At 47.6% G+C, this 72,089-nt stretch overlaps 8 non-coding genes across 8 annotated transcripts; all 8 read right to left on the bottom strand.

Annotated features, from left to right (window-relative positions):
* Window positions 1–5,281: 5,281 nt before the first annotated feature.
* On the bottom strand, window positions 5,282–5,360 carry TRNAS-AGA (transfer RNA serine (anticodon AGA)). The gene has a single exon. It is a non-coding gene; the product is annotated as a tRNA-Ser (tRNA).
* A 5,833-nt stretch (window positions 5,361–11,193) lies between these two features.
* TRNAS-AGA (transfer RNA serine (anticodon AGA)) lies at window positions 11,194–11,275 on the bottom strand. Its single transcript has one exon. It is a non-coding gene; the product is annotated as a tRNA-Ser (tRNA).
* Window positions 11,276–18,366: 7,091 nt separating this feature from the next.
* On the bottom strand, window positions 18,367–18,448 carry TRNAS-AGA (transfer RNA serine (anticodon AGA)). Its single transcript has one exon. It is a non-coding gene; the product is annotated as a tRNA-Ser (tRNA).
* Window positions 18,449–24,163: 5,715 nt separating this feature from the next.
* TRNAS-AGA (transfer RNA serine (anticodon AGA)) lies at window positions 24,164–24,245 on the bottom strand. Its single transcript has one exon. It is a non-coding gene; the product is annotated as a tRNA-Ser (tRNA).
* A 12,334-nt stretch (window positions 24,246–36,579) lies between these two features.
* Window positions 36,580–36,658, bottom strand: TRNAS-AGA (transfer RNA serine (anticodon AGA)). The gene has a single exon. It is a non-coding gene; the product is annotated as a tRNA-Ser (tRNA).
* A 5,833-nt stretch (window positions 36,659–42,491) lies between these two features.
* TRNAS-AGA (transfer RNA serine (anticodon AGA)) lies at window positions 42,492–42,573 on the bottom strand. Its single transcript has one exon. It is a non-coding gene; the product is annotated as a tRNA-Ser (tRNA).
* A 7,091-nt stretch (window positions 42,574–49,664) lies between these two features.
* Window positions 49,665–49,746, bottom strand: TRNAS-AGA (transfer RNA serine (anticodon AGA)). Its single transcript has one exon. It is a non-coding gene; the product is annotated as a tRNA-Ser (tRNA).
* A 5,715-nt stretch (window positions 49,747–55,461) lies between these two features.
* TRNAS-AGA (transfer RNA serine (anticodon AGA)) lies at window positions 55,462–55,543 on the bottom strand. The gene has a single exon. It is a non-coding gene; the product is annotated as a tRNA-Ser (tRNA).
* Window positions 55,544–72,089: the final 16,546 nt, after the last annotated feature.

Here is a 72,089-nt window from a genome sequence, read left to right as displayed (position 1 = left end):
CCCTTCTGCGTCGCCTTCGTCGTCTTTGTGCGATTGAATACATGACTATTAGTTTGTTTTGAGCGTCAATTTCTTCGATCTCGGCGAGCGCTCGCATGTTGACAGGAGCCATATTGGACCGCTGGTGACGTCGATTCTGCAGCTCCAAATTTGATTGGCCTGTTGCAAAAGCCGTAATTTACGCAGCAGTAAATGTGAACAAAGGTGCCGGCTTAACTGCCGTAACTTTTTTTACAGCTGTTACGTTCGATACGCCGAAAGAGCTGTTACGCGCGTTACGACCATAGTGTGAACATAGCTTTACACAAACCAAGGCCTCCGTTATTCACGGAATGAAATAGGTTTAGCCTGCTTGTACGTTCCCATCCCGATCCCGAAACAAACATTGCGAATATCCTGTGCAATTTTTGGACACACATCCTAGACATACATAATACTTGTAACATATAGAACACTTTAGCCACGAGGAATGAGTTACACACAGTTGCACGCGAAAACATAGAGAGGTTCCGTCCTCTCCAGTTTCTTGTTTGCTCGTTTGCCCGATCAGTATCTGCTGTCCACTGCTCGGTCGTGTCGCGGTAATGTACGAGTGGTACGCCGAGGTCAGTAGCAGGTGTCTCGCTGAAATTCATAGTGTCAAAAATTTCAGGCGTAGATTCCCATTCACCATGCCTAAAACCTAAGCATTTTTGCCAGCTTATTGCACTTCCTGTAAGGCTGCAGAAGGTTCTTGCGGTATGCATAGCTTCCCGAATACTTTCCTTATCAGTGCATAATACTGCGATATCGTCAGCATAGGATAAGACCTTTATTTCACGTGATAAGAGCCGGAAACCGCGTATCTTTTTATTCATCATTAGATTTAAACACAGCGGTTCGAGGTAAATTGCAAATAGCAATGAACTGGCAGGGCATCCCTGTTTTACACCAGAGTATGCTGTAATGCTTTCGGTTAATTTTTTATTAATATTTAGTTTCGAAGAACAGCCAGTGTAGGCCATTTTTACTCCATCATAAATGATGGTACCTACGTTGATGTGTTCTAAGAGTGAGAAAAGAATGCGGCGGGTTACCTCATTGAAAGCTTTTTCTAAGTCGAGTTGAATCATGGCTACCCGTGCGTGCATTAGGTCACATAGTTCCAATATAGTTCTGGTTACATGAATATTCGTGAGCATGGTTCACCCTTTTATTCCACAAGTTTGATGTTCACCGACCAAGTTTTAACCACAGACTGAAGTAGCTTAGCTATATCTTTCATAAAAACCTTATAAACCGTGTTAGTTAGACTTATGGGTAGGTATACTTCGGATGACAATAATTTTACAGGGTCTTTGGTCTTGGGTAGTAGTACGACATGGCTTCTTTTAAATGACGGAGGCAGGATTTTAGATTCATAAGCTTCTTCTATAACTCTGATGAGCATTTTTGCCATTTGATGCCTAAAGTATTTATAAAATGCGGCACCAAGCCCGTCGGGCCCCGGATTTTTCCCTGCAGGCAAGTCATATATTGCATTTTCCAGTTCACTAACACTTATTGTTCTTTCAAGTTGTGTTTTTACTTCATCTTCTAATCGTTGCATTAATTTCAGTAAATGGGTCTCAAAGCCCTTTCGCACATTCGCCCCGCAGCCTAGCAAGTTTCTAAAACGTTGCACTAGCGCTCGATCGATAACCTTTTGGTCTGTGGAAAGCGCACCTTTCTAGCGCAGCTCTGTTATTGCATTTCTCGTAGCGTAGCTTCTTTCGTCGCTTAACGCTCGCTTGGTAGGTGTTTCGCCCATCCAGAGCCGCTCGGCACGCGACCTTATTCGCACCTTGATATTTTTCCTTATCAATATTCTCAAGTTGCCCTTTGACTTCTTTAACTTTGTTTGCAAGCAGGCGGGGAACAGTGCTCTCCGCATTTAAGAGATAGTCTAGAGTACGCTGCAACTCGGTTTCTTTCTCTCTTGCCTTGTAGCGCACGACACTAGCTCTTTCGATTGCGCTCATCTTAACTTCACACTTAAAGTGCTCCCGCAACTCGACAGGCCTGATGAAGTTTTCCTGCATTCCTTTTATTTTTGCCGTTATTACTTCGATAAAGGTTTCGTCTTGCAGGAAGCTATCATTGAATTTCCAGAGGTCCCAATTAAAGGGGCTCGTTTTACGCTTCGTGCCTATTGTAACAGTTACTAAGGTATGATCGCTCAAGCTTACGTGCTTAACGGCATATGTTGTGCAAAAAGATAACAGGCTTGCTGTCAGATGCACTCGGTCAAGTCGGGCGGGCTTGTGCCTTAGAAATGCATGAACTGAACTCGCTTTTCTCGCAGTACGTCACCTATATCAATTAGGTCGTATTCCTGAACGATTGCGCTAAGTAGCGATGCGCTCTTATCATGCATCGGTAAGTTCTTGGCGTTGTCTTCAGTCATGCATACACGCATACACAATTGAAGTCTCCTAATAGTAACACATTTCTTTCGCATTTCAAGAAGGCATCGATGTATCGGAAAAAATCTAAACGCTCACTAGTTTTAACGCGGTAGCTTAAGGAGCTCGTGTCGCAGAAAAGCCGGTGTCGTCGGCGTCGGTGTCGGCGGTGTTGGCCATGAGCGATAAATCATGGCAGACACTTCATAAATAAAAAGCAACTTCGAAGATGGGTTTGGTGGGAATCGAACCAGGGTCTCCGGAGTGTGAGACGGAGACGCTACCACTCAGCCACGAGTTCGAGGCTTGAAAGAAGTACAAAAGTGCTTCTAGTGAATGCGGTGTTGCCTTAGAAACGTGCCGTAGAAAGTTAGACTGCGGTGGATATCGGTAATTATGAGCATGTAACTTACAGAAGTCGCATTTACATGAGTAGCGCAGTACGTTTCCGCAACACTTCTTCTGTGCATACCGCACACGCAGAGCCATCTTGCGGCAAACACAGAAGACCCCCTCCTCTCAATGTACGGCGCTGCCCCGACAGGTGGCGCGCCACGCGCGCATTGGGGCTGTGCGCGGACCGGTGCAAGGCGCGTCGCGGCCCCGACTCCCTCTCCCCTGACGACGCTTCGCCGTTCTTCCACACGGGTTGCAGACTCAAGCGCCGTTCCTTTCTTTTGATTACTATCTATCTGTCTCTCTGCCCATGCCGATCACGACGTTCGGCTGGCGTAGATCGTTTCGTCCTCCGAGACACCGAGTTCTTTGGTTCGTTCCGTTTGCTCAGGCGCACATTTCGTTGCCGCGCCGAACACTGCGTTGCTCGACGCTCACCGCGTCCGATGCGGGGCGCCTCGTAAGTGATCGCTGCGCCGTAGCGCATTGTCTTACACCCCTTGGCGGGTCGACGGGAACGCTGTCGTGTTCCACTCTTGAAGGGGAAGCTCAGGCGTCCTTCAATTTTTGTTTAGTGCATAAATGCAAATATTTCACCATAGTGCGTCCTTAACATAAATATCGCAAACTACTAACCGACCACTTTCAGAAGCGATGACAGACTGCTCTACAATTCTGACGGAGTTACGCAAGAAAATTGCGCACCCCCCTGATTTACCCACGGCGTGGCACACGCAGGGATTATCTTGACCGAAAGATTTCCACCATCACATCAGTTTGTTCCTCGCTTTCAATTTTTGTTTCCTGGATAGCTAGAATGTCGATATCATTTTCTAATAACAGGCGGCTCAGTTGAAGTTGCCGCCTTCGGGGCTCCGAAGCCGCGTACGTTTAGTGTTGCAACACGAAGGGCTATTCCAGGATTAACGTCCATTCTAAGTAAAGTTTACACAAACCGACACGAGATACTGTTCACATGAGTAGAAACTTACAACGCTAGACCAGTGAACACTGCTGTCTTTGCTGCACCCGATGCAGCCCGTCGCTTGGTTGAGTTGCCATCCGTGATTGTCCATTGTAGATGTAAGTCTTTCACCGGTCCCACAACGAAGTGATTAGCCGAACCATGCTCCCGCTAACGCGGGGGCATAGACGGCGCTGGTTTCCTGTCTGGTGCCACGGTAGGTTTTGGCTTGAAGCTAGACCTACGGGTAGACGCTGTTTTGGAGGGAGGTTCTTCTGCACACTTTGAGTCAGAGCGCTGGTCGTCGCTGCTCGCTTTTTCTCGCGGGCGCTTAGTAACTGCCGCAACCGGCAATTCCATAGTGACGTTGGTGCATGTTTCTTCCTTCTTGCCTTCCCATGTTTTGCTGGGCCCAGGCTCTTTGACAGTAGTTACGCTTGCGGTATCGTTTGCAGGGGCAAGCTTTTGCGGTAGTTCCTCAGTGGCTCTCTGAAGTTTCTGTGCCTCGTCTACATAGGGGGGCGTGGCCTCAGGCGTCTTGTCTTCGCTGGGATGTGTTTCGCTTGCTGCTGCTGTCTCTTTGGCGTCGACCTGATCCATCAGGTGTTCGTCTAATATGTCACTACGACCCGGCCCAGTGACGTTCGCGTAGCTACGCGCGCACTGGGTCTCTTCGTGGCCGTAGCGATGACACAGCCCACAGTGCGGCACGCGACATTCGCGACGTATATGGCCAGTACAATGACACCGGAGGCAAAGCGGAGGCCTTCCCGGCCCGATGACTAGAGCATGATCCTCCCCTACTCGCACCTGGTGCGGCAGGTCTTCGACTGACATCCCTGCCTTCAAATGCAACGACACTAGGCGTGTATGTGACCCCTTGTCGTTACAACCGGCAACACGCCATCTTTCTCTGGAGATTTCGGTCACGGTTCCGAATGGTGCCAGGGCTGCTTTGACGTCTTCATCGGGCGTGGTGTGGAGAAGCCAGTACAACTTCATTCTCACATCTTGGTAGCAGGGGTCCATCACAGCACAACGGTGGTCTTTCACGCTAAAAGCTTTGGTAGACAAAAGCTTCTTCTTGCCTTGAAGGTCTTTGAAGGTGATGGCCCAGACGTGGTTCATTTGGTAGGCCCCGAGGGCAACCACTTCCGACATGAGATGATGGCGGACGAGTGCATCGCGAAAATTCTAGACGCGATAAGGCCTTGCCTTCAAGTCACCGTGTAAGAACACAGTAGTAAGTACAGTAGTTCCTGATGGCAGCTGTGGCAAAAGAAGTTGATAATCCCGTTGGGTCGTTTCCGAAAACCTGATTCCGCGGCCCGAACGGGCCGCAACAGCCGCTCCTGCGGAGCTCGACATTTAACGACCATACCGGACGGAAGCCGGAAGTAGAATCCACTCGGCCACGACTACGCATGTACACCACAGCCCTACTGCGCCACATTGATACGCGTTCACGAAGCGCTGGCAGAAACAAAAGTAACCGCTACGTAGCCGACAGGATTCGAATCTGTGGAGGGAGACCCCAATGGATTTCTAGTCCATCGCCTTAACCACTCGGCCACGACTTTTTTTTTCTTTATTTCCTCGTTACAGAAATCCCATGCGAATTCATTGTTAAAAAGAGAATCAGCTTAGCCTATGCTGACTCTCTGAAATTAAAATCGCTTGAATTTAGCCAACTCATCGAACAGCGGCAACCAATCGGGCGGTTCTTTCTGGGCTTTGTACACTTCACGCATGTAGACGACACTTTCAATAAAGTTTTCTAGCACAGATTGGACATTCACATCAGTATGACACACCGACATTCTTTCGGACCACTTACTATGGAGGCTCAGCACCATAATAAGGGCATATGGAATATCGTTATTGCCTGGGTCTAAGTATCTGATACCACGTGGGGTTATTGGTAGTGCTTTCTTTATTGTTCGTTGTAAGATGTCCCAATGAATAAAGCGATCCCAACAATCAATGAAGACGTGATCAACAGTCTCTGGTTTTTTACACATTATACCATCGGTGGTCCACGACACATATATTTCCTTGTCGGCCAGCCAAGTCTTTACAGGCAAAGTAAATTGTGTGGAGTTTAAAGGCGAATGATTTTACCGATGGTTTCACAGGCATTCTTTTGACCCTTTTGAGGACATCATCGCCTGCACCTCCATAGTATGCTAACCTATACATTGGAACTGGCATTAATGAGTCTATCATATCATGGTACAATTTCTTTCTTTTGACGGAATTTAAATATTCTAGCGAGAATCGAACACTAAGCATACGGAAAGATGACACTAATTCCTGAAGAAAACCTTTCACTGGAGGGGATTCAAAATTCGAACACGAAACAAGGAAGTCAGGTAAAGTATTACTTAATCGCACGTGTGTCATGGTGCGCAAAAATGTATCACTGTGGTTCCGCAAGAACATAAACCGCGATACAATCTGGCGTACAAATAGGTGTGACAGTCCAAGACCACCGCTGCGAACTGATCTGAACAGATTAGCGCGGCTGCAGCGTTCCCAAGTTGAGTTCCAAATGAACACAGCGAACACTCGATGCAGTTTCTGTACATTCACTCACGACATGAATAGCGCTTGTAGTATGTACCATATTTTTGCAACCAGAAAAATGTTGCACACAGTGGAGCGCGCGAACATTGACAGATTGCGCCCTTGCCATGCCAGTGCTTTTTCCTTCGCCATCTGTGTTTCCTGCTCCCAGAACTGCGTACTGTCTTTGTATTGTTAAAGCGGCACGCCAAGATATTTCACAGGCATGGTCACCCACTGTATGTTTGCGAAACTGCGTGGTTTGCTTTGCCACGCGCCATGCCAAAACCCGATGCACTTATCCCAGTTTAGGGCACTACTTGTTTTTTCACAATAAGTTTTCGCCAGAGTTACCACTTCGCTGACACTGTCATAGTCATCGGAAAACACTGCTAGATCGTCTGCGTAGGAAAGCACTTTCACTTCACTTTGCTGTAATTTGAAACCTCTTATTTTCTTGTTCTGTTGAATGGCTAAGCAAAAGGGCTCCAGCTATATTGCGAAAAGCAATGATGAAATTGGGCACCCCTGTTTCAGAGATGAGCAGACTTTGACACTTCTCGTGAGACTCTTGTTAATAATCAACCGTGTGCTGTAGTCTGTGTGCACCATTTTTAAGCCATCTATAATCACATGATCCTATGTTCATGTATTCTTAAATCTCGAAGAGAATATCATGAGCCACACGGTCAAATGCCTTCTCCAGGTCTAGCTGCAGCATTGCAACTTTACTTTCGAAAGCATCGACGCATTCTAGAACGCTCCTGGCGACGTGTACATTGGTGGTTATTGTGCGCCCTTTAATCCCACACGTTTGGTGGGTTCCAGCTAAAAGTTTTATTACGCTCTGTAAACTTTTCGTCAGTATTTTCATAAAAATTTTATAGTCAGTGTTCGCAAGGCTAATGGGGCGGTACGATGCAACAGACAAGCGCTTTACATGATCGTCAGATTTTGGTATCAGGACCATCTGAGCTGTTCGGAATGCCGCGGGTATTCGGTTGTTCTTGTAGGACTGCACTAAAGATTTCTTCATAATTAGGGCTATTTCTGCTTTAAATGTTTTGTAGAAAGCTGCGCTTAATCCATCTGGCCCAGGTGCCTTTCCTGAGCCTAGTTTTTCTATAGCAGCTTCAACTTCACGCACAGTTATAGACGCTTCGAGGCCTTGTGTAACGTTTTCTTCAAATCGTGGCATAAAGTGAAAGAAGTGGCTTATGAAGCCACCCAGATCAGTTTTTCTTTCCCTAAACAAGCCTCCATAGTGTTCAACAAAGGCGCGTTCAATGGCCCTGCGGTGACTCGTCACTTCGTCATTGTAGCTTATCTGTTTTATATCACTGCGGCGAGCGTAAGCCTTCTCGTCACTTAGCGCACGTTTATTCGGTGTTTCCCCTTGCCACAATCTTTCTGCACGGGATCTTATCATGGCACCGCGGTACTTCTCTGTGTCGATGATTTCTCACTGGCTTTTAACTTTCTTGATTTCCTTCGTGACTTGGCCAGGTTCCGTGCTTTCTACATTAGGTAGAAAGTCGAGTTTACTCCTCAGGGCTTTTTCTTTCCGTTTTTCTTCTTGTTTCAGTTTAGTTGCCCTTTCTATAGCACTCATCTTCAATTCATTCTTAAAATCTTCCCACATGGTGACTGCATATTTATCTTCAGCTACAATCAATCGTCCAAATTTTTCTTTAATGTCATTTACGAAACAGTCACCGTTGAGTAGCTTATCGTTAAATTTCCACAAATGCCACGAGAAGTTTGTTTTTCGTTCTTTTGTTCCTATTGTGAAAGCGACCAAACTGTGGTCACTAAAAGAGACTTGCTTGTTCTCGTACGTTTTACATTACGGCACTAGTTCCAGTGACACATAAGCTCTATCTAGCCGAGCATGGTTAAGTCCTTGAAAATGAGTAAAACGCGGAACGCTGTGAGCATACAACACATAGCCGACGTCTTCCAGGTTGTATTCACTGATAAGATTGTTCAATAGCAGTGCACTACGATCATTCAGGGGCAGTTTTTTCATGCGATCCTCCGGACAACAAACACAGTTGAAATCGCCAAGCAAAACCAAAAGCTTATCGGTCTTTAAATAATCCTCAACTCGTTCAAAAAAAGACTGTCTCTCGCTCTCTCTGTTAGGGGCGTAAATACAGATAACTCGCCAGAAAACTTCACTCAAGCTAAAATCGACAACAACCAGGCATCCCGTTTCACACACTGTGACTGCTTCCACACTTATATTTAGGCTATTGCGCAAAAAAATAGCACAGCCCCCCGATGTGCCGGCCGCATGACAGACGCATACATTGTAACTGGGAACGAGTGGATGCACCATGCGATCCATTTGCTCTTGACTCGCTATCTTGGTTTCCTGAACGGCGATTATGTCGAGATCGTTTTCCAGAAAGATACGACTCAATTGATATTGCCGCCGCCTCGTGCTTAGTCCTCGGACATTTAGCGTGGCAATACGAATCGCGGTGTTAATTGCGGCCTCCATTATGAGCAAGAACAATCGGGTCGCATAGCGCTTACCTTGAGCGACCCATGCACTATGCATAAAGTGGTGTCATCTATGTTGTAGTACATGGCTCCGCCAGTCAAGCTGGTGGTGTCACACGTACTGGCCATATCTAGGTTGCACTACCCAAAACGAAGCCGCTATGGGGGCGGCCCCGTCTCGCGTCTCCGCTCGACTTGGACGCTGTGCCTCGGCTTGAAAGGCGTACGTCGCAGCTGAGCCGCCTTTGTAGGTGGTTCGCTGCATTTCGTTGCTCCAGAGGTCCCGGTTACGCCGATCGTTTCCTCGTGTGCCCGCTTCGCAGGCATGCTAGTGGCTGCTGACATGTCGACGTCAGTCGTAGCAGACGCCTCGGCGCACGTAATGGCAGGCGACGACTTCGAGGGGACATCACTCTGTTCTGTAGCCAAACTCTGATTATTAGGCGCCCCGTTTTCAGTCTTTTTCCCAGAATCAGCCTCGTCGTTAGGTTTCTTGTCTGGGCACAAGTTTTTGGGGTGAAGAGACTGCTTCTGTGTGACCACGTCACCAACCTTCTCGCTCTTAACCGGAGAAATATCTTCAACTTCAGCCTCATAAATGAGGTGTTCAGATGCTTCTTCTTCTCTTCTCGTTGGTCCTGCGACGACGGCGTATGTCTTGACGCACTGAGATCGTTCATGGCCGAAGCGGCGGCAGACCTCGCAGCGTGGAACTCGACAGTCCCGGCGAATATGACCGGTTGTATGGCACCGCAGGCAAAGGGGAGCGCGGCCCGGAATGACGGCAAGGACGAGGTCCCCTGCTATTCGTAGCTGGTGCGGAATATCTTCGACTGTAGTACCTGCGTTAAGCTGCAGGGTCACCGAGCGCGTCGTTGAGCCCTTGTCCAAAATCCCTTGAACACGCCACCGTTCTTTCGCCGCTTCCGTAACCGTTCCCTATGGGGCAAGAGCTTGTCTGATGTCTCGATCTGACACGTTTGGCAGCAACACTTCATTTGGGCCTAGTTGGTACATACTTCTGAACTAAACGTAACAGCGCAAACATATAAGACAAGCCACAAAAAGAAAGACACGACACACACTGGCGCCAGTGTGTGTCGTGTCTTTCTTTTTGTGGCTTGTCTTATATGTTTGCGCTGTTACGTTTAGTTCAGACGTTTGGCAGCATCCAGTGTAACTTCATGCGCACGCCTTGATTGGTGGGGTAAACGACAATACAGCGCCGTTCCTTGACAATGATGCTTCGGATAGAAAGCAGTTTCCTAGTGGCTTCAGTCGCCTTCATCATGACCGCCCAAACGTGATTCATCTGATACGCCCTCTTGTGCCATTACCACCAGCCCGGATTCCGAATCTGCAAGATGCAGAATTTATCCTGCGAGCGCCCTAATTCTCCCTTGACTAGTCATGATGCTGAGCCGTCAGGCAGCGGTGTCCTGCGGAGAAGCATCGGCGGGCAACATGTCCGAACGTGCAACCGAGTGCCAGACAGCCCGGCGCCGCACCTCCTTTTGCCTGGAGGTCACCGCGCGCGCGAACTTTGAACCGGGTGGCCAGCGCGGTCGCTGGTTGGACCTCTCGGACGAGCGTCGAGTGCTGGCTTTGTATTGGGCCATTTGAGTGACAATGGTTCCTCGGGGATTATAAGACCGGACGCGGCCGCCTCGAAAACCGGATCCGCCGACCCACTGGGAGCAGAGTGTCGCGCTCGACTGCAGTGACATGCGTCACGCGTTTTCGCCGGACGTCGCCATGCGAGAACAGTCGCGTTTGCTGTGAGCTCTCGGCCCCAGTGTCGATCCGATCCTGTCCGGTATAATAACCTGTATATAGTGTATATAGTGTTATTCTCACCGACGCCTGACTCGGAGTCTTCGCTACCAACGCTCTGTCACGAAACGGGTGACGAGCGCTACGGGACCACCTCAAAGTCGTCATAGTGGTGCAGCGGTACAAAGTCGTAACAGCCCCCAAAGCAACTTCTTCGGGGAGCAGTTCCAGACGAACCAGAGCGTCACGGAAATCCTCAACCTCGTACGGTCTTCCACGGACGTCCGCGTGCAAAAAAAAAACAGTATTAAGGACGATTCGACCGGTAGGCAAGTGCAGCAAAATCACCTGATAATCCTCGTCTTCTAAAACAGCATTCCTGTTACTGCAGCCGTTCGCGGCCACCAACGCCGCTCCGTCGGAGCACATGACAACACGTCCGTTCACTGCGGTGCCCGGAAGTGGAATCACCAATCAGCCACGACCGCGCATGTACACCACAGCCCTACTGCGCCACATTGATACGCGTTCACGAAGCGCCGGCAGAAACAAAAGTAACCGCTACGCAGCCGACAGGATTCGAACCTGTGCAGGGAGACCCCAATGGATTTCTAGTCCATCGCCTTAAGCACTCGGCCACGACTGCTTTTTTTTTTATTTAATGCCGGTTTTCGACATAACACTGAATATACAAATACTACACACATGTCAGGAATACAAGCTTGCGGGGAAGAAAAAAAAGAAAAGGGAAAAAAATACGATAATGCCGACTGTCCGTATGGGACCGGTGTCGTCCAATTAAAATTCCTTCATGGCTGTCAGAGCTTCTAGCCTCGACAGCCAATCCGGTGGACATTCTTGCAATTTCTGTACCTCAACGAACCGCGATATACATTCTCTAAAATATATGTGAACCGGGTGGGCGTCGGCATCGCAATGGTACCCTGCCATGCGAGCCCGCCATATACAGTGGAGTGCATTCAACATAATAAAGTCGTATGGAACTCCCTCTTCATCCTTGATTGGCAGATACCGTATCCCTTGGGGGTTTACAGGTAATTCTTTCTTCAGTGTTCGCTTCAAAACGTCCCAGAAGAACACAGCCGCCCAGCAGTGCAAGAACACGTGATTGATGGTTTCGGGCTTCTTGCAGATCAAGCAGTGTGATCCCCACGGCACAAGACAGCCTCGCTCTTCCATAAATGTCTTCACGGAAAGTGTTCCAGTGTGGAGCTTAAAAATGAAGGTTTTAACCCCTGGTGGCACCTGCATGCGTTTCACCCGTTTAAGGACGTCTTGTCCTGGCCCTCCACTGTATATGGCCCTGTATAAGGGCACTGGGAACACAATGTCGCACACATCATTATACAGTATTTTCCCTTTTCACTTCAAACAGATAACCATTTGAAAAACGGACAGGAAACGCACGCTGTCGACCACTTCCTTAAGATAACCTCGAAGTTTTCCGGTCATCCTTGCCGTACTAACAACATACGCCGGCAACGCGTCGCTCAACCTGAGTTGACATACGGTGCTCAGAAAAGGATCGCGCACATCTCGAAAAAACAAAAAGCGGTTGACAAGTTGACGAAGAAAAAGATGTGCCAAGCCAACACCCCCGTCCTTCACTCTTCTAAACAAATTTGTTCGGCTGCACCTTTCCCATGTTGATCCCCAGATGAAGACCACAAAAACTCTGCGCAGCCTTTGCACATTTGCCCTGGAACAATGCAACACTTGCATAACATAATTTAACTTCGCTATCAAAAACATGTTACAAATTGTTGCCCTTGAAAAAATAGACTGGTTAGTGTTTGTCCATTTGTCCGCTTTTTCTTTCGTTTCATTAGTTCGGTTCCTCCAGTACTCATCGCTGCTTTTGTACCTGTCGAGGGGAACACCCAGATACTTCGTCGGAGTTTTCACCCAGTTGACATTGGCGAAGTATTCCGGTGCCGAAAACCACTCCCCGTGCCACAGCCCGAGGGATTTGCCCCAATTGACTTTGCTGCCCGTGACGTCACAGAAATGTTTTACTACAGCAATTGTTTCAGTCACACTTGGTTCGTCTGTGCAACACACTGCAACGTCATCAGCATACGCTAGCAGCTTCACTTCGGATTCTGCTAATCTAAAACCACGTATATTGTTATTTGCGGTAATGGCAACACACATTGCTTCTATATATATAGCAAATAACAGAGGACTGAGGGGACAGCCTTGGTGCAGTGACCGCATGATTTTAATGGGGGCCCCCAGAGACTTACTAACAATTAACCTTGTAGTGCAGTTCTGGTACGCCAAGGCCACACCCTCAGTGATGATGGTACCTACATTAACATGATCCAATATGGAGAACAAAATAACGTGAGCGACGCAATCGAACGCTTTCTCAAGATCAAGCTGAAGAACTGCGACGCTGCCACCGGTGACGTCACAGCACTCGAGCACACACCGCATCTTATGGATGTTAGAAAAAATTGTTCGCCCTTTGATTCCACAAGTTTGATGGTCTGCAACGATTTCCTTTATGACGCTTTGAAGTCTGGTCGCTAAAATCTTCTTAAATATCTTGTAATCCACATTTGTTAGTGATATGGGCCTATAGGATGATACGAATCTCAGTTTATCTAATTTATCGTTCTTCGGAATTAGAATGGTGTGCGCTTTCCCAAAAGAAGGTGGCAATGATTTCTTCTCGTACGCTTCATTACATACTTCTACTAATAAAGGGGCCAGTTCTCTTTTCAATGTCTTATATAGGGCGGCGCTGAGTCCATCTGGTCCCGGTGACTTGCCCAAGTTTAAATCGTCGATGGCCTTTTCGACTTCCCCCTCCGTTATTTTCCCTTCTAATCGCTCCTTACCTTCATCACTCAAACGCGGCCTGCGGTGCAGAAAGTCTGCTTTGAAACCCTCTAAATTCGCTTGCTGAAATGCAAAGAGTGACTGATAGTACTGGAAGAAGGCGTGTGCTATGCTCTCGTTGTCGTCAACAACAGCTCCATTCATTAAAAGGTGATCGACATGGTTTCGTCGTCCGTGTGCCTTCTCTAAACCGAGCGCCCTTTTAGTGGGCGTCTCCCCTGCCGCTAGTGCGTCTGCTCGTGCTCGCACTATGGCACCTTGATAGCGTTCCTTGTCAAACAGTTCAAGCTTTTCCTTGACGCTCCGCACATCGTCTTTGTACAGACCAGGCTCTCTGCACTCAAGCGTTATCAGCTGCTGAAGTAGTGTTCGCAAACCCTTTTCTTTAGATTCCCTCTGAAATTTGAGGCAGCTTGACCTTTCTAAGGCTTTCATTTTAAATTTTTGTTTAAAACATTCCCACTTTTCTGCTATTGTATCAGCCGCACCTTCGCGTAATTCATTAACCGCATCCCGTACTGCCTTTACAAAAGATGCATCGTATAATAACAAGTCATTGAGTTTCCATAGATGCCAGTTAAAAGCATGTTCCCTTTTCCTTATACCTATTTTATATTTTACCAGGCAGTGATCCGAAAAGACAATTGCTTTTTTGATTTCATCTCTAGTAATTTCTCTTAAGCTCTAGCTTCATATCCTCGTCAAGCCTTGGCATTTGCTTAACATAGTCGTTTATAAATATATCTTTTACTTGCACTTTGTTGCCGAGCAAACTACGGTATCGCTCTACATATGCAGTTTCAATGACGCTCTTACCTGCCGAGACTTCGTTTTGGTAGCGAATTTCATTTATTTCGTTTTTTGTTGCATATCTTTTTCTTCGCCAATCGCCCTCTTAGTTGGTGTTTCGCCTAACCAAAGCCTCACTGAACGCGCTCTAATAACAGCGCCTTTATATTTTTCTTCTTCCATCTGTTCCATCTGTCCTTTAACAAATTCGACTTCACTTTTAAACAAACCCGGTATTGTAGTCTCTGCATTCAAAAGGAAATCAAGTGTGCACTGTAGTTCCTTTTTCTTTTGTTTTTCTTTATGTCGTAGTATGCATGATCTGTCTATTGCACTTAGTTTAACTTCGCACTTGAATTGTTCCCAAGCTTCGATGAAATTTGTGTGACTCGTGGACACCATTTCCAATTTCTCGCGTACTATTTGGACAAATGTGTCTTCGGTTAAGAGCTGTTCATTTAATTTCCACAGTTCCCAGTTGAATGCAGAGACTTTGCGCTATCTACCTATTTCAAACATTACGAAGCTATGATCACTAAAACTAACATGTTTCACGGCACTGTTACAGCACATAGACACAACACCCCAAGAGATATAGACGCGATCTAATCGTGTGTGGCTTTCGCCCTGAAAGTGGGTAAATTGCACTTGATTTCCGTGGAAAAGGTCCCCTACATCAACAAGACCACAATCATCCACCAACGCCTTAAGCTGTAGGGCACTTTTGTCCCGTATAGGTTCATTCTTAACTAAGTCTTCGGGCATGCAAATACAATTAAAATGCCAAGCAAAATGAGTTGCCTGTCACAATTTAGAAAGCCAGTGACACAGTCAAAAAAAAAAACTTTTCTTTCTGAAATTTGGTTCGGCGCGTACCCATATAATTCGCCAGTGTACTTGGTTTAAATAAAAGTCGCACAATGCTAGCCGTCCGTCATCACAGGTGATAACACTCTCTTCAACGATTCCGATACCTCGTTTCAGAAAGATAGCACAACTGCCATACTTTCCAACGGCATGGCAAACACAAACGTTGAAGTCAAATGCTTAAGTTTGGACCATGCGGTCCGCCTGCTCCTCGCTGTCTATTTTTGATTCCTGTAAGGCTGTAATGCGTGTGCACCTAAGACACTTCGCCCGGAACCCTACCCACCACCTAGCAAGTCTCCCAGTAGATAGGCCCCACACGACATTCAGTGCGACTGTCTTCGCGCACCATGCCTCTTTCAGGTCAGGTTACACACCTGCGGCAAGGCCTTCTATTCCTCCATGGTGTATGCGCCGTACTCAAGTGAACCTTACAGTCCCAGGACTTCAGAAAAAGTCGGACTTGCCATCATCAGCGCTCAAGCAACTAACTTTATTTCTCTTGTACGAGAAATACAGCGACTGCACACACGTCTACACTGATGGATCAACTACATCAACCAGTTCCGGCGGCGCTGTAGTTATACCAGCAATGAGAATAACCAAGCGGTTCAAGACTTCCCATGTCACTACGTCTACAGCTGCAGAGCTCGCGGCTCTCCGCGACGCGCTTCAAGTGATAAATACTGAAAGTCCTAGAAAATGGGCAGTCTTCTGCGATTCCAGGCCGGCCTTGCAATGTGTGCATTCATTTCTCCGACATGGAACTCACGATCAGCTCACGTGCGAAATCGCGGAACTTGTCCATCGCTTAAGAGAAAAAGGCCATGATATCTCTTTTCAGTGGATACCAGGTCATTGCGGAATCATTGGTAATGAAGACGCCGATAAGGCAGCTCGGACGTCAAACCAAGAGGACCGCTGCGTCCCCATTCCGCTCTCAAGGACCGACGCCGCGAGACAACTTGGCATTCTGGCACGCACGATCTCCTTAGCAGAGTGGAATAATGTACATACAAGACGCACAAGACTGCACCGACTAAACCCATCACTTCAACTCAGACCTCCAGCCGGTGTGCACCGGCGTGAAGCGTCTCTTCTGTGTCGGTTATGGCTTGGAGTGGCCTTCACGAATGCCTACTCAGCACTAATTGGATTGCCTGATAGTCCTGCATGTGATGTTTGCGCATGCGAGGAGAACATTGACCACATATTGTGCCATCGTCCTCAATTTCAAGCCCAAAGACAGTATTTGTCCGACACATTGAGGAAACTAGACGATCGTCCTCTGAGTGAACAGACAATATTAGAGCACCGTCCCGACCGATCATCGGCTCAGAAGGCAGTGAAGGCACTTTTGTGTTTTCTCAGAACTTCTGGTTTGCTCGAGCGACTTTAACTGAAGTGCTGTCGCGTACGCGTACCTTCACCTTCTCTCTCTCTTCTTTCTCTTCCCCTTCTCCCTTCCCCCAGAGTAGGGTAGCCAACCAGACTATTGACTGGTTAACATCCCTGCCTTCCTGTATTCTTCTCTCTCTCTCTGTAAGGCTAGAATATCGATGGTATTTTGTTTTAGCAGACGTCTTAACTGCAGTTGCCGCTTTCTTGCCGTGAGACCGCGCACATTGAGCGTGCGTATTCTTAATGCAGATAAGGACGTTAAATTCATAGAAAGCGAAAGGTCAAGCGGACCGCTGGGTGATTATGCCAAATTTACAGGACGCACACCTACGCTGTTATATCGCACTAATTCTGAGTGCTTCGTCAAGCATGGCGAAGCCGAGGCGTTTTCCTTGTCGATAGGCGTGGCGAAGTTTCATGCTGCGCTTCCCGCTCCAGTCTAGCGGTGAAGTCATCCCTCGGACAGCGCCTTCCGCGAACGCGGAGGCACTGTCGGTGTAGTCCTCCTCTCTGGAGTCCTCCTCTATGTTGGGGTTCACTTTCAGGCGAGGCCTACGGAGGGACCCTGCCTTTAGGGGCGGTTCACCGGCGCTGACCTTCTCTCGGTTGTCGTCTTCGATGGTATTTTCCTGTGGTCTCTTTGACACAGCGAAGCCAGGGTTGGTTTTTTCTCTTTCCGAGTTGATGCCCTCCATTGCGGTTCCACTCTCTTCCGTCTCGTCTGTCTCGCTAACGGCAGCACAGTTGCTAGGAGTTTTCACGGCCTCTGATGTATTCTGAGGCTCGTCGTTCTTCCCATTTTGACTGACCGCAGCTTTCATTGGTCCCTTGTTTTCGTATGGGGGAGAAGGCGTCGAACCCGACGTTGTTGGCTTCTCGCCTCCTCGGACGGTCTCCTCCGCGTCGACTTGGTCCATGAGGTGCTCATCGACGGTGTCGCTTCGCCCAGTTCCGGTCACACTGGCGTACGCACGCAATGACTCTCGTCGTGGCCATAGTGACGAGAGAGCTTGCAACACGGAACTCGGCACTTGCGCCCTATCTGACCGGTGCCATGGCACCGGAGGCAGAGCGGGGGTCTGCCTGGGACGTGCATGAGCGCATGGTCTTCCCCGACGCGAAGTGGATGAGGCAGGTCTTACATGGTAACGCCCACCTTCAGCCGTAGGGACACCAGGCGCGTGTGGGAGCCTTTGTCGTTGCAGCCTGCAATGCGCCACTTTTCCCTCAAAATTTCGCTGACCTTCCCAAAAGGCGCCAGGGCACCTCTGACTTCGTCGTCCGGAGTCGTGTGCAGAAGCCAATACAGCTTCATCCTGACGTCTTGATTTCGAGGGTCTATTACCGTGCATCGGTGGTTCTTTACGCTGAAGGTTGGAGCACACAAAATCTTTTGTTTGCCCTTTTCGTCCTTGAAAGTGATGGTCCAGACGTAGTTCATCTGATAAGCACGGAGGGCCTCCACTTCTGGCATCAGCTGCAGATAGTCAAGTGCTTCACGGAACTGCTCGACTCGGTAGGGCCTCGCCTTCACGTCTCCCTGCAGAAAAACGGTCGTTGTAACTGTCGAACCTGTAGGTAGTTGCGGCAAACTAACCTGGTAGTCATCCTTCGGTGTGTCGTTCAACCTGAGACCGCGACCCTGCTGGGCCGCTCTAATCGCCCCTTCGGAGCAAAACATTCCGCCACCGTGCACTGCGGTGGCCGGAACTGGAATCCTCCTCGGCCAGGACTGCGCATGTACACCACCGCCCTACTGCGCCACATTGATACGCGTTCACGAAGCGCTGGGAGAAACAAGAGTAACCGCTATGCAGCCGACAGGATTCGAACCTGTGCAGGGAGACCCCAATGGATTTCTAGTCCACCGCCTTAACCACTCGGCCACGACTGCTTTTTTTTTCTTTATTGCCGGTCTTCGACACAGTATACAACAAATGTACACAAAATATATAGTGCGCCAGAAGGCACAAGTGGCCTAACTGCCACGGAGGCCTGGCGTTGTCATCTTTAAAATTCCCGGAGCTCTACCAAAGGCTCCAGCCTTGACAGCCACTCAGGAACATCCGTTTGCGCTTTCAAAGTCTCCAGGAATATGTGTATGCCTTCGCGAACATACATACGTGTTGGTCGCGCGTCCGTATCACAAAAATAGCCAGCCATTCGGGAGAGCAATATACTGTGGAGGCCCATCAGCATAATCTGGTCGAAGGGGACGCCATCCTCGTTATCGGTTGGCAGGTACCGAATCCCGTGAGGGTTTAGCGGTAATTCTTTTTTAATGGTTCTTTGGAGCACGTCCCAGAAAAATACCCCTTGCCAGCAATGAAGAAAAACGTGGTCGATTGTCTCAAGCTGCTTGCATATAAGGCAGTGGGAACCCCACGGCAGAAATAAACCCCTTTCCTCTAGAAAGGACTTAACAGTTAAAGTTCCAGTGTGTAATTTGAAAAAGAAAGATTTGGCTCCCGGCGACACCTGCATTTTTTTAACTCTTTTTAAAACATTGCCACCTGCACTCGGCCACGACTGCGCATGTACACCACCGCCCTACTGCACCACATTAATACGCGTTCACGAAGCGCTGGCAGAAACAAAAGTAACCGCTACGCAGCGAAAGGATTCGAACCTGTGCAGGGAGACCCCTATGGATTTCGAGTACACTGCCTTAAATACTCGGCCACGACTTTTTTTTTCTTTATTGCCTTTTCACAAATGAAAACAAAAAGATCAAATACACGACATGTACATATGCTAAAAACACCAGCCACAGCTCGGGCAGTGTAAGGCGCTTAAAAGGGCTTCACAGAAGCCAATTGGTCTAATACCGGTAGCTATTCCGGGGATTCACATAGTGCTCTGAACAAGTCGCGTGTGTATATAATACTCTCAACAAAATAGTGTCTTGCTGAGTGAGCCTGTGTATGACCATGCCTGATATCCATTCTCGTCTTCCATACGCTATGCATGCAAAGCAGCATTAGCATATCACTCGGCACTTCCCCTGTTTCTGCACGTGGAAAAAACCGGATTCCAAAAGGGCTTAACGGCAACTCTTTTTTAAGTGTTCTTTGTAGGACGTCCAACAGAAACACGGCGTCATGGCGGTCAAGGAAAATATGCTCTATTGTTTCCCGCTCATTACAGATTAAGCAGTTTACCGACCAAGGTACAAAAAGACCTTTACTTTGTAACCATGGCTTTACGGGGAGAGTGTCGGTATGTATTTGAAGAAAGAACGTTTTAACAGAGTGTCTCACTGGCATTTTTTTTAACACGCTTTAGCACATCGTGCTCAGGACCTAGCCTGTAGGCAGCTCGATAAACCGGTAATGGTAAAAATACATCAAGTATATCAAATACAAACGCTTTTTCGTGACATCACACAAGTATTCATATGAAAACCTCGCCTTGAGCAGGCGTACAGAAGTAACCACTTCACGCAAATAAGGACTGAGCGGTCCAGCTCCCAAAGAAACAGATGATACGACAAAGTCAGATAGATAATCTTGCAATCGTGCTTGGATCACAGTTCTCAAAACACATCAGTTTGATACCGCACAAGGAAGAATCTGCTCACCAGCTGCTTGAAAAATAGGTGTGACAATCCTAGCCCACCATTTCTCACCTTATGAAACAAATTGCACCGGCTTGTGCGTTCCCATTGCGATCCCCAAATAAAGGTCGCAAACACTCTGTGTATTTTCTGAACCAAAGTTCTTGCAGTAGTCATCACTTGCAACACGTAAAATACGTTTGAAATTTAATAATATTACAAACGGAAGCTCTTGCAAACATTGAAAAGTTATGGCCGCCCCATTCATCGGTAGCACTTTTGACGCGTTTATTTTCCTCAGACCAATATTCCTCAGCATTGCGGTAGTTATTTAGCGGGACACCCAGGTACTTTCCAGGGGAGACGGTCCAATTCCTATTATAGTGCACCACGGGTGTGCTCTGCCAGTTGTTATGCCAAAATCCAAGGCATTTCGGCCAACTGATCGCGCCAGCAGTTGCTGTGCAGAACGCATTCGCAACACTGAAAACTTCCTGCACGCTCCTTGCACCAGCCCAAAACACGGGTACGTCGTCCGCGTAGGCTAACACCTTAATTTCACTGCTCAAAAACGCGTAGCCTCGAATACGTGGTGTTGCAAACAAACGTAAACAAACAGGCTCCAAGTATATCGAAAAAAGCAGAGGGGACAACGCACATTCTTGTTTCACGCTCGACCGTACAGGAATTGACATACTTAATTCTTTGTTGATCACTAATTTGGCTGTGCAATCGTGATACACTATTTTAACACCGTCGGTAATTACAGATCCAACATTTACTTGTTCCAGCAATAAAAACAGAACTTCATGTACAACTTTGTCGAACGCTTTATGTAAGTCTAGCTGAATCATAGCTACGCGATCATGCACTGCGTCACAACATTCCAGAATACTTCTTGCTATGTGTATGTTCGTAAAAATTGTTCTACCTTTAATGCCACAGGTTTGATGCGGGCCAACAAGGGACTTAATAAAATTTTGGAGCCTTCTAGCTAACACCTTCATGTATATTTTATAATCTGTATTGGTCAAACTAATGGGACGGTAGGACTCAACTCAAAGTAATTTTGCAGGATAGTCAGTTTTGGGAATCATTACTACGTGCGCTGTGCTGAACGATAGAGGCGCTTGCTTTTTTTCATAGCATTCAGCGATCACTCGGTGCAAAGCCCCTGCTATTTCTACGTTTAAAAATTTGTATATGGCTGCAGCCAGTCCATCTGACCCAGGTGACTTCCCATTACCTAAGTCATCGATTGCCGCTTCAATTTGGGCCACGGTAATTTCAGATTCCATTTATTCTCTAACCGTGTCCTCTAACCTTGGCATAAGGGCCAGAAAGTGGGTTTTGAAGTACTTGGGGTCATAAACTCTTCCTCCTAGAAGTTCGGTATAAAATTCAACAAAAGCAAGTTTTTTCTCTTCACTTTGTCGTGTAATTTTGCTACCATATCGAATTTCATTTATCTCCTTATTTGCAGCATGTTTCTTTTCTTCACTAAGCACACGCTTAGTGGGCGTTTCGCCCAGCCACAACTTTTCAGTGCGCGCCCTTATCATTGCGCCGCGGTACCTATCTTCGTCGATAAACTCGAGTTTTGCTTTCACCTCTCGTGTTTCTTTTTTAAAGGCTCCAGGCACTTCATGCTCTACCACTTACATGTACACCAGCTGACTGTGTAACTGTTTCTCTTGTTGCCTTTCCTTGTGACGCAATACACATGCTCTATCGATGGCACCAATTTTTATGTCGCATTTAAACTGATCCCACACTAATATGAAACTGTTGGTTTCCGTATGCAGGGCATTTGAAAGATACTCCTTGGCTCTCGTGAAAAACACTTCATCTTGCAGCAGCTTTTCATTCAACTTCCACAGGGACCAATTAAGCTTGACACTCTTTGGTTTTTCGCCAATCGTAATCGAGACCAAACTATGATCGCTAAAACTGAGATATTGTGTTTCATAAGAGGAACACAGTGGTACAAACTTCGCCGGTATGTATATTCTATCAAGCCTCGCATGGGAATCACCTTGAAAGTGCGTATACCATGCTGGGACGTCTCGCGTCATTGCATAACCAATGTTCTCAAGCTCTCTCTCAATTACTATCGCGTTCAATGGCTCAGCGCTTCTATCGCGTACTTTGAGGTTCGTCGTTTTAACTTCAGCTTTACAGACGCAGTTGAAGTCCCCAAGAAACACAAAATGTCGTTCTGTTTTCAAAAACCCTTCAGCATACTTAAAAAAAATTTCACGTTCTTGATTTTTGTTCGGTGCGTAGATGCACACTGCGCGCCATAGTAGTCCAGCAAAAATAAAATCACATGCAACAAGTCTCCCACTTTAGCAGGTGGACACTTTTTCAACAACCGATATGCTAATGCGTATAAAAATGACGCAGCTTCCTGACCGTCCAACAGCATGGCACACACATACACTGTATCTAAAGCGAAAAACTTGAACCATTTGTTCTGTTTGCTCCTCACTCTCAAATTTTGTTTCTTGTACAGCCAGAAGGTCAACGACATTCTCAAAAAGCATGCGACTAATCTGGCATTGCCGCCTGCGCGAACACATTCCTCGCACATTCAATGTCGCAACGCGTAGCCTAGATTTAAAGTTAGCCGCCATCTCATAGGGTTGCTTCGCCAAGCGTCTTACTCACATCGAAACTGTGGGGTTCTTGTGCTCATCGTTGAAGGCCGCTGGAACGGGTCCTCCGCTAGGGCGGAGGCGTTTTAGGGGCCGCCCTACTGCCAGGCGGCACATTCGGCTTTGGTTTAAGCAAAGACCGCCGCGTAGTCGATGCCTTCGGTGGAGGTTCACCGGTGCCTGACGCAGTAGTTATCCCTGTATTGCTAGTGTCTTCGTGAGCACGCTTTGAGGCGATGCTTCCGGCCACGAGCATCTCGACGTCCGTTGCTTCCTGGCCAACTTCTTGTGGCAGTGACGATGACGCGCTTGCTGCCTTCACGCCTGCGTCCCATGTAGCAGTCTCTGGCTTCGTTTCCGGGGCTGCAGCGAAGGGCTCACCCCCCAGGTTCGCTTCCTGGACAGCTCCTGTGGAGGGTTCAAGGGGCTTTGCAGGAGTCTTCGCCACGTCGTTTTCCTCCCTGCTAGCTTCTTCGGCATCTGCGGCGTCCATCAGGTGTTCGGATACTACGTCCCTTTGGAGTAGGCCTGTAACGCTGGCATAAGAGCGCACACACTGGGAATCATCGTGGCCGAAGCGACGACAGACCCCACATCGTGGAACGCGGCACTCTCGCTGGATGTCTCCCATGCCACGGCGTCGGAGGCAGAGCGGCGCTCTGCGAGGAACAAAGACGACCGCCATATCCTCAGCAACACGCAGTTGGTGGGCTAGGTCTTCCACAGTGAGGCCCACATTTAATTTCAGCGTCACCGAGCGGGCGGTTGATCCTTTGTCGATGCAGCCCTTGACCTTCCACTTGTCTCTGCTGATTTCCGTCACTTTTCCAAACGGCGCCAAAGCCACTCGCACATCTTCGTCCGGTACGCCATGAAGCAGCCAGTATAGCTTCAGTCGGACACCTTGGTCGCGCGGGTCGATGACCATGCAGCGGTGGTCTTTAACATTGAACCCTTCAGCTCTTAATATCTTCCTCTTGCCTTCCTCGTCCTTAAACGTCACTGCCCACAGGTGATTCATTTGGTATGCCCCGAGGGCAACCACTTCCGGCAGCAACGAAACACGTGCAAGGCTATCAGGGACATGCTCCACTCGACACGGTCTGGCTTTCACACCGCAATGCAAAAAAAGGGTGTTTAAAACAGAAGCACCTGTGGGCAGTTGAGGCAGAACAACCTGGTAATATTCAGCCGGCTTTTCAGTACACCTGATACCACGGCCCACACGGGCCGCTGAAACCGCCCCTACGAGGGAGCACATGATCGCACGTCCGTACGCTGTGAAGGCCGGAAGTGGAATGACTACTCGGCCACGACTGCGCATCTACACCACAGCCCTACTGCGCCACATTGATACACGTTCACGAAGCGCTGTCAGAAACAAAAGTAACCGCTACGCAGCCGACAGGATTCGAACCTGTGCAGGAAGACCCCAATGGATTTCTAGTCCATCGCCTTAACCACTCGGCCACGACTGTTTTTTTTTCTTTCTTACCTGTTTTCCACATAACGCACGTACAATAAAAGGTAAAACGTTTGCTCTTAGTAAAACATTCCACGCGTTAGAGTTAAAAACAGAAAGAGGTAGTTGTACTATGGTAAAAACACCGGCTGCATTTTGGGTAATGCAGCTTGGTTAGGGGAACCGAACTGTGGCCAATTTGTCTAACATGTGTAGCCACGCTGGTGGCTCCCCATTGGTCTTATGTATGTCACGTGGGTGCAGGATGTTTTCCACGAAATATTCTTGAGCAGAGCGAGGTTGGAGAGCTTCATGCCTTACATCCATTCTTGTCTTCCAGACACTGTGCATGCAGAGCAACATTATTGTGTCACACGGCATGTCTCCCGTGTCTTCAAAAGGCAGAAAGCGAATACCGAATGGTGTAAGAGGTAACTCATTTTTTATGGTTCTTTGTAGGATGTCCCACAAGGACACCGAGTCCCAGCAATCTAGAAATATATGGTCTGTAGTTTCCGGTTTATGACATATACCTCAATCGATACTCCATGGTACAAACAAACCCTTCTCTCTTAGCCATGGTTTTACGGGAAGCGTGCCGCTGTGCACAAGAAAGAGCAAAGATATGGTAGACGGCCTGATAGACATTCTTTTTACGCGTTTCAAGACATTGCGTTCAGGCGCTAGAGCGTATGTTGAGCGGTATATAGTCACGGGGCACAAAATATCCACGAGGTCCTTATGCAATTTCTTCCGGCCGACAACAGACAAATATTCAAGTGAGAAATCGGCTTTCAGCAAACGAAAAGCGCCTACCACTTCGCGCATATATCATTTCACCACTACATGTGGTGTTCCACATGATGTAACAATGAATTCATATAAGGCATTGTGTAGTTGGACGTGCATAACAGTTTGTAGAAATGCATTCCTTTGGTCGCGTAGGAAAATACACCTTGAGACTACTTGTCTTAAAAGCAAATTATGCTATGTTCAGACTACGTTCTTAAGGCGCCCATTTTTCGTAACATGCGTAAGCGGAAGCGCAACAAGCGCATGTGTCTAGTTCAGACTGCGAACGTAAAGGTACCACCGTGCGCAATTCATGTAAAAATCGTGGGTGAGAGTGTTAAAGGGTCCGCAACATTTACGACTGGGATATTACGACCGTTGCGACACAGCCAATGACCGATAAGCTTTCAGTTTTCAACAACCGGTGATGACACTTCCGTTCTCCCGTCTTCAGACAGCTCCGGGTGCGGGAAGTGCCATTCCGCCATTCCGTGCGCACGATTAGGTTGGCTGTGTTCGTGAAAATTTGTGCAGTCCGCCTTGCGATACTGTTTTCAGTTGATCTGGTTTATCCGCCGAGGAAATCGATGGCCGCAGATGCGTGCTCCGAACTTCGATGGGTGGTCTCACTAGCTTTTCAAGGAAGCGGAACTGCTGGGGCGACATGCGCATGAAGTTATGAAACATCACAGCGTCACCAACTCGGAGCGTGGCGAAAAGGTTGTTAAAATCGCCGTCCACGGCCCTGTCGAGATATACTTGCCGCTCCCAAACCCTTCTGCGTCGCCTTCGTCGTCTTTGTGCGATTCAATTCATGACTATTAGTTTGTTTTGAGCGTCAATTTCTTCGATCTCGGCGAGCGCTCGCATGTTGACAGGAGCCATATTGGACCGCTGGTGACGTCGATTCTGCAGCTCCAAATTTGATTGGCCTGTTGTAAAAGCCGTAATTTACGCAGCAGTAAATGTGAACAAAGGTGCCGGCTTAACTGCCGTAACTTTTTTTACAGCCGTTACGTTCGATACGCCGAAAGAGCTGTTACGCGCGTTACGACCGTAGTGTGAACATAGCTTTACACAAACCAAGGCCTCCGTTATTCACGGAATGAAATACGTTTAGCCTGCTTGTAGTTCCCATCCCGACCCCAAACCAACATTGCGAATATCCTGTGCAATTTTTGGACACACATCCTAGACATACATCATACTTGTAACATATAGAACACTTTAGCCACGACGAATGAGTTACACACAGTTGCACGCGCAAACATAGAGAGGTTCCGTGCTCTCCAGTTTCTTGTTTGCTCGTTTGCCCGATCAGTATCTGCTGTCCACTGCTCGGTCGTGTCGCGGTAATGTTCGAGTGGTACGCCGAGGTCAGTAGCAGGTGTCTCGCTGAAATTTATAGTGTCAAAAATTTCAGGCATAGATTCCCATTCACCATGCCTAAAACCTAAGCATTTTTGCCAGCTTATTGCACTTCCTGTAATGCTATGTTCAGACTACGTTCGTAAGGCGCCGATTTTTCTTAACATGCATAAGCGGAAGCGCAACAAAAGTAAGCGTCTAGTTCAGACTGCGAGCTAAAGGTACCAGCGTGCGCAATTCACGCGAAAATCGTGGGTGAGAGTGTTAAAGGGTCGGCAACATTTACGACTGTGATATTACGACCACTGCGACACAGCCAATGACCGATAAGCTTTCGGTTTTCAACAACAGGTGACGACACTTCCGTCCTCCCGTCTGCAGACAGCTCCGGCCGCGGGAAATGCCATTCCACCATTCCGTGCGCACGATTACCTTGCCTGTGTTCGTGAAAATTTGTGCAGTGTGCCTTGCGAGACTGTTTTCAGTTCATGTGGTTTATCCACCGAGGAAATCGATGGCTGCAGATGCGTGCTCCGAACTTCGATGAGTGGTCTCACTAGGTTTTGAAGGAAGCGGAGCTGCTGGGGCGACATGCGCATGAAGTTATGAAACATCACAGCGTCCCCAACTCGGAGCTTGGTGAAAAGGTTGTGAAAATCGCCGTCCACGGCCCTGTCGAGAAATAGTTGCCGCACCCAAACACTGCTGCGTCGCCTTCGTCGTGTTTAGGCGATAGAATACATGACTATAAGTTTGTTTTGAGCATGAATTTCTTCGATCTCGGCCAGCGCTCTCATGTTGATAGGAGCCGTATTGGACCGCTGGTGACGTCGATTCTGCAGCTCCAAATTTGATTGGCCTGTTGTAAAAGCCGTAATTTACGCCGCAGTAAATGTGAACAAAGGTGCCGGCTTAACTGCCGTAACGTTTTTTTTACAGCCGTTACGTTCGATACGCCGAAAGAGCGGTTACGCGTGTTACGACCGTAGCGTGAACGTAGCTTAAGGCTGCAGAAAGTTCTTGCGGTATGCATAGCTTCCTGAATACTTTCCTTATCAGTGCAGAATACTGCGATATCCTCAGCATAGGATAAGAGCTTTATTTCACGTGATAAGAGCCGGAAACCGCGCATCTTTTTATTCATCATTAGATTTAAACACACCGGTTCGAGGTAAATTGCAAAGAGCAATGAACTGGCTGGGCATCCCTGTTTTACACCAGAGTATGCTGTAATGCTTTCGGTTAAATTTTTATTAATAATTAGTTTCGAAGAACAGCCAGTGTAGGCCATTTTTACTCCATCATAAATGATGGTACCTACGTTGATGTGTTCTAAGAGTGAGAAAAGAATGCTGTGGGTTACCTCATCGAAAGCTTTTTCTAAGTCGAGTTGAAGCATGGCTACCCATCTGTGCATTAGTTCACATAGTTCCAATATAGTTCTGGTCACATGAATATTCGTGAGTATGGTTCTCCCTTTGATTCCACTAGTTTGATGTTCACCGACCAAGTTTGTAATCACAGACTGAAGTCGCTTAGCTATAACTTTTATAAATACCTTATAATCCGTGTTAGATTTATGGGTCGGTATGCGTCGGATGACAATAATTTTACAGGGTCTTTGGTAATAGTACGACATGGCTTCTTTTAAATGACGGAGGCAGCATTTTAGATTCATAAGCTTCTTCTATAACTCTGATGAGCATTTTTACCATTTGATGCCTAAAGTATTTATAAAATGCGGCACCACGCCCGTCGGGCCCCGGAGCTTTCCCTGCACTAACACTAACACATATTGGTCTTTCAAGTTGTGTTTCTACTTCATCTTCTAATCGTGGCAATAATTTAAGAAAATGGGTCTCGAAGCCCTCTCGCACATTCGCCCCGCAGCCTAGCAAGTTTCTGAAACGTTGCACTAGCGCTCGCTCGATAACCTTTTGGCCTGTGGAAAGCGCACCTTGCTAGCGCAGCTCTGTTATTGCATTTCTTGTAGCGTAGCTTCTTTCGTCGCTTAATGCTCGCTTGGTAGGTGTTTCGCCCATCCAGAGCATCTCGACACGCGACCTTATCATCGCACCTTGAACTTTTTCCTTATCAATATTCTCAAGTTGCCTTTTGATTTCTTTAACTTTGTTTGCAAGCAGGCGGGGAACAGTGCTTTCTGCATTTAAGAGATAGTCTAGAGTACGCTGCAACTCGGTTTCTTTCTCTCTTGCCTTGTAGCGCACGACACTAGCTCTATCGATTGCGCTCATCTTAACTTCACACTTAAAGTGCTCCCACAACTCGACAGGGCTGATGAAGTCGTTTTCCTGCATTTCTTTAATTATTGCCGTTGTTACTTTGATAAAGATTACGTCTTGCAGAAGGCTATCATTGAATTTCCAGAGGTCCCAATTAAAGGTGCTCGTTTTACGCTTTGTGCCTATTGTAACACATACTAAGGTACGATCGCTAAAGCTTACGTGCTTATCGGCAGATGTTGTGCAAAAAGTTATGAGGCTTGCTGTCAGATACACTCGGTCAAGTCGGGCGTGGCTTGTTCCTTGGAAATGCGGGAACTGAACTCGCTTTTCTCGCAGTACATCGCCTATATCAGTTAGGTCGTATTCCTGAACGATTGCGCTAAGTAGCAATGCGCTCTTATCATGTATCGGTAGGTTCTTGGCGTTGTCTTCAGCCATGCATACACAATTGAAGTCTCCTAATAGTAACACATTTCTTTCGCATTTCAAGAAGGCATCGATGTATCGGAAAAAATCTAAACGCTCACTAGCTTTGTTTGGTGCATAAATGCAAATAATTCGCCATAGTGCCTCCTTAACATAAAAATCGCAAACTACTAACCGACCACTTTCAGAAGCGATGACAGACTGCTCTACAATTCCGACGGAGTTACGCAAGAAAATTGCGCACCCCCCTGATTTACCCCCGGCGTGGCACACGCAGAGATTATATCTTGACCGAAAGATTGCCACCATCACATCAGTTTGTTCCTCACTTTCAATTTTTGTTTCCTGGATAGCTAGAATGTCGATATCATTTTCTAATAACAGGCGGCTCAGTTGAAGTTGCGCCACATTGATACACGTTCACGAAGCGCTGGAGGAAGCAAAAGTAACCGCTACGCAGCCGACAGGATTCGAACCTGTGCGGGGAGACCTCAATGGATTTCGAGTACATCGTCTTAACCACTCGGCGACGACTGCGCATGTACACCACAACCCTACTGCGCCACATTGATACGCGTTCATGAAGCGCTGGCAGAAACAAAAGTAACCGCTACGCAGCCGACAGGATTCGAACCTGTGCAGGGAGACCCCAATGGCTATCTAGTCCATCGCCTTAACCACTCGTTGACGAGTATTTTTTTTATTACCTGTTTTACACATAACGCACGTACAAAAAAGGTAACATGTTTGCTCTTAGTAGAACATTCCACGCGTTAGAGTTAAAAACAGAAAGAGGTAGTTGTACTATGGTAAAAACACCGGCTGCATTTTGGGTAATGCAGCTTGGTTAGGGGAACCGAACTGTGGCCAATTTGTCTAACATGTGTAGCCACGCTGGTGGCTCCCCATTGGTCTTATGTATGTCACGTGGGTGCAGGATGTTTTCCACGAAATATTCTTGAGCAGAGCGAGGTTGGAGAGCTTCATGCCTTACATCCATTCTTGTCTTCCAGACACTGTGCATGCAGAGCAACATTATTGTGTCACACGGCATGCCTCCCGTGTCTTCAAAAGGCAGAAAGCGAATACCGAATGGTGTAAGAGGGAATTCATTTTTGATGGTTCTTTGTAGGATGTCCCACAAGGACACTGAGTCCCAACAATCTAGAAATATATGGTCTATAGTTTCCGGTTTATGACATATACCGCAATCGATACTCCATGGTACAAACAAACCCTTCTCTCTTAGCCATGGTTTTACAGGAAGCGTGCCGCTGTGCACAAGAAAGAGCAAAGATTTGGTAGACGGCCTGATAGACATTCTTTTTACGCGTTTCAAGACATTGCGTTCAGGCGCTAGAGCGTATGTTGAGCGGTATATAGGCACGGGGCCCAAATATCCACGACGTCCTTATGCAATTTCTTCCGGCCGACAACAGACAAATATTCAAGTGAGAAATGGGCTTTGAGCAAACGAAAAGCGCTTATCACTTCGCGCATATATCCTTTCACGACTACGTGTGGTGTTCCACATGATGTAACAATGAACTCAGATAAGGCATTGTGTAGTTGGACGTGTATAACAGTTTGAAGAAATGCATTCCTTTGGTCGCGTAGGAAAATACACCTTGAGACTACTTGTCTTAAAAGCAAATTATGCTATGTTCAGACTACGTTCGTAAGGCGCCGATTTTTGGTAACATGCGTAAGCGGAAGCGCAACAAGCGCATGCGTCTAGTTCAGATTGCGAACGTAAAGGTACCACCATGCGCAATTCATGCAAAAATCGTGGGTGAGAGTGTTAAAGGGTCGGCAACGTTTACGACTGTGATATTACGACCACTGCGACACAGCCAATGACCGATAAGCTTTCAGTTTTCAACAACCGGTGACGACACTTCCGTTCTCCCGTCTGCAGACAGCTCCGGGTGCGGGAAGTGCTATTCCGCCATTCCGTGCGCACGATTAGGTTGGCTGTGTTCGTGAAAATTTGTGCAGTGCGCCTTGCGATACTGTTTTCAGTTGATCTGGTTTATCCGCCGAGGAAATCGATGGCCGCAGATGCGTGCTCCGAACTTCGATGGGTGGTCTCACTAGGTTTTCAAGGAAGCGGAACTGCTGGGGCGACATGCGCATGAAGTTATGAAACATCACAGCGTCACCAACTCGGAGCGTGGCGAAAAGGTTGTGAAAATCGCCGTCCACGGCACTGTCTAGAAATACTTGCCACTCCCAAACCCTTCTGCGTCGCCTTCGTCGTCTTTGTGCGATTGAATACATGACTATTAGTTTGTTTTGAGCGTCAATTTCTTCGATCTCGGCGAGCGCTCGCATGTTGACAGGAGCCATATTGGACCGCTGGTGACGTCGATTCTGCAGCTCCAAATTTGATTGGCCTGTTGCAAAAGCCGTAATTTACGCAGCAGTAAATGTGAACAAAGGTGCCGGCTTAACTGCCGTAACTTTTTTTACAGCTGTTACGTTCGATACGCCGAAAGAGCTGTTACGCGCGTTACGACCATAGTGTGAACATAGCTTTACACAAACCAAGGCCTCCGTTATTCACGGAATGAAATAGGTTTAGCCTGCTTGTACGTTCCCATCCCGATCCCGAAACAAACATTGCGAATATCCTGTGCAATTTTTGGACACACATCCTAGACATACATAATACTTGTAACATATAGAACACTTTAGCCACGAGGAATGAGTTACACACAGTTGCACGCGAAAACATAGAGAGGTTCCGTCCTCTCCAGTTTCTTGTTTGCTCGTTTGCCCGATCAGTATCTGCTGTCCACTGCTCGGTCGTGTCGCGGTAATGTACGAGTGGTACGCCGAGGTCAGTAGCAGGTGTCTCGCTGAAATTCATAGTGTCAAAAATTTCAGGCGTAGATTCCCATTCACCATGCCTAAAACCTAAGCATTTTTGCCAGCTTATTGCACTTCCTGTAAGGCTGCAGAAGGTTCTTGCGGTATGCATAGCTTCCCGAATACTTTCCTTATCAGTGCATAATACTGCGATATCGTCAGCATAGGATAAGACCTTTATTTCACGTGATAAGAGCCGGAAACCGCGTATCTTTTTATTCATCATTAGATTTAAACACAGCGGTTCGAGGTAAATTGCAAATAGCAATGAACTGGCAGGGCATCCCTGTTTTACACCAGAGTATGCTGTAATGCTTTCGGTTAATTTTTTATTAATATTTAGTTTCGAAGAACAGCCAGTGTAGGCCATTTTTACTCCATCATAAATGATGGTACCTACGTTGATGTGTTCTAAGAGTGAGAAAAGAATGCGGCGGGTTACCTCATTGAAAGCTTTTTCTAAGTCGAGTTGAATCATGGCTACCCGTGCGTGCATTAGGTCACATAGTTCCAATATAGTTCTGGTTACATGAATATTCGTGAGCATGGTTCACCCTTTTATTCCACAAGTTTGATGTTCACCGACCAAGTTTTAACCACAGACTGAAGTAGCTTAGCTATATCTTTCATAAAAACCTTATAAACCGTGTTAGTTAGACTTATGGGTAGGTATACTTCGGATGACAATAATTTTACAGGGTCTTTGGTCTTGGGTAGTAGTACGACATGGCTTCTTTTAAATGACGGAGGCAGGATTTTAGATTCATAAGCTTCTTCTATAACTCTGATGAGCATTTTTGCCATTTGATGCCTAAAGTATTTATAAAATGCGGCACCAAGCCCGTCGGGCCCCGGATTTTTCCCTGCAGGCAAGTCATATATTGCATTTTCCAGTTCACTAACACTTATTGTTCTTTCAAGTTGTGTTTTTACTTCATCTTCTAATCGTTGCATTAATTTCAGTAAATGGGTCTCAAAGCCCTTTCGCACATTCGCCCCGCAGCCTAGCAAGTTTCTAAAACGTTGCACTAGCGCTCGATCGATAACCTTTTGGTCTGTGGAAAGCGCACCTTTCTAGCGCAGCTCTGTTATTGCATTTCTCGTAGCGTAGCTTCTTTCGTCGCTTAACGCTCGCTTGGTAGGTGTTTCGCCCATCCAGAGCCGCTCGGCACGCGACCTTATTCGCACCTTGATATTTTTCCTTATCAATATTCTCAAGTTGCCCTTTGACTTCTTTAACTTTGTTTGCAAGCAGGCGGGGAACAGTGCTCTCCGCATTTAAGAGATAGTCTAGAGTACGCTGCAACTCGGTTTCTTTCTCTCTTGCCTTGTAGCGCACGACACTAGCTCTTTCGATTGCGCTCATCTTAACTTCACACTTAAAGTGCTCCCGCAACTCGACAGGCCTGATGAAGTTTTCCTGCATTCCTTTTATTTTTGCCGTTATTACTTCGATAAAGGTTTCGTCTTGCAGGAAGCTATCATTGAATTTCCAGAGGTCCCAATTAAAGGGGCTCGTTTTACGCTTCGTGCCTATTGTAACAGTTACTAAGGTATGATCGCTCAAGCTTACGTGCTTAACGGCATATGTTGTGCAAAAAGATAACAGGCTTGCTGTCAGATGCACTCGGTCAAGTCGGGCGGGCTTGTGCCTTAGAAATGCATGAACTGAACTCGCTTTTCTCGCAGTACGTCACCTATATCAATTAGGTCGTATTCCTGAACGATTGCGCTAAGTAGCGATGCGCTCTTATCATGCATCGGTAAGTTCTTGGCGTTGTCTTCAGTCATGCATACACGCATACACAATTGAAGTCTCCTAATAGTAACACATTTCTTTCGCATTTCAAGAAGGCATCGATGTATCGGAAAAAATCTAAACGCTCACTAGTTTTAACGCGGTAGCTTAAGGAGCTCGTGTCGCAGAAAAGCCGGTGTCGTCGGCGTCGGTGTCGGCGGTGTTGGCCATGAGCGATAAATCATGGCAGACACTTCATAAATAAAAAGCAACTTCGAAGATGGGTTTGGTGGGAATCGAACCAGGGTCTCCGGAGTGTGAGACGGAGACGCTACCACTCAGCCACGAGTTCGAGGCTTGAAAGAAGTACAAAAGTGCTTCTAGTGAATGCGGTGTTGCCTTAGAAACGTGCCGTAGAAAGTTAGACTGCGGTGGATATCGGTAATTATGAGCATGTAACTTACAGAAGTCGCATTTACATGAGTAGCGCAGTACGTTTCCGCAACACTTCTTCTGTGCATACCGCACACGCAGAGCCATCTTGCGGCAAACACAGAAGACCCCCTCCTCTCAATGTACGGCGCTGCCCCGACAGGTGGCGCGCCACGCGCGCATTGGGGCTGTGCGCGGACCGGTGCAAGGCGCGTCGCGGCCCCGACTCCCTCTCCCCTGACGACGCTTCGCCGTTCTTCCACACGGGTTGCAGACTCAAGCGCCGTTCCTTTCTTTTGATTACTATCTATCTGTCTCTCTGCCCATGCCGATCACGACGTTCGGCTGGCGTAGATCGTTTCGTCCTCCGAGACACCGAGTTCTTTGGTTCGTTCCGTTTGCTCAGGCGCACATTTCGTTGCCGCGCCGAACACTGCGTTGCTCGACGCTCACCGCGTCCGATGCGGGGCGCCTCGTAAGTGATCGCTGCGCCGTAGCGCATTGTCTTACACCCCTTGGCGGGTCGACGGGAACGCTGTCGTGTTCCACTCTTGAAGGGGAAGCTCAGGCGTCCTTCAATTTTTGTTTAGTGCATAAATGCAAATATTTCACCATAGTGCGTCCTTAACATAAATATCGCAAACTACTAACCGACCACTTTCAGAAGCGATGACAGACTGCTCTACAATTCTGACGGAGTTACGCAAGAAAATTGCGCACCCCCCTGATTTACCCACGGCGTGGCACACGCAGGGATTATCTTGACCGAAAGATTTCCACCATCACATCAGTTTGTTCCTCGCTTTCAATTTTTGTTTCCTGGATAGCTAGAATGTCGATATCATTTTCTAATAACAGGCGGCTCAGTTGAAGTTGCCGCCTTCGGGGCTCCGAAGCCGCGTACGTTTAGTGTTGCAACACGAAGGGCTATTCCAGGATTAACGTCCATTCTAAGTAAAGTTTACACAAACCGACACGAGATACTGTTCACATGAGTAGAAACTTACAACGCTAGACCAGTGAACACTGCTGTCTTTGCTGCACCCGATGCAGCCCGTCGCTTGGTTGAGTTGCCATCCGTGATTGTCCATTGTAGATGTAAGTCTTTCACCGGTCCCACAACGAAGTGATTAGCCGAACCATGCTCCCGCTAACGCGGGGGCATAGACGGCGCTGGTTTCCTGTCTGGTGCCACGGTAGGTTTTGGCTTGAAGCTAGACCTACGGGTAGACGCTGTTTTGGAGGGAGGTTCTTCTGCACACTTTGAGTCAGAGCGCTGGTCGTCGCTGCTCGCTTTTTCTCGCGGGCGCTTAGTAACTGCCGCAACCGGCAATTCCATAGTGACGTTGGTGCATGTTTCTTCCTTCTTGCCTTCCCATGTTTTGCTGGGCCCAGGCTCTTTGACAGTAGTTACGCTTGCGGTATCGTTTGCAGGGGCAAGCTTTTGCGGTAGTTCCTCAGTGGCTCTCTGAAGTTTCTGTGCCTCGTCTACATAGGGGGGCGTGGCCTCAGGCGTCTTGTCTTCGCTGGGATGTGTTTCGCTTGCTGCTGCTGTCTCTTTGGCGTCGACCTGATCCATCAGGTGTTCGTCTAATATGTCACTACGACCCGGCCCAGTGACGTTCGCGTAGCTACGCGCGCACTGGGTCTCTTCGTGGCCGTAGCGATGACACAGCCCACAGTGCGGCACGCGACATTCGCGACGTATATGGCCAGTACAATGACACCGGAGGCAAAGCGGAGGCCTTCCCGGCCCGATGACTAGAGCATGATCCTCCCCTACTCGCACCTGGTGCGGCAGGTCTTCGACTGACATCCCTGCCTTCAAATGCAACGACACTAGGCGTGTATGTGACCCCTTGTCGTTACAACCGGCAACACGCCATCTTTCTCTGGAGATTTCGGTCACGGTTCCGAATGGTGCCAGGGCTGCTTTGACGTCTTCATCGGGCGTGGTGTGGAGAAGCCAGTACAACTTCATTCTCACATCTTGGTAGCAGGGGTCCATCACAGCACAACGGTGGTCTTTCACGCTAAAAGCTTTGGTAGACAAAAGCTTCTTCTTGCCTTGAAGGTCTTTGAAGGTGATGGCCCAGACGTGGTTCATTTGGTAGGCCCCGAGGGCAACCACTTCCGACATGAGATGATGGCGGACGAGTGCATCGCGAAAATTCTAGACGCGATAAGGCCTTGCCTTCAAGTCACCGTGTAAGAACACAGTAGTAAGTACAGTAGTTCCTGATGGCAGCTGTGGCAAAAGAAGTTGATAATCCCGTTGGGTCGTTTCCGAAAACCTGATTCCGCGGCCCGAACGGGCCGCAACAGCCGCTCCTGCGGAGCTCGACATTTAACGACCATACCGGACGGAAGCCGGAAGTAGAATCCACTCGGCCACGACTACGCATGTACACCACAGCCCTACTGCGCCACATTGATACGCGTTCACGAAGCGCTGGCAGAAACAAAAGTAACCGCTACGTAGCCGACAGGATTCGAATCTGTGGAGGGAGACCCCAATGGATTTCTAGTCCATCGCCTTAACCACTCGGCCACGACTTTTTTTTTCTTTATTTCCTCGTTACAGAAATCCCATGCGAATTCATTGTTAAAAAGAGAATCAGCTTAGCCTATGCTGACTCTCTGAAATTAAAATCGCTTGAATTTAGCCAACTCATCGAACAGCGGCAACCAATCGGGCGGTTCTTTCTGGGCTTTGTACACTTCACGCATGTAGACGACACTTTCAATAAAGTTTTCTAGCACAGATTGGACATTCACATCAGTATGACACACCGACATTCTTTCGGACCACTTACTATGGAGGCTCAGCACCATAATAAGGGCATATGGAATATCGTTATTGCCTGGGTCTAAGTATCTGATACCACGTGGGGTTATTGGTAGTGCTTTCTTTATTGTTCGTTGTAAGATGTCCCAATGAATAAAGCGATCCCAACAATCAATGAAGACGTGATCAACAGTCTCTGGTTTTTTACACATTATACCATCGGTGGTCCACGACACATATATTTCCTTGTCGGCCAGCCAAGTCTTTACAGGCAAAGTAAATTGTGTGGAGTTTAAAGGCGAATGATTTTACCGATGGTTTCACAGGCATTCTTTTGACCCTTTTGAGGACATCATCGCCTGCACCTCCATAGTATGCTAACCTATACATTGGAACTGGCATTAATGAGTCTATCATATCATGGTACAATTTCTTTCTTTTGACGGAATTTAAATATTCTAGCGAGAATCGAACACTAAGCATACGGAAAGATGACACTAATTCCTGAAGAAAACCTTTCACTGGAGGGGATTCAAAATTCGAACACGAAACAAGGAAGTCAGGTAAAGTATTACTTAATCGCACGTGTGTCATGGTGCGCAAAAATGTATCACTGTGGTTCCGCAAGAACATAAACCGCGATACAATCTGGCGTACAAATAGGTGTGACAGTCCAAGACCACCGCTGCGAACTGATCTGAACAGATTAGCGCGGCTGCAGCGTTCCCAAGTTGAGTTCCAAATGAACACAGCGAACACTCGATGCAGTTTCTGTACATTCACTCACGACATGAATAGCGCTTGTAGTATGTACCATATTTTTGCAACCAGAAAAATGTTGCACACAGTGGAGCGCGCGAACATTGACAGATTGCGCCCTTGCCATGCCAGTGCTTTTTCCTTCGCCATCTGTGTTTCCTGCTCCCAGAACTGCGTACTGTCTTTGTATTGTTAAAGCGGCACGCCAAGATATTTCACAGGCATGGTCACCCACTGTATGTTTGCGAAACTGCGTGGTTTGCTTTGCCACGCGCCATGCCAAAACCCGATGCACTTATCCCAGTTTAGGGCACTACTTGTTTTTTCACAATAAGTTTTCGCCAGAGTTACCACTTCGCTGACACTGTCATAGTCATCGGAAAACACTGCTAGATCGTCTGCGTAGGAAAGCACTTTCACTTCACTTTGCTGTAATTTGAAACCTCTTATTTTCTTGTTCTGTTGAATGGCTAAGCAAAAGGGCTCCAGCTATATTGCGAAAAGCAATGATGAAATTGGGCACCCCTGTTTCAGAGATGAGCAGACTTTGACACTTCTCGTGAGACTCTTGTTAATAATCAACCGTGTGCTGTAGTCTGTGTGCACCATTTTTAAGCCATCTATAATCACATGATCCTATGTTCATGTATTCTTAAATCTCGAAGAGAATATCATGAGCCACACGGTCAAATGCCTTCTCCAGGTCTAGCTGCAGCATTGCAACTTTACTTTCGAAAGCATCGACGCATTCTAGAACGCTCCTGGCGACGTGTACATTGGTGGTTATTGTGCGCCCTTTAATCCCACACGTTTGGTGGGTTCCAGCTAAAAGTTTTATTACGCTCTGTAAACTTTTCGTCAGTATTTTCATAAAAATTTTATAGTCAGTGTTCGCAAGGCTAATGGGGCGGTACGATGCAACAGACAAGCGCTTTACATGATCGTCAGATTTTGGTATCAGGACCATCTGAGCTGTTCGGAATGCCGCGGGTATTCGGTTGTTCTTGTAGGACTGCACTAAAGATTTCTTCATAATTAGGGCTATTTCTGCTTTAAATGTTTTGTAGAAAGCTGCGCTTAATCCATCTGGCCCAGGTGCCTTTCCTGAGCCTAGTTTTTCTATAGCAGCTTCAACTTCACGCACAGTTATAGACGCTTCGAGGCCTTGTGTAACGTTTTCTTCAAATCGTGGCATAAAGTGAAAGAAGTGGCTTATGAAGCCACCCAGATCAGTTTTTCTTTCCCTAAACAAGCCTCCATAGTGTTCAACAAAGGCGCGTTCAATGGCCCTGCGGTGACTCGTCACTTCGTCATTGTAGCTTATCTGTTTTATATCACTGCGGCGAGCGTAAGCCTTCTCGTCACTTAGCGCACGTTTATTCGGTGTTTCCCCTTGCCACAATCTTTCTGCACGGGATCTTATCATGGCACCGCGGTACTTCTCTGTGTCGATGATTTCTCACTGGCTTTTAACTTTCTTGATTTCCTTCGTGACTTGGCCAGGTTCCGTGCTTTCTACATTAGGTAGAAAGTCGAGTTTACTCCTCAGGGCTTTTTCTTTCCGTTTTTCTTCTTGTTTCAGTTTAGTTGCCCTTTCTATAGCACTCATCTTCAATTCATTCTTAAAATCTTCCCACATGGTGACTGCATATTTATCTTCAGCTACAATCAATCGTCCAAATTTTTCTTTAATGTCATTTACGAAACAGTCACCGTTGAGTAGCTTATCGTTAAATTTCCACAAATGCCACGAGAAGTTTGTTTTTCGTTCTTTTGTTCCTATTGTGAAAGCGACCAAACTGTGGTCACTAAAAGAGACTTGCTTGTTCTCGTACGTTTTACATTACGGCACTAGTTCCAGTGACACATAAGCTCTATCTAGCCGAGCATGGTTAAGTCCTTGAAAATGAGTAAAACGCGGAACGCTGTGAGCATACAACACATAGCCGACGTCTTCCAGGTTGTATTCACTGATAAGATTGTTCAATAGCAGTGCACTACGATCATTCAGGGGCAGTTTTTTCATGCGATCCTCCGGACAACAAACACAGTTGAAATCGCCAAGCAAAACCAAAAGCTTATCGGTCTTTAAATAATCCTCAACTCGTTCAAAAAAAGACTGTCTCTCGCTCTCTCTGTTAGGGGCGTAAATACAGATAACTCGCCAGAAAACTTCACTCAAGCTAAAATCGACAACAACCAGGCATCCCGTTTCACACACTGTGACTGCTTCCACACTTATATTTAGGCTATTGCGCAAAAAAATAGCACAGCCCCCCGATGTGCCGGCCGCATGACAGACGCATACATTGTAACTGGGAACGAGTGGATGCACCATGCGATCCATTTGCTCTTGACTCGCTATCTTGGTTTCCTGAACGGCGATTATGTCGAGATCGTTTTCCAGAAAGATACGACTCAATTGATATTGCCGCCGCCTCGTGCTTAGTCCTCGGACATTTAGCGTGGCAATACGAATCGCGGTGTTAATTGCGGCCTCCATTATGAGCAAGAACAATCGGGTCGCATAGCGCTTACCTTGAGCGACCCATGCACTATGCATAAAGTGGTGTCATCTATGTTGTAGTACATGGCTCCGCCAGTCAAGCTGGTGGTGTCACACGTACTGGCCATATCTAGGTTGCACTACCCAAAACGAAGCCGCTATGGGGGCGGCCCCGTCTCGCGTCTCCGCTCGACTTGGACGCTGTGCCTCGGCTTGAAAGGCGTACGTCGCAGCTGAGCCGCCTTTGTAGGTGGTTCGCTGCATTTCGTTGCTCCAGAGGTCCCGGTTACGCCGATCGTTTCCTCGTGTGCCCGCTTCGCAGGCATGCTAGTGGCTGCTGACATGTCGACGTCAGTCGTAGCAGACGCCTCGGCGCACGTAATGGCAGGCGACGACTTCGAGGGGACATCACTCTGTTCTGTAGCCAAACTCTGATTATTAGGCGCCCCGTTTTCAGTCTTTTTCCCAGAATCAGCCTCGTCGTTAGGTTTCTTGTCTGGGCACAAGTTTTTGGGGTGAAGAGACTGCTTCTGTGTGACCACGTCACCAACCTTCTCGCTCTTAACCGGAGAAATATCTTCAACTTCAGCCTCATAAATGAGGTGTTCAGATGCTTCTTCTTCTCTTCTCGTTGGTCCTGCGACGACGGCGTATGTCTTGACGCACTGAGATCGTTCATGGCCGAAGCGGCGGCAGACCTCGCAGCGTGGAACTCGACAGTCCCGGCGAATATGACCGGTTGTATGGCACCGCAGGCAAAGGGGAGCGCGGCCCGGAATGACGGCAAGGACGAGGTCCCCTGCTATTCGTAGCTGGTGCGGAATATCTTCGACTGTAGTACCTGCGTTAAGCTGCAGGGTCACCGAGCGCGTCGTTGAGCCCTTGTCCAAAATCCCTTGAACACGCCACCGTTCTTTCGCCGCTTCCGTAACCGTTCCCTATGGGGCAAGAGCTTGTCTGATGTCTCGATCTGACACGTTTGGCAGCAACACTTCATTTGGGCCTAGTTGGTACATACTTCTGAACTAAACGTAACAGCGCAAACATATAAGACAAGCCACAAAAAGAAAGACACGACACACACTGGCGCCAGTGTGTGTCGTGTCTTTCTTTTTGTGGCTTGTCTTATATGTTTGCGCTGTTACGTTTAGTTCAGACGTTTGGCAGCATCCAGTGTAACTTCATGCGCACGCCTTGATTGGTGGGGTAAACGACAATACAGCGCCGTTCCTTGACAATGATGCTTCGGATAGAAAGCAGTTTCCTAGTGGCTTCAGTCGCCTTCATCATGACCGCCCAAACGTGATTCATCTGATACGCCCTCTTGTGCCATTACCACCAGCCCGGATTCCGAATCTGCAAGATGCAGAATTTATCCTGCGAGCGCCCTAATTCTCCCTTGACTAGTCATGATGCTGAGCCGTCAGGCAGCGGTGTCCTGCGGAGAAGCATCGGCGGGCAACATGTCCGAACGTGCAACCGAGTGCCAGACAGCCCGGCGCCGCACCTCCTTTTGCCTGGAGGTCACCGCGCGCGCGAACTTTGAACCGGGTGGCCAGCGCGGTCGCTGGTTGGACCTCTCGGACGAGCGTCGAGTGCTGGCTTTGTATTGGGCCATTTGAGTGACAATGGTTCCTCGGGGATTATAAGACCGGACGCGGCCGCCTCGAAAACCGGATCCGCCGACCCACTGGGAGCAGAGTGTCGCGCTCGACTGCAGTGACATGCGTCACGCGTTTTCGCCGGACGTCGCCATGCGAGAACAGTCGCGTTTGCTGTGAGCTCTCGGCCCCAGTGTCGATCCGATCCTGTCCGGTATAATAACCTGTATATAGTGTATATAGTGTTATTCTCACCGACGCCTGACTCGGAGTCTTCGCTACCAACGCTCTGTCACGAAACGGGTGACGAGCGCTACGGGACCACCTCAAAGTCGTCATAGTGGTGCAGCGGTACAAAGTCGTAACAGCCCCCAAAGCAACTTCTTCGGGGAGCAGTTCCAGACGAACCAGAGCGTCACGGAAATCCTCAACCTCGTACGGTCTTCCACGGACGTCCGCGTGCAAAAAAAAAACAGTATTAAGGACGATTCGACCGGTAGGCAAGTGCAGCAAAATCACCTGATAATCCTCGTCTTCTAAAACAGCATTCCTGTTACTGCAGCCGTTCGCGGCCACCAACGCCGCTCCGTCGGAGCACATGACAACACGTCCGTTCACTGCGGTGCCCGGAAGTGGAATCACCAATCAGCCACGACCGCGCATGTACACCACAGCCCTACTGCGCCACATTGATACGCGTTCACGAAGCGCCGGCAGAAACAAAAGTAACCGCTACGCAGCCGACAGGATTCGAACCTGTGCAGGGAGACCCCAATGGATTTCTAGTCCATCGCCTTAAGCACTCGGCCACGACTGCTTTTTTTTTTATTTAATGCCGGTTTTCGACATAACACTGAATATACAAATACTACACACATGTCAGGAATACAAGCTTGCGGGGAAGAAAAAAAAGAAAAGGGAAAAAAATACGATAATGCCGACTGTCCGTATGGGACCGGTGTCGTCCAATTAAAATTCCTTCATGGCTGTCAGAGCTTCTAGCCTCGACAGCCAATCCGGTGGACATTCTTGCAATTTCTGTACCTCAACGAACCGCGATATACATTCTCTAAAATATATGTGAACCGGGTGGGCGTCGGCATCGCAATGGTACCCTGCCATGCGAGCCCGCCATATACAGTGGAGTGCATTCAACATAATAAAGTCGTATGGAACTCCCTCTTCATCCTTGATTGGCAGATACCGTATCCCTTGGGGGTTTACAGGTAATTCTTTCTTCAGTGTTCGCTTCAAAACGTCCCAGAAGAACACAGCCGCCCAGCAGTGCAAGAACACGTGATTGATGGTTTCGGGCTTCTTGCAGATCAAGCAGTGTGATCCCCACGGCACAAGACAGCCTCGCTCTTCCATAAATGTCTTCACGGAAAGTGTTCCAGTGTGGAGCTTAAAAATGAAGGTTTTAACCCCTGGTGGCACCTGCATGCGTTTCACCCGTTTAAGGACGTCTTGTCCTGGCCCTCCACTGTATATGGCCCTGTATAAGGGCACTGGGAACACAATGTCGCACACATCATTATACAGTATTTTCCCTTTTCACTTCAAACAGATAACCATTTGAAAAACGGACAGGAAACGCACGCTGTCGACCACTTCCTTAAGATAACCTCGAAGTTTTCCGGTCATCCTTGCCGTACTAACAACATACGCCGGCAACGCGTCGCTCAACCTGAGTTGACATACGGTGCTCAGAAAAGGATCGCGCACATCTCGAAAAAACAAAAAGCGGTTGACAAGTTGACGAAGAAAAAGATGTGCCAAGCCAACACCCCCGTCCTTCACTCTTCTAAACAAATTTGTTCGGCTGCACCTTTCCCATGTTGATCCCCAGATGAAGACCACAAAAACTCTGCGCAGCCTTTGCACATTTGCCCTGGAACAATGCAACACTTGCATAACATAATTTAACTTCGCTATCAAAAACATGTTACAAATTGTTGCCCTTGAAAAAATAGACTGGTTAGTGTTTGTCCATTTGTCCGCTTTTTCTTTCGTTTCATTAGTTCGGTTCCTCCAGTACTCATCGCTGCTTTTGTACCTGTCGAGGGGAACACCCAGATACTTCGTCGGAGTTTTCACCCAGTTGACATTGGCGAAGTATTCCGGTGCCGAAAACCACTCCCCGTGCCACAGCCCGAGGGATTTGCCCCAATTGACTTTGCTGCCCGTGACGTCACAGAAATGTTTTACTACAGCAATTGTTTCAGTCACACTTGGTTCGTCTGTGCAACACACTGCAACGTCATCAGCATACGCTAGCAGCTTCACTTCGGATTCTGCTAATCTAAAACCACGTATATTGTTATTTGCGGTAATGGCAACACACATTGCTTCTATATATATAGCAAATAACAGAGGACTGAGGGGACAGCCTTGGTGCAGTGACCGCATGATTTTAATGGGGGCCCCCAGAGACTTACTAACAATTAACCTTGTAGTGCAGTTCTGGTACGCCAAGGCCACACCCTCAGTGATGATGGTACCTACATTAACATGATCCAATATGGAGAACAAAATAACGTGAGCGACGCAATCGAACGCTTTCTCAAGATCAAGCTGAAGAACTGCGACGCTGCCACCGGTGACGTCACAGCACTCGAGCACACACCGCATCTTATGGATGTTAGAAAAAATTGTTCGCCCTTTGATTCCACAAGTTTGATGGTCTGCAACGATTTCCTTTATGACGCTTTGAAGTCTGGTCGCTAAAATCTTCTTAAATATCTTGTAATCCACATTTGTTAGTGATATGGGCCTATAGGATGATACGAATCTCAGTTTATCTAATTTATCGTTCTTCGGAATTAGAATGGTGTGCGCTTTCCCAAAAGAAGGTGGCAATGATTTCTTCTCGTACGCTTCATTACATACTTCTACTAATAAAGGGGCCAGTTCTCTTTTCAATGTCTTATATAGGGCGGCGCTGAGTCCATCTGGTCCCGGTGACTTGCCCAAGTTTAAATCGTCGATGGCCTTTTCGACTTCCCCCTCCGTTATTTTCCCTTCTAATCGCTCCTTACCTTCATCACTCAAACGCGGCCTGCGGTGCAGAAAGTCTGCTTTGAAACCCTCTAAATTCGCTTGCTGAAATGCAAAGAGTGACTGATAGTACTGGAAGAAGGCGTGTGCTATGCTCTCGTTGTCGTCAACAACAGCTCCATTCATTAAAAGGTGATCGACATGGTTTCGTCGTCCGTGTGCCTTCTCTAAACCGAGCGCCCTTTTAGTGGGCGTCTCCCCTGCCGCTAGTGCGTCTGCTCGTGCTCGCACTATGGCACCTTGATAGCGTTCCTTGTCAAACAGTTCAAGCTTTTCCTTGACGCTCCGCACATCGTCTTTGTACAGACCAGGCTCTCTGCACTCAAGCGTTATCAGCTGCTGAAGTAGTGTTCGCAAACCCTTTTCTTTAGATTCCCTCTGAAATTTGAGGCAGCTTGACCTTTCTAAGGCTTTCATTTTAAATTTTTGTTTAAAACATTCCCACTTTTCTGCTATTGTATCAGCCGCACCTTCGCGTAATTCATTAACCGCATCCCGTACTGCCTTTACAAAAGATGCATCGTATAATAACAAGTCATTGAGTTTCCATAGATGCCAGTTAAAAGCATGTTCCCTTTTCCTTATACCTATTTTATATTTTACCAGGCAGTGATCCGAAAAGACAATTGCTTTTTTGATTTCATCTCTAGTAATTTCTCTTAAGCTCTAGCTTCATATCCTCGTCAAGCCTTGGCATTTGCTTAACATAGTCGTTTATAAATATATCTTTTACTTGCACTTTGTTGCCGAGCAAACTACGGTATCGCTCTACATATGCAGTTTCAATGACGCTCTTACCTGCCGAGACTTCGTTTTGGTAGCGAATTTCATTTATTTCGTTTTTTGTTGCATATCTTTTTCTTCGCCAATCGCCCTCTTAGTTGGTGTTTCGCCTAACCAAAGCCTCACTGAACGCGCTCTAATAACAGCGCCTTTATATTTTTCTTCTTCCATCTGTTCCATCTGTCCTTTAACAAATTCGACTTCACTTTTAAACAAACCCGGTATTGTAGTCTCTGCATTCAAAAGGAAATCAAGTGTGCACTGTAGTTCCTTTTTCTTTTGTTTTTCTTTATGTCGTAGTATGCATGATCTGTCTATTGCACTTAGTTTAACTTCGCACTTGAATTGTTCCCAAGCTTCGATGAAATTTGTGTGACTCGTGGACACCATTTCCAATTTCTCGCGTACTATTTGGACAAATGTGTCTTCGGTTAAGAGCTGTTCATTTAATTTCCACAGTTCCCAGTTGAATGCAGAGACTTTGCGCTATCTACCTATTTCAAACATTACGAAGCTATGATCACTAAAACTAACATGTTTCACGGCACTGTTACAGCACATAGACACAACACCCCAAGAGATATAGACGCGATCTAATCGTGTGTGGCTTTCGCCCTGAAAGTGGGTAAATTGCACTTGATTTCCGTGGAAAAGGTCCCCTACATCAACAAGACCACAATCATCCACCAACGCCTTAAGCTGTAGGGCACTTTTGTCCCGTATATGTTCATTCTTAACTAAGTCTTCGGGCATGCAAATACAATTAAAATGCCAAGCAAAATGAGTTGCCTGTCACAATTTAGAAAGCCAGTGACACAGTCAAAAAAAAAAACTTTTCTTTCTGAAATTTGGTTCGGCGCGTACCCATATAATTCGCCAGTGTACTTGGTTTAAATAAAAGTCGCACAATGCTAGCCGTCCGTCATCACAGGTGATAACACTCTCTTCAACGATTCCGATACCTCGTTTCAGAAAGATAGCACAACTGCCATACTTTCCAACGGCATGGCAAACACAAACGTTGAAGTCAAATGCTTAAGTTTGGACCATGCGGTCCGCCTGCTCCTCGCTGTCTATTTTTGATTCCTGTAAGGCTGTAATGCGTGTGCACCTAAGACACTTCGCCCGGAACCCTACCCACCACCTAGCAAGTCTCCCAGTAGATAGGCCCCACACGACATTCAGTGCGACTGTCTTCGCGCACCATGCCTCTTTCAGGTCAGGTTACACACCTGCGGCAAGGCCTTCTATTCCTCCATGGTGTATGCGCCGTACTCAAGTGAACCTTACAGTCCCAGGACTTCAGAAAAAGTCGGACTTGCCATCATCAGCGCTCAAGCAACTAACTTTATTTCTCTTGTACGAGAAATACAGCGACTGCACACACGTCTACACTGATGGATCAACTACATCAACCAGTTCCGGCGGCGCTGTAGTTATACCAGCAATGAGAATAACCAAGCGGTTCAAGACTTCCCATGTCACTACGTCTACAGCTGCAGAGCTCGCGGCTCTCCGCGACGCGCTTCAAGTGATAAATACTGAAAGTCCTAGAAAATGGGCAGTCTTCTGCGATTCCAGGCCGGCCTTGCAATGTGTGCATTCATTTCTCCGACATGGAACTCACGATCAGCTCACGTGCGAAATCGCGGAACTTGTCCATCGCTTAAGAGAAAAAGGCCATGATATCTCTTTTCAGTGGATACCAGGTCATTGCGGAATCATTGGTAATGAAGACGCCGATAAGGCAGCTCGGACGTCAAACCAAGAGGACCGCTGCGTCCCCATTCCGCTCTCAAGGACCGACGCCGCGAGACAACTTGGCATTCTGGCACGCACGATCTCCTTAGCAGAGTGGAATAATGTACATACAAGACGCACAAGACTGCACCGACTAAACCCATCACTTCAACTCAGACCTCCAGCCGGTGTGCACCGGCGTGAAGCGTCTCTTCTGTGTCGGTTATGGCTTGGAGTGGCCTTCACGAATGCCTACTCAGCACTAATTGGATTGCCTGATAGTCCTGCATGTGATGTTTGCGCATGCGAGGAGAACATTGACCACATATTGTGCCATCGTCCTCAATTTCAAGCCCAAAGACAGTATTTGTCCGACACATTGAGGAAACTAGACGATCGTCCTCTGAGTGAACAGACAATATTAGAGCACCGTCCCGACCGATCATCGGCTCAGAAGGCAGTGAAGGCACTTTTGTGTTTTCTCAGAACTTCTGGTTTGCTCGAGCGACTTTAACTGAAGTGCTGTCGCGTACGCGTACCTTCACCTTCTCTCTCTCTTCTTTCTCTTCCCCTTCTCCCTTCCCCCAGAGTAGGGTAGCCAACCAGACTATTGACTGGTTAACATCCCTGCCTTCCTGTATTCTTCTCTCTCTCTCTGTAAGGCTAGAATATCGATGGTATTTTGTTTTAGCAGACGTCTTAACTGCAGTTGCCGCTTTCTTGCCGTGAGACCGCGCACATTGAGCGTGCGTATTCTTAATGCAGATAAGGACGTTAAATTCATAGAAAGCGAAAGGTCAAGCGGACCGCTGGGTGATTATGCCAAATTTACAGGACGCACACCTACGCTGTTATATCGCACTAATTCTGAGTGCTTCGTCAAGCATGGCGAAGCCGAGGCGTTTTCCTTGTCGATAGGCGTGGCGAAGTTTCATGCTGCGCTTCCCGCTCCAGTCTAGCGGTGAAGTCATCCCTCGGACAGCGCCTTCCGCGAACGCGGAGGCACTGTCGGTGTAGTCCTCCTCTCTGGAGTCCTCCTCTATGTTGGGGTTCACTTTCAGGCGAGGCCTACGGAGGGACCCTGCCTTTAGGGGCGGTTCACCGGCGCTGACCTTCTCTCGGTTGTCGTCTTCGATGGTATTTTCCTGTGGTCTCTTTGACACAGCGAAGCCAGGGTTGGTTTTTTCTCTTTCCGAGTTGATGCCCTCCATTGCGGTTCCACTCTCTTCCGTCTCGTCTGTCTCGCTAACGGCAGCACAGTTGCTAGGAGTTTTCACGGCCTCTGATGTATTCTGAGGCTCGTCGTTCTTCCCATTTTGACTGACCGCAGCTTTCATTGGTCCCTTGTTTTCGTATGGGGGAGAAGGCGTCGAACCCGACGTTGTTGGCTTCTCGCCTCCTCGGACGGTCTCCTCCGCGTCGACTTGGTCCATGAGGTGCTCATCGACGGTGTCGCTTCGCCCAGTTCCGGTCACACTGGCGTACGCACGCAATGACTCTCGTCGTGGCCATAGTGACGAGAGAGCTTGCAACACGGAACTCGGCACTTGCGCCCTATCTGACCGGTGCCATGGCACCGGAGGCAGAGCGGGGGTCTGCCTGGGACGTGCATGAGCGCATGGTCTTCCCCGACGCGAAGTGGATGAGGCAGGTCTTACATGGTAACGCCCACCTTCAGCCGTAGGGACACCAGGCGCGTGTGGGAGCCTTTGTCGTTGCAGCCTGCAATGCGCCACTTTTCCCTCAAAATTTCGCTGACCTTCCCAAAAGGCGCCAGGGCACCTCTGACTTCGTCGTCCGGAGTCGTGTGCAGAAGCCAATACAGCTTCATCCTGACGTCTTGATTTCGAGGGTCTATTACCGTGCATCGGTGGTTCTTTACGCTGAAGGTTGGAGCACACAAAATCTTTTGTTTGCCCTTTTCGTCCTTGAAAGTGATGGTCCAGACGTAGTTCATCTGATAAGCACGGAGGGCCTCCACTTCTGGCATCAGCTGCAGATAGTCAAGTGCTTCACGGAACTGCTCGACTCGGTAGGGCCTCGCCTTCACGTCTCCCTGCAGAAAAACGGTCGTTGTAACTGTCGAACCTGTAGGTAGTTGCGGCAAACTAACCTGGTAGTCATCCTTCGGTGTGTCGTTCAACCTGAGACCGCGACCCTGCTGGGCCGCTCTAATCGCCCCTTCGGAGCAAAACATTCCGCCACCGTGCACTGCGGTGGCCGGAACTGGAATCCTCCTCGGCCAGGACTGCGCATGTACACCACCGCCCTACTGCGCCACATTGATACGCGTTCACGAAGCGCTGGGAGAAACAAGAGTAACCGCTATGCAGCCGACAGGATTCGAACCTGTGCAGGGAGACCCCAATGGATTTCTAGTCCACCGCCTTAACCACTCGGCCACGACTGCTTTTTTTTTCTTTATTGCCGGTCTTCGACACAGTATACAACAAATGTACACAAAATATATAGTGCGCCAGAAGGCACAAGTGGCCTAACTGCCACGGAGGCCTGGCGTTGTCATCTTTAAAATTCCCGGAGCTCTACCAAAGGCTCCAGCCTTGACAGCCACTCAGGAACATCCGTTTGCGCTTTCAAAGTCTCCAGGAATATGTGTATGCCTTCGCGAACATACATACGTGTTGGTCGCGCGTCCGTATCACAAAAATAGCCAGCCATTCGGGAGAGCAATATACTGTGGAGGCCCATCAGCATAATCTGGTCGAAGGGGACGCCATCCTCGTTATCGGTTGGCAGGTACCGAATCCCGTGAGGGTTTAGCGGTAATTCTTTTTTAATGGTTCTTTGGAGCACGTCCCAGAAAAATACCCCTTGCCAGCAATGAAGAAAAACGTGGTCGATTGTCTCAAGCTGCTTGCATATAAGGCAGTGGGAACCCCACGGCAGAAATAAACCCCTTTCCTCTAGAAAGGACTTAACAGTTAAAGTTCCAGTGTGTAATTTGAAAAAGAAAGATTTGGCTCCCGGCGACACCTGCATTTTTTTAACTCTTTTTAAAACATTGCCACCTGCACTCGGCCACGACTGCGCATGTACACCACCGCCCTACTGCACCACATTAATACGCGTTCACGAAGCGCTGGCAGAAACAAAAGTAACCGCTACGCAGCGAAAGGATTCGAACCTGTGCAGGGAGACCCCTATGGATTTCGAGTACACTGCCTTAAATACTCGGCCACGACTTTTTTTTTCTTTATTGCCTTTTCACAAATGAAAACAAAAAGATCAAATACACGACATGTACATATGCTAAAAACACCAGCCACAGCTCGGGCAGTGTAAGGCGCTTAAAAGGGCTTCACAGAAGCCAATTGGTCTAATACCGGTAGCTATTCCGGGGATTCACATAGTGCTCTGAACAAGTCGCGTGTGTATATAATACTCTCAACAAAATAGTGTCTTGCTGAGTGAGCCTGTGTATGACCATGCCTGATATCCATTCTCGTCTTCCATACGCTATGCATGCAAAGCAGCATTAGCATATCACTCGGCACTTCCCCTGTTTCTGCACGTGGAAAAAACCGGATTCCAAAAGGGCTTAACGGCAACTCTTTTTTAAGTGTTCTTTGTAGGACGTCCAACAGAAACACGGCGTCATGGCGGTCAAGGAAAATATGCTCTATTGTTTCCCGCTCATTACAGATTAAGCAGTTTACCGACCAAGGTACAAAAAGACCTTTACTTTGTAACCATGGCTTTACGGGGAGAGTGTCGGTATGTATTTGAAGAAAGAACGTTTTAACAGAGTGTCTCACTGGCATTTTTTTTAACACGCTTTAGCACATCGTGCTCAGGACCTAGCCTGTAGGCAGCTCGATAAACCGGTAATGGTAAAAATACATCAAGTATATCAAATACAAACGCTTTTTCGTGACATCACACAAGTATTCATATGAAAACCTCGCCTTGAGCAGGCGTACAGAAGTAACCACTTCACGCAAATAAGGACTGAGCGGTCCAGCTCCCAAAGAAACAGATGATACGACAAAGTCAGATAGATAATCTTGCAATCGTGCTTGGATCACAGTTCTCAAAACACATCAGTTTGATACCGCACAAGGAAGAATCTGCTCACCAGCTGCTTGAAAAATAGGTGTGACAATCCTAGCCCACCATTTCTCACCTTATGAAACAAATTGCACCGGCTTGTGCGTTCCCATTGCGATCCCCAAATAAAGGTCGCAAACACTCTGTGTATTTTCTGAACCAAAGTTCTTGCAGTAGTCATCACTTGCAACACGTAAAATACGTTTGAAATTTAATAATATTACAAACGGAAGCTCTTGCAAACATTGAAAAGTTATGGCCGCCCCATTCATCGGTAGCACTTTTGACGCGTTTATTTTCCTCAGACCAATATTCCTCAGCATTGCGGTAGTTATTTAGCGGGACACCCAGGTACTTTCCAGGGGAGACGGTCCAATTCCTATTATAGTGCACCACGGGTGTGCTCTGCCAGTTGTTATGCCAAAATCCAAGGCATTTCGGCCAACTGATCGCGCCAGCAGTTGCTGTGCAGAACGCATTCGCAACACTGAAAACTTCCTGCACGCTCCTTGCACCAGCCCAAAACACGGGTACGTCGTCCGCGTAGGCTAACACCTTAATTTCACTGCTCAAAAACGCGTAGCCTCGAATACGTGGTGTTGCAAACAAACGTAAACAAACAGGCTCCAAGTATATCGAAAAAAGCAGAGGGGACAACGCACATTCTTGTTTCACGCTCGACCGTACAGGAATTGACATACTTAATTCTTTGTTGATCACTAATTTGGCTGTGCAATCGTGATACACTATTTTAACACCGTCGGTAATTACAGATCCAACATTTACTTGTTCCAGCAATAAAAACAGAACTTCATGTACAACTTTGTCGAACGCTTTATGTAAGTCTAGCTGAATCATAGCTACGCGATCATGCACTGCGTCACAACATTCCAGAATACTTCTTGCTATGTGTATGTTCGTAAAAATTCTTCTACCTTTAATGCCACAGGTTTGATGCGGGCCAACAAGGGACTTAATAAAATTTTGGAGCCTTCTAGCTAACACCTTCATGTATATTTTATAATCTGTATTGGTCAAACTAATGGGACGGTAGGACTCAACTCAAAGTAATTTTGCAGGATAGTCAGTTTTGGGAATCATTACTACGTGCGCTGTGCTGAACGATAGAGGCGCTTGCTTTTTTTCATAGCATTCAGCGATCACTCGGTGCAAAGCCCCTGCTATTTCTACGTTTAAAAATTTGTATATGGCTGCAGCCAGTCCATCTGACCCAGGTGACTTCCCATTACCTAAGTCATCGATTGCCGCTTCAATTTGGGCCACGGTAATTTCAGATTCCATTTATTCTCTAACCGTGTCCTCTAACCTTGGCATAAGGGCCAGAAAGTGGGTTTTGAAGTACTTGGGGTCATAAACTCTTCCTCCTAGAAGTTCGGTATAAAATTCAACAAAAGCAAGTTTTTTCTCTTCACTTTGTCGTGTAATTTTGCTACCATATCGAATTTCATTTATCTCCTTATTTGCAGCATGTTTCTTTTCTTCACTAAGCACACGCTTAGTGGGCGTTTCGCCCAGCCACAACTTTTCAGTGCGCGCCCTTATCATTGCGCCGCGGTACCTATCTTCGTCGATAAACTCGAGTTTTGCTTTCACCTCTCGTGTTTCTTTTTTAAAGGCTCCAGGCACTTCATGCTCTACCACTTACATGTACACCAGCTGACTGTGTAACTGTTTCTCTTGTTGCCTTTCCTTGTGACGCAATACACATGCTCTATCGATGGCACCAATTTTTATGTCGCATTTAAACTGATCCCACACTAATATGAAACTGTTGGTTTCCGTATGCAGGGCATTTGAAAGATACTCCTTGGCTCTCGTGAAAAACACTTCATCTTGCAGCAGCTTTTCATTCAACTTCCACAGGGACCAATTAAGCTTGACACTCTTTGGTTTTTCGCCAATCGTAATCGAGACCAAACTATGATCGCTAAAACTGAGATATTGTGTTTCATAAGAGGAACACAGTGGTACAAACTTCGCCGGTATGTATATTCTATCAAGCCTCGCATGGGAATCACCTTGAAAGTGCGTATACCATGCTGGGACGTCTCGCGTCATTGCATAACCAATGTTCTCAAGCTCTCTCTCAATTACTATCGCGTTCAATGGCTCAGCGCTTCTATCGCGTACTTTGAGGTTCGTCGTTTTAACTTCAGCTTTACAGACGCAGTTGAAGTCCCCAAGAAACACAAAATGTCGTTCTGTTTTCAAAAACCCTTCAGCATACTTAAAAAAAATTTCACGTTCTTGATTTTTGTTCGGTGCGTAGATGCACACTGCGCGCCATAGTAGTCCAGCAAAAATAAAATCACATGCAACAAGTCTCCCACTTTAGCAGGTGGACACTTTTTCAACAACCGATATGCTAATGCGTATAAAAATGACGCAGCTTCCTGACCGTCCAACAGCATGGCACACACATACACTGTATCTAAAGCGAAAAACTTGAACCATTTGTTCTGTTTGCTCCTCACTCTCAAATTTTGTTTCTTGTACAGCCAGAAGGTCAACGTCATTCTCAAAAAGCATGCGACTAATCTGGCATTGCCGCCTGCGCGAACACATTCCTCGCACATTCAATGTCGCAACGCGTAGCCTAGATTTAAAGTTAGCCGCCATCTCATAGGGTTGCTTCGCCAAGCGTCTTACTCACATCGAAACTGTGGGGTTCTTGTGCTCATCGTTGAAGGCCGCTGGAACGGGTCCTCCGCTAGGGCGGAGGCGTTTTAGGGGCCGCCCTACTGCCAGGCGGCACATTCGGCTTTGGTTTAAGCAAAGACCGCCGCGTAGTCGATGCCTTCGGTGGAGGTTCACCGGTGCCTGACGCAGTAGTTATCCCTGTATTGCTAGTGTCTTCGTGAGCACGCTTTGAGGCGATGCTTCCGGCCACGAGCATCTCGACGTCCGTTGCTTCCTGGCCAACTTCTTGTGGCAGTGACGATGACGCGCTTGCTGCCTTCACGCCTGCGTCCCATGTAGCAGTCTCTGGCTTCGTTTCCGGGGCTGCAGCGAAGGGCTCACCCCCCAGGTTCGCTTCCTGGACAGCTCCTGTGGAGGGTTCAAGGGGCTTTGCAGGAGTCTTCGCCACGTCGTTTTCCTCCCTGCTAGCTTCTTCGGCATCTGCGGCGTCCATCAGGTGTTCGGATACTACGTCCCTTTGGAGTAGGCCTGTAACGCTGGCATAAGAGCGCACACACTGGGAATCATCGTGGCCGAAGCGACGACAGACCCCACATCGTGGAACGCGGCACTCTCGCTGGATGTCTCCCATGCCACGGCGTCGGAGGCAGAGCGGCGCTCTGCGAGGAACAAAGACGACCGCCATATCCTCAGCAACACGCAGTTGGTGGGCTAGGTCTTCCACAGTGAGGCCCACATTTAATTTCAGCGTCACCGAGCGGGCGGTTGATCCTTTGTCGATGCAGCCCTTGACCTTCCACTTGTCTCTGCTGATTTCCGTCACTTTTCCAAACGGCGCCAAAGCCACTCGCACATCTTCGTCCGGTACGCCATGAAGCAGCCAGTATAGCTTCAGTCGGACACCTTGGTCGCGCGGGTCGATGACCATGCAGCGGTGGTCTTTAACATTGAACCCTTCAGCTCTTAATATCTTCCTCTTGCCTTCCTCGTCCTTAAACGTCACTGCCCACAGGTGATTCATTTGGTATGCCCCGAGGGCAACCACTTCCGGCAGCAACGAAACACGTGCAAGGCTATCAGGGACATGCTCCACTCGACACGGTCTGGCTTTCACACCGCAATGCAAAAAAAGGGTGTTTAAAACAGAAGCACCTGTGGGCAGTTGAGGCAGAACAACCTGGTAATATTCAGCCGGCTTTTCAGTACACCTGATACCACGGCCCACACGGGCCGCTGAAACCGCCCCTACGAGGGAGCACATGATCGCACGTCCGTACGCTGTGAAGGCCGGAAGTGGAATGACTACTCGGCCACGACTGCGCATCTACACCACAGCCCTACTGCGCCACATTGATACACGTTCACGAAGCGCTGTCAGAAACAAAAGTAACCGCTACGCAGCCGACAGGATTCGAACCTGTGCAGGAAGACCCCAATGGATTTCTAGTCCATCGCCTTAACCACTCGGCCACGACTGTTTTTTTTTCTTTCTTACCTGTTTTCCACATAACGCACGTACAATAAAAGGTAAAACGTTTGCTCTTAGTAAAACATTCCACGCGTTAGAGTTAAAAACAGAAAGAGGTAGTTGTACTATGGTAAAAACACCGGCTGCATTTTGGGTAATGCAGCTTGGTTAGGGGAACCGAACTGTGGCCAATTTGTCTAACATGTGTAGCCACGCTGGTGGCTCCCCATTGGTCTTATGTATGTCACGTGGGTGCAGGATGTTTTCCACGAAATATTCTTGAGCAGAGCGAGGTTGGAGAGCTTCATGCCTTACATCCATTCTTGTCTTCCAGACACTGTGCATGCAGAGCAACATTATTGTGTCACACGGCATGTCTCCCGTGTCTTCAAAAGGCAGAAAGCGAATACCGAATGGTGTAAGAGGTAACTCATTTTTTATGGTTCTTTGTAGGATGTCCCACAAGGACACCGAGTCCCAGCAATCTAGAAATATATGGTCTGTAGTTTCCGGTTTATGACATATACCTCAATCGATACTCCATGGTACAAACAAACCCTTCTCTCTTAGCCATGGTTTTACGGGAAGCGTGCCGCTGTGCACAAGAAAGAGCAAAGATATGGTAGACGGCCTGATAGACATTCTTTTTACGCGTTTCAAGACATTGCGTTCAGGCGCTAGAGCGTATGTTGAGCGGTATATAGTCACGGGGCACAAAATATCCACGAGGTCCTTATGCAATTTCTTCCGGCCGACAACAGACAAATATTCAAGTGAGAAATCGGCTTTCAGCAAACGAAAAGCGCCTACCACTTCGCGCATATATCATTTCACCACTACATGTGGTGTTCCACATGATGTAACAATGAATTCATATAAGGCATTGTGTAGTTGGACGTGCATAACAGTTTGTAGAAATGCATTCCTTTGGTCGCGTAGGAAAATACACCTTGAGACTACTTGTCTTAAAAGCAAATTATGCTATGTTCAGACTACGTTCTTAAGGCGCCCATTTTTCGTAACATGCGTAAGCGGAAGCGCAACAAGCGCATGTGTCTAGTTCAGACTGCGAACGTAAAGGTACCACCGTGCGCAATTCATGTAAAAATCGTGGGTGAGAGTGTTAAAGGGTCCGCAACATTTACGACTGGGATATTACGACCGTTGCGACACAGCCAATGACCGATAAGCTTTCAGTTTTCAACAACCGGTGATGACACTTCCGTTCTCCCGTCTTCAGACAGCTCCGGGTGCGGGAAGTGCCATTCCGCCATTCCGTGCGCACGATTAGGTTGGCTGTGTTCGTGAAAATTTGTGCAGTCCGCCTTGCGATACTGTTTTCAGTTGATCTGGTTTATCCGCCGAGGAAATCGATGGCCGCAGATGCGTGCTCCGAACTTCGATGGGTGGTCTCACTAGCTTTTCAAGGAAGCGGAACTGCTGGGGCGACATGCGCATGAAGTTATGAAACATCACAGCGTCACCAACTCGGAGCGTGGCGAAAAGGTTGTTAAAATCGCCGTCCACGGCCCTGTCGAGATATACTTGCCGCTCCCAAACCCTTCTGCGTCGCCTTCGTCGTCTTTGTGCGATTCAATTCATGACTATTAGTTTGTTTTGAGCGTCAATTTCTTCGATCTCGGCGAGCGCTCGCATGTTGACAGGAGCCATATTGGACCGCTGGTGACGTCGATTCTGCAGCTCCAAATTTGATTGGCCTGTTGTAAAAGCCGTAATTTACGCAGCAGTAAATGTGAACAAAGGTGCCGGCTTAACTGCCGTAACTTTTTTTACAGCCGTTACGTTCGATACGCCGAAAGAGCTGTTACGCGCGTTACGACCGTAGTGTGAACATAGCTTTACACAAACCAAGGCCTCCGTTATTCACGGAATGAAATACGTTTAGCCTGCTTGTAGTTCCCATCCCGACCCCAAACCAACATTGCGAATATCCTGTGCAATTTTTGGACACACATCCTAGACATACATCATACTTGTAACATATAGAACACTTTAGCCACGACGAATGAGTTACACACAGTTGCACGCGCAAACATAGAGAGGTTCCGTGCTCTCCAGTTTCTTGTTTGCTCGTTTGCCCGATCAGTATCTGCTGTCCACTGCTCGGTCGTGTCGCGGTAATGTTCGAGTGGTACGCCGAGGTCAGTAGCAGGTGTCTCGCTGAAATTTATAGTGTCAAAAATTTCAGGCATAGATTCCCATTCACCATGCCTAAAACCTAAGCATTTTTGCCAGCTTATTGCACTTCCTGTAATGCTATGTTCAGACTACGTTCGTAAGGCGCCGATTTTTCTTAACATGCATAAGCGGAAGCGCAACAAAAGTAAGCGTCTAGTTCAGACTGCGAGCTAAAGGTACCAGCGTGCGCAATTCACGCGAAAATCGTGGGTGAGAGTGTTAAAGGGTCGGCAACATTTACGACTGTGATATTACGACCACTGCGACACAGCCAATGACCGATAAGCTTTCGGTTTTCAACAACAGGTGACGACACTTCCGTCCTCCCGTCTGCAGACAGCTCCGGCCGCGGGAAATGCCATTCCACCATTCCGTGCGCACGATTACCTTGCCTGTGTTCGTGAAAATTTGTGCAGTGTGCCTTGCGAGACTGTTTTCAGTTCATGTGGTTTATCCACCGAGGAAATCGATGGCTGCAGATGCGTGCTCCGAACTTCGATGAGTGGTCTCACTAGGTTTTGAAGGAAGCGGAGCTGCTGGGGCGACATGCGCATGAAGTTATGAAACATCACAGCGTCCCCAACTCGGAGCTTGGTGAAAAGGTTGTGAAAATCGCCGTCCACGGCCCTGTCGAGAAATAGTTGCCGCACCCAAACACTGCTGCGTCGCCTTCGTCGTGTTTAGGCGATAGAATACATGACTATAAGTTTGTTTTGAGCATGAATTTCTTCGATCTCGGCCAGCGCTCTCATGTTGATAGGAGCCGTATTGGACCGCTGGTGACGTCGATTCTGCAGCTCCAAATTTGATTGGCCTGTTGTAAAAGCCGTAATTTACGCCGCAGTAAATGTGAACAAAGGTGCCGGCTTAACTGCCGTAACGTTTTTTTACAGCCGTTACGTTCGATACGCCGAAAGAGCGGTTACGCGCGTTACGACCGTAGCGTGAACGTAGCTTAAGGCTGCAGAAAGTTCTTGCGGTATGCATAGCTTCCTGAATACTTTCCTTATCAGTGCAGAATACTGCGATATCCTCAGCATAGGATAAGAGCTTTATTTCACGTGATAAGAGCCGGAAACCGCGCATCTTTTTATTCATCATTAGATTTAAACACACCGGTTCGAGGTAAATTGCAAAGAGCAATGAACTGGCTGGGCATCCCTGTTTTACACCAGAGTATGCTGTAATGCTTTCGGTTAAATTTTTATTAATAATTAGTTTCGAAGAACAGCCAGTGTAGGCCATTTTTACTCCATCATAAATGATGGTACCTACGTTGATGTGTTCTAAGAGTGAGAAAAGAATGCTGTGGGTTACCTCATCGAAAGCTTTTTCTAAGTCGAGTTGAAGCATGGCTACCCATCTGTGCATTAGTTCACATAGTTCCAATATAGTTCTGGTCACATGAATATTCGTGAGTATGGTTCTCCCTTTGATTCCACTAGTTTGATGTTCACCGACCAAGTTTGTAATCACAGACTGAAGTCGCTTAGCTATAACTTTTATAAATACCTTATAATCCGTGTTAGATTTATGGGTCGGTATGCGTCGGATGACAATAATTTTACAGGGTCTTTGGTAATAGTACGACATGGCTTCTTTTAAATGACGGAGGCAGCATTTTAGATTCATAAGCTTCTTCTATAACTCTGATGAGCATTTTTACCATTTGATGCCTAAAGTATTTATAAAATGCGGCACCACGCCCGTCGGGCCCCGGAGCTTTCCCTGCACTAACACTAACACATATTGGTCTTTCAAGTTGTGTTTCTACTTCATCTTCTAATCGTGGCAATAATTTAAGAAAATGGGTCTCGAAGCCCTCTCGCACATTCGCCCCGCAGCCTAGCAAGTTTCTGAAACGTTGCACTAGCGCTCGCTCGATAACCTTTTGGCCTGTGGAAAGCGCACCTTGCTAGCGCAGCTCTGTTATTGCATTTCTTGTAGCGTAGCTTCTTTCGTCGCTTAATGCTCGCTTGGTAGGTGTTTCGCCCATCCAGAGCATCTCGACACGCGACCTTATCATCGCACCTTGAACTTTTTCCTTATCAATATTCTCAAGTTGCCTTTTGATTTCTTTAACTTTGTTTGCAAGCAGGCGGGGAACAGTGCTTTCTGCATTTAAGAGATAGTCTAGAGTACGCTGCAACTCGGTTTCTTTCTCTCTTGCCTTGTAGCGCACGACACTAGCTCTATCGATTGCGCTCATCTTAACTTCACACTTAAAGTGCTCCCACAACTCGACAGGGCTGATGAAGTCGTTTTCCTGCATTTCTTTAATTATTGCCGTTGTTACTTTGATAAAGATTACGTCTTGCAGAAGGCTATCATTGAATTTCCAGAGGTCCCAATTAAAGGTGCTCGTTTTACGCTTTGTGCCTATTGTAACACATACTAAGGTACGATCGCTAAAGCTTACGTGCTTATCGGCAGATGTTGTGCAAAAAGTTATGAGGCTTGCTGTCAGATACACTCGGTCAAGTCGGGCGTGGCTTGTTCCTTGGAAATGCGGGAACTGAACTCGCTTTTCTCGCAGTACATCGCCTATATCAGTTAGGTCGTATTCCTGAACGATTGCGCTAAGTAGCAATGCGCTCTTATCATGTATCGGTAGGTTCTTGGCGTTGTCTTCAGCCATGCATACACAATTGAAGTCTCCTAATAGTAACACATTTCTTTCGCATTTCAAGAAGGCATCGATGTATCGGAAAAAATCTAAACGCTCACTAGCTTTGTTTGGTGCATAAATGCAAATAATTCGCCATAGTGCCTCCTTAACATAAAAATCGCAAACTACTAACCGACCACTTTCAGAAGCGATGACAGACTGCTCTACAATTCCGACGGAGTTACGCAAGAAAATTGCGCACCCCCCTGATTTACCCCCGGCGTGGCACACGCAGAGATTATATCTTGACCGAAAGATTGCCACCATCACATCAGTTTGTTCCTCACTTTCAATTTTTGTTTCCTGGATAGCTAGAATGTCGATATCATTTTCTAATAACAGGCGGCTCAGTTGAAGTTGCGCCACATTGATACACGTTCACGAAGCGCTGGAGGAAGCAAAAGTAACCGCTACGCAGCCGACAGGATTCGAACCTGTGCGGGGAGACCTCAATGGATTTCGAGTACATCGTCTTAACCACTCGGCGACGACTGCGCATGTACACCACAACCCTACTGCGCCACATTGACACACGTTCACGAAGCGCTGGAGGAAGCAAAAGTAACCGTTACGCAACCGACAGGATTCGAACCTGTGCGGGGAGACCTCAATGGATTTCGAGTACATCGCTATTAACCACTCGGCCACGACTGCGCATGTACACCACAACCCTACTGCGCCACATTGATACGCGTTCACGAAGCGCTGGAGGAAGCAAAAGTAACCGCTACGCAGCCGACAGGATTCGAACCTGTGCGGGGAGACCTCAATGGATTTCGAGTACATCGCCTTAACCACTCGGCAACGACTGCGCATGTACACCACAGCCCTACTGCGCCCCATTGATACGCGTTCACGAAGCGCTGGAGGAAGCAAAAGTAACCGTTACGCAACCGACAGGATTCGAACCTGTGCGGGGAGACCTCAATGGATTTCGAGTACATCGCTATTAACCACTCGGCCACGACTGCGCATGTACACCACAACCCTACTGCGCCACATTGACACACGTTCACGAAGCGCTGGAGGAAGCAAAAGTAACCGTTACGCAACCGACAGGATTTGAACCTGTGCGGGGAGACCTCAATGGATTTCGAGTACATCGCTATTAACCACTCGGCCACGACTGCGCATGTACACCACAACCCTACTGCGCCACATTGATACGCGTTCACGAAGCGCTGGAGGAAGCAAAAGTAACCGCTACGCAGCCGACAGGATTCGAACCTGTGCGGGGAGACCTCAATGGATTTCGAGTACATCGCCTTAACCACTCGGCAACGACTGCGCATGTACACCACAGCCCTACTGCGCCCCATTGATACGCGTTCACGAAGCGCTGGAGGAAGCAAAAGTAACCGTTACGCAACCGACAGGATTCGAACCTGTGCGGGGAGACCTCAATGGATTTCGAGTACATCGCTATTAACCACTCGGCCACGACTGCGCATGTACACCACAACCCTACTGCGCCACATTGACACACGTTCACGAAGCGCTGGAGGAAGCAAAAGTAACCGTTACGCAACCGACAGGATTCGAACCTGTGCGGGGAGACCTCAATGGATTTCGAGTACATCGCTATTAACCACTCGGCCACGACTGCGCATGTACACCACAACCCTACTGCGCCACATTGATACGCGTTCACGAAGCGCTGGAGGAAGCAAAAGTAACCGCTACGCAGCCGACAGGATTCGAACCTGTGCGGGGAGACCTCAATGGATTTCGAGTACATCGCCTTAACCACTCGGCAACGACTGCGCATGTACACCACAGCCCTACTGCGCCCCATTGATACGCGTTCACGAAGCGCTGGAGGAAGCAAAAGTAACCGTTACGCAACCGACAGGATTCGAACCTGTGCGGGGAGACCTCAATGGATTTCGAGTACATCGCTATTAACCACTCGGCCACGACTGCGCATGTACACCACAACCCTACTGCGCCCCATTGATACGCGTTCACGAAGCGCTGGAGGAAGCAAAAGTAACCGCTACGCAGCCGACAGCATTCAAACCTGTGCGGGGAGACCTCAATGGATTTCGAGTACATCGCCTTAACCACTCGGCCACGACTGCGCATGTACACCACAGCCCTACTGCGCCCCATTGATACGCGTTCACGAAGCGCTGGAGGAAGCAAAAGTAACCGCTACGCAGCCGACAGCATTCAAACCTGTGCGGGGAGACCTCAATGGATTTCGAGTACATCGCCTTAACCACTCGGCCACGACTGCGCATGTACACCACAGCCCTACTGCGCCCCATTGATACGCGTTCACGAAGCGCTGGAGGAAGCAAAAGTAACCGCTACGCAGCCGACAGCATTCAAACCTGTGCGGGGAGACCTCAATGGATTTCGAGTACATCGCCTTAACCACTCGGCCACGACTGCGCATGTACACCACAGCCCTACTGCGCCCCATTGATACGCGTTCACGAAGCGCTGGAGGAAGCAAAAGTAACCGCTACGCAGCCGACAGCATTCAAACCTGTGCGGGGAGACCTCAATGGATTTCGAGTACATCGCCTTAACCACTCGGCCACGACTGCGCATGTGCACCACAGCCCTACTGCGCCCCATTGATACGCGTTCACGAAGCGCTGGAGGAAGCAAAAGTAACCGCTACGCAGCCGACAGCATTCGAACCTGTGCGGGGAGACCTCAATGGATTTCGAGTACATCGCCTTAACCACTCGGCCACGACTGTTTTTTTTCTCTTTATTGCCGGATAATCACAGATACAGGACATTGACCACACTAAATTGAGTACATAACAAAGTGTTACACAGTCATTACATATACTTCTCGAAATGCCCTTGTCAAAAACGCTTTAAGGTCACCAGTGTATCCCGTACAGGTAACCATTCTGGTGGTTCAGCCTGAGATTTATACACGTCTCTTATTTGTGAAACACTTTCAATAAAATATTGACTGGCTGGTTTGGCGTCCACATCAGCATTTCGTACGGCCATTCGTGTTTTCCATATGCTGTGTAGGCTCAGCGTCATGATCATGTCATAGGGCACGTCGTTTTCATTTTCAACTGGGAGAAAGCGGATTCCGTAGGGTGATATGGGGAGCTCTTTTTTCAGCGTTCTCCGTAAGACATCCCAGTGGAATATTGCATCCCTGCACGCTAAGAAAATGTGTTCGATTGTCTCAGGCTTTGAACAAATGAGACAATTAACTAACCACGGTACGAACAGTCCTTTCTCTTGCAACCACGGTTTAACAGGCAAGGTATTGGTATGGAGCTGAAAGAAGAACGTCTTAACCGAGGAGCGGACTGCCATTCTTTTAACACGTTTCAACACGTCTCCTTCCGAGCCTACACAATACATGGCACGATATATGGGCACTGGCAACATAATGTCATTCAGATCCCGGTATAAACGCTTTTTAGGTACATTACTTAGGTACTCCATTGAGAATCTCACTTTTAGCATTCGAAAAGACATAACGACCTCACGGAGAAAGCCGCGAATATTCCCTTTTTTTGTGACATTTGATACAACATATTCAGGAATTACATCACTCATTCGTAATTGTAAAATTGTTCGCAGAAATCCGTTATTTTGGTCGCGCAAAAAAATGAATCGTGACACAACTTGTTTGAGAAATAAATTACAAAAACTGAGTCCGCCGCTACGGACTGATCGAAAACAATTAGTTCTGCTGCATCTGTCCCATGTTGAACGCCACACGAACACTGCAAAGACTCTGTGCAACTTCTGCACGTAGGTACGAGAAAAACAAAGCACTTCAAGAACATACCACACTTTCGCGACTAAAAACACATTGCAAACTGTAGCACGCGCGATAACGCAGAAATCCCGCCCACCCCATTTGTCGGTTTGCCCCCTAACACGTTTGGTTTCCTCGTTCCAGTATTGCGTGGTGTCGCGATAATGTTCTAAGGGCACTCCGAGATATTTGACAGGTGTCACGGTCCATTTCATGTTGGCAAAATAATCTAATGTGTTTTCCCACGGCCCATGCCATAAGCCTAAACATTTGTTCCAATTTATCATACTGCCCGTGAGCGAGCAAAAAAGTTCTGCTTCTTTAACGGTCTCCTTAACGCTTTCCTTATCGCCACAGAAGACTGCTATGTCGTCAGCATAACACAGTATTTTAACTTCACTTGCGAGTAATTTGAAACCATGTATTGTGTCATTATTAAGAATTTTTAAGCAGAAAGGTTCGAGAAAAATTGCAAACAATAATGATGATAATGGACACCCTTGCCGAATACTACACTGAACTTTGAAACTTTCGCTGACACTTTTGTTTACGATTATGCTAGCTGAACTGTGAGTGTAACACATTTTCACACCAGTCGCAATCACAAATCCAGCATTAGTATATTCCAAAAGACTAAAAAGAATTTGATGTGATACACGATCGAAAGCTTTTTCTAGATCAAGCTGTAACATTGCTACCCGTTCTGAAAAGTCATCGCAGTATTCAAGTACACTTCTGGTAACATGAATGTTAGTAAATATCGAGCGTCCCCTGATCCCACATGTCTTGTGGGGTCCTACCAAATCTGTGATCACGGTTTGTAATCTTTTTGCCAGTACTTTCATATATATTTTGTAATCTACATTGCTTAAGCTTATCGGTCGATAGGACAAAACCGATAGAAGTTTGACTGGGTCATCTGTCTTGGGTATAAATACAACGTGAGAACAGTTGAAAGATTGGGGCAACGCATTTTCATTATATGCTTCGGTTATTACATGATGCAGGGCTTTTGCCAGATATATTTTAAAAGCTTTGTAAAAACAACTGCTTAAACCATCCGGGCCTGGAGATTTGCCTACGGATAACTCATCAATTGCGTCTTCAATTTTGCGTACGGTAATATCTGCTTCAAGGCGGGTCTTCATGTCATCATCTAACCTTGGCATTAAGTGAAGGTGCTCATTTTCAAAGCCAGTTGCAATATCAATGTTATGTCCTAACAGATTTTTAAAGTACTCTACAAAAGCAAGTTCAATTATCTGTTTGTCTTTTGTAATAACGCCCTCGTACTGTATTTCTTTTATTTCATTGTTGACGGCATAACTTTTCTCATTCGCTAGCGAGCGCTTGGTAGGCGTTTCTCCAAACCACAGTCTTTCGCCATGAGCGCGAACAATGGCTCCCTTGTATCTTTCGACATCTATTGCTTCCAGTTTGTTTTTGACATCTTTAATTTCATTATTTATAGGCCCTGGTTGTGTGCTTTCTGCGTTCAGCAAATAGTCTAATTGACTACGGAGCACATTTTCTTCGTTTCTTTCACTGCGGCGTAGTGCGCATGCCCTCTCGATTGCAATTATCTTAATTTCTTGTTTGAACAGCTCCCATTCAGCGATAAATCTATCCGTTTTAGACAGTAGTCTTTCTATGTATTCTTTTGCTTTGCTCACAAAGCTATCATTGTCCAGAAGTTTATCATTAAACTTCCAAAGTGTCCAACTGAATGACGACCCTTTGTGCTTTGCTCCTAAGGAAACCATAACCAAACTGTGATCACTGCAAGAAACATGTTTTACGTTATAATCTTGGCACAGTGGCACTATATTTCCAGATACATATAATCTGTCCAAGCGTGCATGTCTTGTGCGTTGGAAATGAGTGAACTGTGGCGGTTTTCCGCCAGCTGTAATATGACCAATATCTTCTAGGCAGTGATCCTGAACTATTGCGCTTAATTTCATGGCACTATTATCGCGTACCGGTTCGTTCTTTATTCTATCAGCAGAAGCACACACGCAGTTAAAATCACCAAGCATTAGAATCACTCGTTCAGAGTTTACAAAGGATCCAAGGCTTTCAAAAAAAGCTGAGCGCTTGGTTTCTCTGTTAGGCGCGTACAAACATATTGCCCGCCACTTCAAAGCAGAGAAAAGAAAATCACACACAACTAACCGTCCAGATTTACACACAGTCACGGTCTCTACTACAATTCCCAGGGAGCTGCGTAGCAACAAGGCACACCCTCCGGACGAACCTACTGCATGACATACGCATACATAGTACCGTCCAGTAAAAGGTTCTACCATGCGATCTGTTTGATCTTGGCTTTCGACTTTAGTTTCTTGAATTGCTACGATGTCAAGGTCATTTTCCAGTAAAAGATGGCTTACTTGGTACTGTCGACGCCTTGCAGAAAGGCCCCGCACGTTTAACGTGCCTATGCTAAGCGGTGCGTCAAGTTTTACTGCCATTTATGAGAATAATCAAACAGGTCGCATGGCGCTCACCTTGTTCTGTGCGAGGCTGAAAATTTTTGACTGGAGGCTTTTCTATCTTTAGTTGCCACGTGCAAACACACCATGAGTGCCTCAGAAAGAAGGAACTGGTGTACCAGCCCCTTAGCTTGTCCTCGCCCACTTTTAGCATGTGTAGCGTTGGAACCAGGAGGCTGACCCGGGCTTCCCTGAAACAGGGGGCTACGTGCCCCCCGGAAAATGATGGTCCGGTGTTACGTTGGGCTTGGGCTTGAAGCTCGTGCGGCGCCCTTGGGCCGCTTTAGGGGGTGGCTTGCTGGCAGTGGGCTCGTTTGAGGCCGCGTTCGCTGTTGCTGTTTCCTCGCGTGTTCTCTTCCCTGCACCGGTCCTCGAATCCTTCATGTTGACATCTTCAGATTTCTCTAGAGGCATTGACTGACTCTTGGTGGGTTTTTTCCCTGAACTGTTGGACGCACTGGTATTCGTCGCGGGCGGCAGCGCTGGTTGTACAACTTGATCACCGTTATCCTCTTCCTCTTTGGTAACGTTGGGTGAATGCGACGAAGGGGGCGTTTCCTCTTGTTCGGGTTCACTGGTCTTGCTGGTAGAAACATCCTCAGCTTCCGATTCGTCCATTTGTAGCTCTGCGTTGTCGTCCCACGCAGATCGGCCTGTGACCTTCGCATAAGTCTTCACGCACTCTTCCTCAGCGTGGCCAAAACGTCTGCACAACGCGCACCGAGGAACACGACATTCGCGTCGTATGTGGCCAGTCCCTTTACACCGTAGGCAGAGTGGAGCTCTTCCAGCTACCACGACCAAAGTCAGGTCGCCTGCCACTCGTAGTTGATGTGGGGTGTCTTCCTTCGTGTAGCCTGCCTTGAGCTGAAGACGGATAATACGCGTAGTAGAGCCATTGTCCGATAACCCTTCCGTTCGCCATCGCTCTCTTGCGACTTCGGTGACTTTTCCGAAGGGTGCAAACGCGGTCCGTATGTCTTCGTCGTCCACATAGTGAACGACCCAATGCAGCTTCAGTCGAACATCTTGGTTGTTTGGATCTACGACGAGACAACGGCGCTCCTTCACGATCACTTCAGTTGCAGAAATCAACTTATTCTTAGACACCGTAGTCTTCAGCGTGACCGCCCACACATGGCTCATTTGGTATGCTCCTAACGCTTCAACGTCTGGGAGCATTGCCAAAGCACCCAGTGCATCGCGAATATCTTCGACACGGTAGGGCCTTCCAAGAACATCCGCATGAAAAAATACAGTGTTTAAAACAATACGACCGGTTGGTAGAGCAGGTAAAATAATTTCATAGTCCTGGTTGCCACTGGCTGCATTCCGGTTTCCACGGCTAGACATAGCCGCTGACACCGCCCCAGAGGAGCGAAACATTCCTCGACCGTTCACGGCGGTGGCCGGAAGTGGAATCCACTCGGCCACGACTGCGCATGTACACCACAGCCCTACTGCGCCACATTGATAAGCATTCACGAAGGGTTGGCAGAAACAAAAGTAACCGCTACGCAGCCGACAGGATTCGAACCTGTGCGGGAATACCCCAATGGATTTCGAGTCCATCGCCTTAACCACTCGGCCACGACTTTTTTTTTTTATTGCCGGTCTTCGACATTACTCAGACGATACAGTTAGCACACACTTATGTACAGGGTCGTTCAAAATATGTGCGAACGCGGGGAAGCGTGGCCGCGCCAAGGTAAATGTACCTGGTAGCGAAGCTTCCATAGGAGCCCATACGTTCAAAACATGGCGGTCCATCGCCGGTTCATGGGGCTTAGCGCCATCTGTATGTGGTGGGAACACTTCCGGCGGAAGACAAAATAACGTGACGCCATGTCCGTTAAAGGCAGAAGTGACGTCATTTTGTTTTCGACGGCGCGAAATTTTTGTTGTTCTTCCTTTGGAGCTATGTATTCAAATGCCCCGCCATTCGACTTGATGGGCGTTTCGAGCTTTCAGCGTGGAAAGCGATGCAGGAAAAGGCCAGCCGTACGGTTGTCGAAATCGCATCCCTGCGCAGAACATACTTTCTTTGGAAGCCGACGAAAGCTTTAGGTGTAGAGTGCTGATCCTATTGTCGGATGCCAAGTCCGTCGGCCAGCGCAGTCGCACGAAAACAACTACACAATTATCTGGCGGTCGTAACTCACTACTTTTGACTGAACAGATTAAGAAGCAATGAAGCTACCCACGTCACCAAATTCAGACAAACTTCGACAAGCAAGAAAGCACAAATCGTGAGGGGGGCGTATTTCAACAGGTGATACGAGTGCGCCTAGCTTTCTGCCCACTTCAAGACGTGCATTGTACTGCGAGTGATAGTGGCGTCAACGCCCCCTGTAGCGATGGGCGCTGAAAAGAAATGCATTTATTAATAATAATAAAATTAAACGTATTTATTTAACTCATCACGAATATATAAAATTGACTAGGAATTTTATTTTCGTTGAATGAATCTAACTGTGTATCCTTTGAATTAAAAAAGGCGTTTTTCTTTCCCGATGTTTGTTCCCTCCAAACATAGTCGCGCTTCGATCGCTGCTCCCATAACCCCCCATGCTGATGTCGGTGACAATCTGTACTTAACCGCTTTTCGCCCGAAGCTTCGCGACCTATTTGAATCGGCCTTGGCCGCGCTCCGCGGAGCGTCAGCGCATCCGGCGCGGTCGCGCATCGAAACAATGTGGCGCAGGCGCAGAGCAGTCTGGAGGCGGTGCTTCGTGTCGTCTGCTACAGTGCTGAAGCGCACCGTGCTTGCTTTGCTGGGAAGCGCGCCTAACTCTGTGCTGGCAGCGTCCAGACGTGGTGCCGAGATGGCACTGTCGCATTTTACTGATTGCAGCGCGTTGTTCAGTACTGTGGAAGGGTATCAACTGGCAGAGGGAGCTAGCTTGGGCACGGCAATTCTCTTATCCGCTGGCGCGGCTGATAAGCTGCTGTAAATAAGTGCCAAGCTAAGCGACTGCTCTGTACTAGTGAATGATTCTCGGACGATTCTCGAATGATTCTCGGATCTACACTAGAGTTGAGAAATTTGAAACAACGCCTGCATTTAACCGAGAACACTGCATTGCAAACACACGCTGCTGAGTTGCCGTATGCGGAACCAACAACAACGCGCTGTAGTCAGTAAAATGCGACAATGCCATCACGGCACGTCAGGGCACTGCCAGCACACAGGTGCGCTTCCCAGCAAAGCAAGCATGGTGCGCTTCCGCGCTGTAGCAGACGACACGAAGCACCGCCTGCAGACTAATGTGCGCCTGCGCCACATTGTTTCGATGCACGGCCACGCTTCGCCGTGTTCGCACATATTTTGAACGACCCTGTATCACAAATTCCACACATTGAAGGAAAAGAAAACAACAAGGGAAGGTGCGTAAGAAAAGAAACCGCACAATAGAGCCGTCTGTCCATGTTGGACTGGCTTTGTCAAACTAAAATTCCTTCATGGCTGTAAGGGGTTCTAGCCTCGACAGCCAATCCGGTACACACTCGTCCATTTTCTGCATTACAATAAATCGCGACATACATTCTTCGAAGTAAACACGAGCTGGCCTAGCGTCAGGATCACAATAGTACCCTGCCATACGAGCCCGCTATATACAGTGCAGAGCATTCAACATAACAAAGTCATAGGGAACCCCGTCGTCATCTTTAATGGCCAGATACCTAATGCCTTGAGGGTCCACCGGTAGCTCTTTCTTCAGGGTACGCTTTAAGACGTCCCAGAAGAAAACTGCCGCCCAGCAATGTAGGAAAACGTGATCTATATTTTCGGGCTTCTTGCATATCAAGCAGTGCGACCCCCAAGGTACGAGACAACCCCTTTCCTCCAGAAACGTCTTCACGGAGAGCGTTCCTGTGTGTAGCTTAAAGAATAAGGTCTTTACACCTGGTGGCACCTGCATGCGTTTTACTCGTTTAAGTACGTCTTGTCCTGGCCCTCCACTGTATATGGCTCTGTATAAGGGCACTGGGAACACAATGTCGCATACATCTTTATACAATGCTTTCCTTTTCACTTCACAAAGGTAACCATTTGTAAAACGAACAGAAAGGAGCGTACACTGTCGACCACTTCCTTGAAATATGCACGCAGCATTCCCGTCAAGCTTGCCGTGCTAACAACATGTGCCGGCAAAGCGTTACTCAAGCTTAGCTGGAATACGGTGCGCAGAAATGGATCGCGCACATCGCGAAAAAACAAAAATCGGTTTACAACTTGACGAACAAAAAGGTGCGCCAGGCCCACACCCCCATCCTTCACTCTTTTGAACAAATTTGTTCGGCTGCACCGTTCCCATGTTGACCCCAGATGAAAACCGCAAACACTCTGTGCAGCCTTTGCACATTTACTCTAGAACAATACAGTGTTTGCAAGGCGTAATATAACTTAGTAATAAAAAACATGTTACAAACTGTCGCTCTTGCAAACATGGACAGGTTATTACCTTTCCATTTATCTACTTTTTCTTTCAGTTCTTTGGTTTGGTTCCTCCAGTATTCGTCTCTGCTATTGTACCTGTCTAGGGGAACACTCAGATACCTTGTCGGAGTTTTCATCCAGTTCACGTTCGCGAAATAGTCGGGTGCAGAAAACCACTCCCCGTGCCACAGCCCTAGCGATTCGCCCCAGTTTATTCTGCTACCCGTTACGGCACAGAAATGCTTAACTACAGATATTGTTTCCATTACACTCGGTTTGTCAGTGCAACACACTGCAATGTCATCTGCATATGCAAGCAACTTCACTTCTGTCGCTGCCAATCTGAAACCCCGTATTCCGTCATTTTTATTAATTGCTACACATATTGCTTCTACGTAGATAGCAAATAACAGCGGGCATAGGGGGCAGCCTTGGCGCACTGAACGCATGATGTTAATGGGGGCCCCCAGAGACTTGTTAACAATTAATCTTGTTGTGCAGTTCTGGTACGCCAAGGCCACGCCCTCAGTGATGATGGAACCGACATTAACATGATCTAAGATGGCAAACAAAATAACGTGTGCGACACAATCGAACGCTTTCTCTAGGTCAAGCTGAAGAACTGCAACACCGCCACTGGTGACGTCACAGCACTCGAGCACACATCGCATCTTGTGGATGTTTGAAAAAATAGATCGCCCTTTGATACCACAAGTTTGATGGTCCGCGACTTTTTCCTTGATGACGCCTTGAAGCCTGCTAGCAAAAACCTTCATAAATATTTTATAATCGACGTTTGATAGTGAAATCGGTCTGTAGGATGACACGAATCTGAGTTTATCGATTTGATCGCTCTTCGGTATAAGAATGGTGTGCGTTTTTCCAAAGGAAGGTGGTAATGATTTCCTTTCGTATGCGTCGTTAAATACATGTGCAAGCAAAGGCGCCAGCTCTCTTTTAAAAGCTTTATATAGACCCGCGCTGAGTCGATCAGGTCCCGGTG

This window comes from Dermacentor albipictus, unplaced genomic scaffold (genome assembly GCF_038994185.2).
Source record: "Dermacentor albipictus isolate Rhodes 1998 colony unplaced genomic scaffold, USDA_Dalb.pri_finalv2 scaffold_26, whole genome shotgun sequence".
NCBI lineage: Eukaryota > Metazoa > Arthropoda > Arachnida > Ixodida > Ixodidae > Dermacentor > Dermacentor albipictus.
This window is presented reverse-complemented; position numbering and strand designations above follow the sequence as displayed.